Source organism: Mesoplodon mirus (assembly GCF_964341445.2).
Source record: "Mesoplodon mirus genome assembly, chromosome: 3".
NCBI lineage: Eukaryota > Metazoa > Chordata > Mammalia > Artiodactyla > Ziphiidae > Mesoplodon > Mesoplodon mirus.
The window spans coordinates 174,832,268-174,904,356 of record NC_138978.1 but is presented as its reverse complement, the minus strand read 5'-3'; the positions used below and the strand labels follow the sequence as shown (position 1 = coordinate 174,904,356).

The 72,089-nt window shown below is 42.5% G+C and overlaps 2 protein-coding genes across 2 annotated transcripts; one reads left to right on the top strand and one right to left on the bottom strand.

Moving 5' to 3' along the window:
* Nucleotides 1–37,318: 37,318 nt before the first annotated feature.
* Nucleotides 37,319–53,375, top strand: POGK (pogo transposable element derived with KRAB domain; the record flags this gene model as incomplete). The annotated part of the gene is made up of 7 exons (XM_082612268.1): nucleotides 37,319–37,641; nucleotides 37,691–37,989; nucleotides 39,275–39,408; nucleotides 45,380–45,506; nucleotides 46,296–46,394; nucleotides 47,764–49,247; nucleotides 51,498–53,375. The coding sequence occupies 6 exons, from the start codon at nucleotides 37,319–37,321 to the stop codon at nucleotides 49,233–49,235; spliced, it is 2,454 nt and encodes an 817-aa protein (XP_082468394.1). The 3' UTR covers nucleotides 49,236–49,247; nucleotides 51,498–53,375.
* Nucleotides 53,376–53,467: 92 nt separating this feature from the next.
* TADA1 (transcriptional adaptor 1) lies at nucleotides 53,468–71,691 on the bottom strand. The gene is made up of 8 exons (XM_082614249.1): nucleotides 71,582–71,691; nucleotides 67,108–67,199; nucleotides 66,780–66,845; nucleotides 61,949–62,046; nucleotides 60,270–60,479; nucleotides 58,860–59,011; nucleotides 56,849–57,011; nucleotides 53,468–56,408 (listed from the first exon to the last, which is right to left on the bottom strand). Exons 1-8 carry the CDS (start codon nucleotides 71,653–71,655, stop codon nucleotides 56,256–56,258), a joined length of 1,008 nt encoding a protein of 335 aa, XP_082470375.1. The 5' UTR covers nucleotides 71,656–71,691; the 3' UTR covers nucleotides 53,468–56,255.
* Between the last annotated feature and the right edge of the window lie 398 nt (nucleotides 71,692–72,089).

Below are 72,089 nucleotides of genomic sequence, written 5' to 3'. Positions count from 1 at the left end.
TTTTGTTGAGGAATTTTGCATCTATGTTCATCAGTGATATTGGCCTGTAGTTTTCTTTCTTTGTGACATCCTTATCTGCTTTTGGTATCAAGGTGACGGTGGCCTCGTAGAATGAGTTTGGGAGTGTTCCTCCCTCTGCTATATTTTGGAAGAGTTTGAGAAGGATATGTGTTAGCTCTTCTCTAAATGTTTGATAGAATTCGCCTGTGAAGCCATCTGGTCGTGGGCTTTTGTTTGTTGGAAGATTTTTAATCACAGTTTCAATTTCAGTGCTTGTGATTGGTCTGTTCATATTTTCTATTTCTTCCTGATTCAGTCCTGGCAGGTTGTGCATTTCTAAGAATTTGCCCATTTCTTCCAGGTTGTCCATTTTATTGGCATAGAGTTGCTTGTAGTAATCTCTCATGATCTTTTGTATTTCTGCAGTGTCAGTTGTTACTTCTCCTTTTTCATTTCTAATTCTATTGATTTGAGTCTTCTCCCTTTTTTTCTTGATGAGTCTGGCTAATGGTTTATCAATTTTGCTTATCTTCTCAAAGAACCAGCTTTTAGTTTTATTGATCTTTGCTATCATTTCCCTCATTTCTTTTTTATTTATTTCTGATCTGATTTTTATGATTTCTTTCCTTCTGCTAACTTTGGGGTGTTTTTGTTCTTCTTTCTCTAATTGCTTTAGGTGCAAGGTTAGGTTGTTTATTCGAGATGTTTCCTGTTTCTTAAGGTGGGATTGTATTGCTATAAACTTCCCTCTTAGAACTGCTTTTGCTGCATCTCATAGGTTTTGGGTCGTCGTGTCTCCATTGTCATTTGTTTCTAGGTATTTTTTAATTTCCTCTTTGATTTCTTCAGTGATCACTTTGTTATTAAGTAGTGTATTGTTTAGGCGACATGTGTTTGTATTTTTTACAGATATTTTCCTGTAATTGATGTCTAGTCTCATAGCGTTGTGGTCGGAAAAGATACTTGATACAATTTCAATTTTCTTAAATTTACCAAGGCTTGATTTGTGACCCAAGATATGATCTATCCTGGAGAATGTTCCATGAGCACTTGAGAAAAATATGTATTCTGTTGTTTTTGGATGGAATATCCTATAAATGTCAATTAAGTCCATCTTGTTTAATGTATCATTTAAAGCTTGTGTTTCCTTATTTATTTTCATTTTGGATGATCTGTCCATTGGTGAAAGTGGGGTGTTAAAATCCCCTACTATGAATGTGTTACTGTCAATTTCCTCCTTTATAGCTTTTAGCAGTTGCCTTATGTATTAATGTGCTTCTATGTTGGGTGCATAAATATTTACAATTGTTATATCTTCTTCTTGGATCGATCCCTTGATCATTATGTAGGGTCCTTCTTTGTCTCTTCTAATAGTCTTTATGTTAAAGTCTATTTTGTCTGATATGAGAATTGCTACTCCAGCTTCCTTTTGGTTTCCATTTACATGGAATATCTTTTTCCATCCCCTTACTTTCAGTCTCTTTGTGTCTCTAGGTCTGAAGTGGGTCTCTTGTAGACAGCATATATATGGGTCTGGTTTTTGTATCCATTCAGCCAATCTGTGTCTTTTGGTGGGAGCATTTAGTCCATTTACATTTAAGGTAATTATCGATATGTGTGTTCCTATTCCCTTTTTCTTAATTGTTTTGGGTTCGTTATTATAGGTCTTTTCCTTCTGTTGTGTTTCTTGCCTAGAGAAGTTCCTTTAGCATTTGTTGTAAAGCTGGTTTGGTGGTGCTGAACTCTCTCAGCTTTTGCTTGTCTGTAAAGGTTTTAATTTCTCCATCAAATCTGAATGAGTTCCTTGCTGGGTAGAGTCATCTTGGTTGCAGGTTTTTCTCCTTCATCACTTTAAATATGTCCTGCCAGTCCCTTCTGGCTTGCAGAGTTTCTGCTGAAAGATCAGCTGTTAACCTGATGGGGATTCCCTTGTGTGTTATTTGTTGTTTTTCCCTTGCTGCTTTTAATATGTTTTCTTTGTATTTAATTTTTGACAGTTTGATTAATATGTGTCTTGGCGTATTTCTCCTTGGATTTATCCTGTATGGGACTCTCTGTGCCTCCTGGACTTGATTAACTATTTCCTTTCCCATATTAGGGAAGTTTTCAACTATAATCTCTTCAAATATTTTCTCAGTCCCTTTCTTTTTCTCTTCTTCTTCTGGAACCCCTATAATTAGAATGTTGGTGTGTTTAATGTTGTCCCAGAGGTCTCTGAGACTGTCCTCAGTTCTTTTCATTCTTTTTTCTTTCTTCTGCTCTGCAGTAGTTATTTCCACTATTTTATCTTCCACGTCACTTATCCATTCTTCTGCCTCAGTTATTCTGCTATTGATCCCATCTAGAGTATTTTTAATATCATTTATTGTGTTTCTAATCGTTGCTTGATTCATCTTTAGTTCTTCTAGGTCCTTGTTAACTGTTTCTTGCATTTTCTCTATTCTATTTCCAAGATTTTGGATCATCTTTACTATCATTATTCTGAATTCTTTTTCAGGTGGACTGCCTATTTCCTCTTCATTTGTTAGGTCTGGTGGGTTTTTATCTTGCTCCTTCTCCTGCTGTGTGTTTTTCTGTCTTCTCATTTTGCTTATCTTACTGTGTTTGGGGTCTCCTTTTTGCAGGCTGCAGGTTCGTAGTTCCCGTTGTTTTTGGTGTCTGTCCCCAGTGGCTAAGGTTGGTTCAGTGGGTTGTGTAGGCTTCCTGGTGGAGGGGACTAGTGCCTGTGTTCTGGTGGATGAGGCTGGATCTTGTCTTTCTGGTGGGCAGGTCCATGTCTGGTGGTGTGTTTTGGGGTGTTTGTGGACTTTTTATGATTTTAGGCAGCCTCTCTGCTAATGGGTGGCATTGTGTTCCTGTCTTGCTAGTTGTTTGGCATAGGATGTCCAGCACTGTAGCTTGCTGGTCGTTGAGTGAAGCTGGGTGCTGGTGTTGAGATGATCTCTGCAAGATTTTCGCCATTTGATATTCCGTGGAGCTGGGAGGTCTCTTGTGGACCAGTGTCCTGAAGTTGGCTCTCCCACCTCAGAGGCACAGCACTGACTCCTGTCTGCAGCACCAGGAACCTTTCATCCACACGGCTCAGACTCCTCAGTTTGGGATGATTCATTGTCTATTCACGTATTCCACAGATGCAGGGTACATCAAGTTGATTGTGGAGCTTTAATGCGCTGCTTTTGAGGCTGCTGGGAGAGATTTCCCTTTCTCTTCTTTGTTCTCACAGCTCCCGGGTCTCAGCTTTGGATTTGGCCCCGCCTCTGCATGTAGGTCACCGGAGGGCGTCTGTTCTTCGCTCAGACAGGACAGGGTTAAAGGAGCAGCCGCTTCGGGGACTGTGGCTCACTCAGGCCGGGGGGAGGGAGGGGCACGGAGGCGGAGCGAGCCTGCAGCGTCAGAGGCCGGCGTGACGTTGCACCAGCCCGAGGCGCGCCGTGTGCTCTCCCGCGGAAGCTGTCCCTAGATCCCAGGACCCCGGCAGTAACGGGCTGCACAGGCTCCCCAGAAGCGGGGCATGGACAGTGACCTGCACTCGTACACAGGCCTCTTGGCGGCAGCAGCAGCAGCAGCCCCAGTGTCTCATGCCCGTCGCTGGGGTCCGCGCTTTCAGTCGCGGCTCGCGCCCGTCTCTGGAGCTCCTTTAAGCAGCGCTCTTAATCCCCTCTCCTCGCGCACCAGGAAACCAAGAGGGAAGAAAAAGTCTCTTGCCTCTTCGGCAGGTCCAGACTTTTTCCCGTACTCCCTCCCGGCTAGCTGTGGCACATTAGCCTGTTCAGGCTGTGTTCACACCGCCATTCCTCTCCCTGCGCTCCAACTGAAGGCTGAGCCTCAGCTCCCAGCGCCGCCCGCCCCGGCGGGCGAGCAGACAAGCCTCTTGGGCTGGTGAGTGCCGGTCGGCACTGATACTCTGTGCGGGAATCTCTCCGCTTTGCCCTACCCAGGTACGTGGGGAGTTTCTTGCCTTTTGGGAGGTCTCAGGTCTTCTGCCAGCGTTCGGTAGGTGTTCTGTAGGAGTTGTTCCACATGTAGGTGTATTTCTGGTGTATCTCTCAATCTCTTCTAATATGTTGTTTTCATTCAAGTTTATGAAGGAAAGACAGCCTAATTCAGATATAGTTGGGAAAAGGAAGCATATTTTACTAGCCTTTGCACATAATTGAGGCTATTCCTCTTAGACATTAAAACAAAATTCTATAAGTGATAGTTTCTTATAGATTATTTGCAGTATGAAATCTGAAACTGCCTCAGTGAACTGTTTGTAGTCTTATTACATTAAAATCCTTTGGTCTATCTTGCACTTTGAACACATCTTTTAACCGTGCATAATTTTGTATCATCATACTTTGGTTATTAGAAAATACTGGTTTCCTGAGTTGTGCAGATTTTCCAAATGTTGACATTATATCATACAATATCAAAGAATCACATTTCTCATCAGAAAATCCTTTAAGTATTAGGAAGCTATCAAGCTTATAGTAGCAAATAAATTTTCCAATATTTGAATCTTTGCTTGAATGCTCTAATTTTATCATTGACAACAAACGCTGTCAGTTGTTTTCCTTGAAGTGACAGGTTTAATTCATCCATTTTTTTTAGAAAATGTCTGCCAAATACCCAAGTCAAAACAACCATAGTTTATATGTCAATTATTCTTTCAAATAAAAATGGTGTTTCATGAGAATAGTCAGTAGTTCAGCTCACAACTTAAACAACTGCAAAGTTTTTTTCCCCCAGTGACAACCATCATATTTTAGAATGCAGCAGAAATGTTTTATGAATTTCCCATTCTATTACACAGAATGTTACAAACACCTGAGGATTGATATTTAATAAAATTCATAATTCACCAAGGCCGTTGTTAGGTGAAACTGGCTTTTTTGTTTTTAACTGCAAATGTATGGCAAGGAAGAATGCAATGACTACTAGTATGGTTTGGTGCCACTGCTTTGATTTGTTCTGAGGTACCAGCTCTTTTACTCTTCATTGCTTTTGTGTCATCAGTGCAAATGTCAACACAGTGAAAAAGGCAAATAAAGTCGATATAATTATGAAGTTTCCCCCCCACAGACTCTGAAAGGATCTCAGGGACCTGCAGGGGTCGAGGGACTAGACTTTGAGAACTGCTACTCTACGTAATGTTCAGTTTAGTCTTCACTTCTAAGGCTCAGGTTTGAAAAGTGCTAAAACTTCAGCAGCATGGTCTAGTGAAGATAAAGAAACCAAAACTGGGTTAAAGGGGACAAGAAGAATTGCCCCAATTGGAGGACTATCCCTTCAAATAAGTGAATTCCAGTGCCAAGTGAAATTCAAAGTCAGACTGCTGGTAAGAGTGGCAGCACTGTCATATGAAGGATCAATCTGTTTATTTTTCAAAGAATCACAGCCACTAGTTATAGAGCTAAGAAGCGATGTCCCCCAGAGATGCCATCTGACAAGATTTAAGCAGGATATTAAGTCTCTGACTAGGTAGGTTGAAGTCAAACACAGTGTTCACTCCTAGCAGTAGATGAATAATGTGCTGGTTAGTAAACTGAGGCAGATACTTAGCCATTATGGATAGAACCAACTGAGGAGAGAGGTTAATTCAAGTGAAGAGAGAAGAGGGTAAACAAATGCAAATCCTATAGTATATAGATTCCAAGGGCACACAACCAAGCACATCAGGTCTTAGGTCTATACAAGAAGGATTAATCCTAGACCACACCAGCTGGCATCTGAGTGAGGCTAATAATAAACCTCATTCCTTGGTGAGTCTTGGTCCTGAAACTAGGAATGGTAGCGTTTACAGATTTAAAGCTTGAATGACTTCATCTACAGGGTTCTCAAGAAGGCAAAGATAGACATAATTTCCCAAACCAATTGAAATGATTTTATTTTAATGATATTAACAATTTGACCAATTATTATTATTATTAGAATGGAGCTATATGAAGAGATAAGTTTAAACCATAATCTTCAGGGTCCTGGGACTCGGCATCGGGGGCTATCTTATGGTATTTGTAACGTGTAGAAGTAAGATGTATGACAACAATAGCACAAAATGTGGGAGGGAAATAAAGGGCTTAAACTCTTGTAGGGTTATTGCATTTTTCGGAAAGTGAAAAAGACTCATTTAAGGTAGACTGTAGTTAGTCAAGGGTGTGTACTGTAACCTCTACTGTAATCACTAAAACAATAATGCAAAGCCGTTTAGCCAAAATGTAGTAGAGGAGATAAAATGTTATATTTTAAAAATCTTGCTTAATGGAAAAAAGTCAGGAAAGTAGGGAAAAAAGAAAAAGTCAGGAGAAAAGAACAAATGAGACAAATGGAAAATAAATCACAAAATGCTAGAACATGTTACCTGAAAGAAAAGACAGAGATATGTTACAGTAATAGCATTAATAATTATTGAGGTGCCAGGCCCAGTGCTAGACACTTATGTGAATATTTCATTATCCTCTCAACAATTCAGTAGACAGGTATTACTATCTCCATTTTATTACTGATAGGAAAACTGAGGCTTTGAGTAAGGGGCAGAGTCAGCATTAAAGTCAGAGTTGCCTAACCACAAAACCCAAGTTTTTAACCATTCTGCTAGTATGCTTCTCTTCAGGTTATAAAGATCCAAGGCTCTAGACAGCCAAACCTGCAAAGTGATGAATTTATCTGTACAATGGGAACGTGTTAATAGTATGTTCAGCTTACTAGAATACAATGAAAACTAAAGACTATGATATACATATATGTATTTATATATATATACCTATAACTAAATATAAACTAATTGTAAAAACACAATAAATATATACTAAATATAAATATAATAAAAATGATTATACATGTTTGTATATAATATACCTGTGGATATATGTCTATTGATCCATATCCGTCTCTATCTATCTACCTTTTAGACCAGAGCGTGACATTGAAAGGACCTTTATTTTGAAACAATTACATATATATAAATAGAATTGATTTTACTTGAATGATAACAGCTTATTTTTCAAGAGGTTTTGAAATCTAGTGACAGAAAACAACAAAATTGGTTCAATGTAAATCAGTTAGTATGTATCCAGACATAAGATTTCTGGGAGTTTAGAAACTTTGAGGAAATTTTTTTGCGAAAGATAACAAAAGTAAAGGAGAAGTGTAGATATATATTATAATTCCTGTATTGCTGTTCTTTAGGTTTAGAGATTTATAATGAATTCTGTATAGCTGAATCTGCTCATTATATTTTCATTTTTACTTGTCTGGATGTATATCCAGAGAATGCCATGTACACAACTGTCTGCCTCTTTTCTCTGCAAGTCAGAAGGAAGAGCATTCTTATTTACCCTCGCTATCTGGAAAGCGCAAATACCTGTAGTGGTCAGTTAATTGTAAAATTGAGTGGTCCATCAAGTGAATATAGGAGTATCCAGGAGCAGTTTAAACATTCCTGACTCTAAGATCCTGAAGAAATATGTCATAATATTTCATCGTCACGACCAACGGTCCATTAGGTGAAAAACTGATGAGATGAGGGAGAAAGGACCTGAGAGTCAATGCCACAAATATAAATAGCAGGTGATCCAATACCTGATTACACCTCTTTATGTTCAGCTTTGGCAAATAAGAGAAATGGTTTGTACCACTTCTATGCGTCTATAACCACAGGCACAATGGAGATTCTGGCTGAAAGAACAGACAACCTAGGATTAAAATTTAGTCAAGATGGAATATCCTAGAAAGGCATAGTCAAAGGCTGGCTGGGTATCTTCTAACAACAAATATTCAGACCAAATTCTTTAAATAAAACATTTTACAGAAGAGACATAAATTTTTCTGGCTGGTCTGAATTATTTCATGAGACTCTGAGAGATAATTTATTCTTTACAAAATGTTTATCAATATTATATGTTTCAATTAATATATGCTTGAAGGTCCTTGAAAAAAATTTACCAAAGCCTGGAGTAAAGAATAATTAAAATTCAGAATAACTAAACTGAACTCTTAGCATGATCTTCTAAACTTCAAATCACTGGCAAATGTTCCTTCCGTGCATTACCCTTAAAGAGCTGTTAGCCCTTTTTCAGTTCAAATCCCTAACGTAAGTGTTTTGAGTCTTCCACGTGCCTAGCACTATGTTAGATTCATTAGGGGATGCGACTGAAGTCCATGACATAGCTCTGGTCCTAAGGAATTGATCCTTTCCTTAGGAAATCAAAATACCCACTCTGAAATGGAGAAAAAAACAGGACCATAAAATATTAAGACATGATCATTGTGACACAGAGAGAGAGAGCTGTGTTTTAAGTGAATCTCAAAGGAAGGATAGAATTTTGAAAGGGAAGATTGAGGAAAGGATATTCATTTTTCCATTTGTTCCTATTTCATCACCATCTGAATGTGAGAATGAGAAAAACATATTTGGAGTCAGTGAGAATACTGGCTTGTCTAGAAGAGAGTTTGATATGAGGAAGAAAGGGATGGGGGAGTACATTAATAATTGTTGAGTGCCCCTATCATGGCAGGGCAGTATTATTAGTAGATATGAATATGAATATGGATATAGACAAAGTTATAGATATCGATTCACACTTAGGCCTTCAGCAGCCCTTGGTAGTAAAATTGGTATTGTCCACATTTTGCAAATAGGAAAATACAACTTGTCTGGGGTTAGGAGTCAAATCCAGGTCCTTCTGACGGTAAAATTACCTGTTACATAAGGCTTAGATAGGTACCTATGGCAAGACCAGACTGAGCCTTAGAAATTACAATTTTATCTCTGTCACAACTCCGGATCAGGGGGCAAGCAAAACACCAGCTCCCCTTTTCATGTTCAGAGAGGCCTCTCATTTCCCATGAAGCACTCCTTGTGGTCAGAGGGATGCACAGAGCAGCTCAGGGTCCGACCTTCGATATCTTGGCTAAAACAGAAGCCAACCGGAGATTAGCATTTAGTCACAGATTGTTTAATTCAAGATGATGACATAAGAAAGAGCTGAGGTCTAATGACTATATAAACAAACTAGATTCTTGCATTAATTCACTTTACAGAAGAAAGAAAAACAACCCAGAGCTTCTGATGACTGGAAACATTTGGCTTAATGGACTATTTGTCTCCTTTGCCTAACAGCTGCTGGTAATATTGACTAGAATTGTCTGGCAAATAGAGAATCTGAATACATTATGTCTAACTACACCATAAAGTCACCACTTAGTGATTAAATATAAACTGACTTTCCATATGAATGTTATGAGCGAATAAGATAATATGCCCCTGATGTCCATCTCACCAAAACATTTTTTAGAAATTGAGATGAAATCAGTCTTTTCTCTATGATGATCAGAAAATACCCCAGGATTTGTAGATGCTAAACTGTAAGCTCCACAAAGGAGGAGTATATCTATGCACATATAACAAATATTTGTTGAGCCTTCTTTTTCTTCTCTGAACTTGCTCTTTTCTGAATCACCTTTAAAAGAAGTAGCTTCTCATATATGTAAAATAATAATAGGAAAATATCTCCTGAGTGCATCTTCAAGGATCCTTGAGCTACCAGATAAAAACTGATGTGGCTAATGATTTTATCATAAAGAGGTTATCAACCCCTTAGTTAATTATATTGAGGAAGTAAGATGCTCTCAGCACTGTACTAAAAGATTTAAGGGAAATGTAATTCCTGGTTCCTATTCTCAAGCTTACCAGGAAGAAAAATAAACCTAAACCAAAGCATAACAAAAATGCTACACAACCAAGGAGAAAATTGTGAGTGGTATAGACAATAGATAGCACAGAAAGACTAAAGAAGAGATCGTGATGGGCAGGATTGGTCAAAGAAGGCTTCAAGAATGTGGCAGATGGTATTTTACTCCCAATTCTCTGCTCCCTCTCTTGTAAGAGCATTATACAGCCCCTCCCTTGCCCTGTCTCTTCATGGGTAAAATACATTTCCACACCCCCTTGTCATACTTGGCCAGGTGACAATGGGGTGTAAGTGCGTGTGTACACAACATGACTGACCAGAAATTCTAAATGCACATGCAGGGCTCTTCTGGTCTCTTGTGTTCCTGCCTTCTGCCATGAGAACAGTATGTCCTAGATAAGCTGCAGAAGCTGTCCTTAATGAGCCAGGAATTACCAAATCCACTGAGTCATAAGATTAACAGAGAACAGAAGCAAATCATTAGACAATGGAAATAAAATATTTGGGATCCAGCCTGAGCAGGTCAGGAGAGCAAAACTAAGTTGCATGAACAGATGGTCTAAAACCCGATGTCATCTATTCTGATACATGGACATCTTTCCTTCAATTTACTTCTCGGGTGAGCGGGGCCTACAACCAGCTGATGGAGGAAGAAAATCTCAGGGCTTGTACACAGATGGATTACTTCCATATGTGGGTGAAAGCTGAAACTGAATGATCTGGAAGGCAGCAGTGAAGCGAAATCCTCCCAGTGGGCAGAACTGTGAGCAGTGTGCTTGCTTATTTACCTTGAATGGAGGAAGAGATGTGTTACTTGGACTCCTGTGTAGTGACAATGGATTCACTGGTTGACCAGGGTCCTAGAAGAGGCAAAATTGGAAGACTGGAGACACATCGGGGCATGTGGATGGACCTGTTGGCATGAGCACAAGCGTGTAAATCTATGCTTCTCACACTGATGCCCAGGAAAGAGGAGTCCCTCAAAAACCTGGCAGAAGTCCTCTCTCCTTGGTCAGGCTCTTTTCTCAGCCACTCCTGAGCTTGTGCAATGGATCCATAATGACAATGGTATCAGGCCTTTTATGAAAAGGCCCCAAAACATGGGCTCCTTCTCACTAAGGGTCCTGCCACTGATGAAAATTTTATATTCCAGTAGCAGAGCCTAACACTGAGCTTGAAGAGGCCAGCCAGCCACTTGGTGGCAAGTTGATTGCATCAGACCTCTTTCACCATAGAAGGAGCATCAATTCATTCTTACTGAATTGAAACCTATTCTGGATGGGATTGGCTTTCCTTGTCCACAGTGCCTCTCACAGGCCTACAGGGTACCTGATGTACCAACATGGGGTCCTGCACAGTGTCACTGCAGGCCAAGGCAACCACTAACCAGCTGTAAGACCTCTGACAAGTTACTCTGTCTCTCTCTGAGCCTCAATTACCTCATCTATAAAATGAGGAATTTAATAATAATTGTATTGGTTATAATGCATATAAAGGTATTAACATATAAGTCCATAGTGACTTTTAGTTCTGTGTCCTATCCTCATGTTTTATTTGGCCTCCTTACCATGAGCTGTTAGGGAAGGATAGTAGTAGAGGGCAGGGCCTGAAACCCAATAATTGTTATTTTGGGGTGTTATGCTACAGGTGTGACTTCCATGAAGACTAAGACCAACCCAGCTTCACCTGCTGACTGATGTCTGGCATTCCACCATCAAGGGCTCGCTTCCTTCAGCTTGAGGCTAATGTGGGAGAGATCCAGTTTGCTGAAAATGTTTGTTTTCATTGTTCATCCCCAAAGGAAAGTTACTGCTGTATATAAGACTATGTAATAACATAAAATAGCTTTCAAAGCTGTAACCTTTGATCAGAGAGGAAATAAATAAAACAGAGACAAAAAATAGAAAAGATAAATGAAACAAAGAGCTGGTTTTTTTTGAAAAGATAAAACTGATAAGCCTTCAGCTAGTCTCATCAAGAAAAAAAGAGAGAGGACCTAAATAAACAAAATAAGAAATGAAAGAGGAGAAATTACAACCAATACCACAGAGATTTTAAAAAATCAAAAGAGAATAGTACAGTTATATACCAACAAATTGGACAGCCTAGAAGAAAGGGACAAATTTCTAGAAACATACAACTTGCCAAGACTGAATCAGGAAGAAATAGACAATCCGAGCTGAGTGATCATTAATAGTGAAATTGAATTAGTCATCAAAAAACTCCCAGCAAACAAAGTCCAGGACTGGACTGCTTCACAGGGAATTCTACCAAACATATAAAGAAGAGATAATACCTATTCTTCTCAAACTATTCCACAAAATTGAAGAGGAGGGAACACTCCTAAATTCATTCTACAAGACCACCATTATCCTGATACCAAAACAAGATGAAGACACTAGAAAAAAAGAAAATTACAGGCCAATATCTCTGATGAATGTAGATGCAAAAATCTTAAACAAAAATATTAGCAAAACAAATTCAACAATGTATAAAAAGGATCAAACACCATGATCAAGTGAGATTTATTCCAGGGATGAAAGTAAGTTTCAGTACCTCCAAGTCAATGTGATACACCACGTTAACAAAAGGAAAGATAAAAATCACAGGATCATCTCAACAGAAAAAGCATTTGACAAAATTCAAAGTTGTAACCTTTTAAGACAGGAAATCAACACGACATTCTGCTTAATTTTCTCACTGAGGAGAGAAAAAGATGAGGGAAACCTCTGAGGATAGTCAGTCAAAGGAGCTATGAAAAGCCACTTCATTGTACACTTAAAATGGGTGAATTTTATGGTATATAAATGATATCTCAATAAAGCTGCTTTTCAGAAAACCTATCCAGAAAGCCTTGGAGTGGAGGGCAGGGAGAAAGGAGCTATGAAGACGATGGTAGATCTTAAGAAATATCTCTAGATTACCATTAACCTAACAATTTTAATGGAATTAAATTACATAATTTACTTTTTTTCAATTTTGAACTACTAAACAATAGTCATATTTTTTCCTTTCCTAGCAAACCTATTCACATTGGACAACTCCAAAACCCATTTTTCATAAATATCCAGTACCTGATTGAGTTGTCTCCTGATGATGTGCTGGAGCTGGCTCGTACCAGCTCACAAGAGGCAACTGGTAAATTTTCAGGAATTTTGGTAAGCAGTTGTTAAACACAAGCATTAAAAATTAAACTATCATTATATAAACTTCAAATTAAATAAAGTATATTAAAAACAAAAATGATAAATACTCCAAACTAACCCTGTCCTAATTATTTTACTACTTTTATTTTCTATGCTCTTAAGATTATTATTATTATTTTGTGGTTTTTTTGGCTGCATGTGGGATCTTAGTTCCCCATCCAGGGATCGAACCCATGACCCCTGCAGTGAAAGTGCAGAATCTTAACCACTGGACTGCCAGGAAAGTTCTATATTTCTATTAGAAGAAAGCAGTCCTAAGATCAGGAACAAGACACGGATGTCCACTCTCACCACTATTAGTCAACATAGTTTTGGAAGTCCTAGCCATGGCAATCAGAGAAGAAAAAGAAATAAAAGGAATACAAATTGGAAAGAACAAGTAAAACTGTCACTGTTTGCAGATGACATGATACTATACATAGAGAATCCTAAAGATGCCACCAGAAAACTATTAGAGCTAATCAATGAATTTGGTAAAGTTGCAGGATACAAAATTAATGCACAGAAATCTCTTGCATTCCTATACACTAATGATGAAAAATCTGAAAGAAATTAAGGAAACACTCCCATTTACCACTGCAATAAAAGAATAAAATATCTAGGAATAAACCTACCTAGGGAGACAAAAGACCTGTCTGTAGAAAACTATAAGACACTGATGAAAGAAATTAAAGATGATACAAACAGATGCAGAGATATACCATGTTCTTGGATTGGAAGAATCAACACTGTGAAAATGACTATACTACCCAAAGCAATCTACAGATTCAATGCAATCCCTATCAAATTACCAATGGCATTTTTTACAGAACTAGAACAAAAAATCTTAACATTTGTATGGAGACACAAAAGACCCCGAGTAGACAAAGCAGTCTTGAAGGAAATAAATGGAGCTAGAGGAATCAGACTCCCTGACTTCAGACTATAGTACAAAGCTACAGTAATCAAGACAATAAGGTACTGGCACAAAAACAGAAACATAGATCAATGGAACAAGATAGAAAGCCTAGAGATAAACCCATGCACCTATGGTCAACTAATCTATGACAAAGGAGGCAAGGATATACAATGGAGAAAAGACAGTCTCTTCAATAAGTGGTGCTGGGAAAACTGGACAGCTACATGGAAAAGAATGAAATTAGAACACTCCCTAACACCATACACAAAAATAAACTCAAAATGGATTCGAGACCTAAATGTAAGACCGGACACTATATAACTCTTAGAGGAAAACACAGGCAGAACACTCTATGACATAAATCACAGCAAGATCGTTTTTGATCCACCTCATAGAGTAATGGAAATAAAAAACAAAATAAACAAATGGGATCTAACGAAACTTCAAAGCTGTTGCACAGCAAAGGAAACCATAAACAAGACAAAAAGACGACCCTCAGAATGGGAGAAAATATTTACAAATGAATCAATGGACAAAGGATTAATCTCCAAAATATATAAACAGCTCATGCAGCTCAATATTAAACAAACAACCCAATCCAAAAATGGGCAGAAGACCTAAATAGACATTTTTCCAAAGAAGACATACAGATGGCCAAGAAGCACATGAAAGAATGCTCAACATTATTAATCATTAGAGAAATGCAAATCAAAACTACAATGAGGTATCACCTCACACCAGTTAGAATGGGCATCATCAGAAAATCTACAAACAACAAATGTTGGAGAGCGTGTGGAGAAAAGGGAACCCTCTCGCACTGTTGGTGGGAATGTAAATTGATACAGCCACTATGGAGAACAGTATGGAGGTTCCTTAAAAAACTAAAAATAGAACTACCATACAACCCAGGAATCCCACTACTGGGCATATACCCAGAGAAAATCATAATCCAAAAAGACACATGCACCCCAATATTTATTGCAGCACTATTTACAATAGCCAGGTCATGGAAGCAACCTAAATGCCCATTGACAGATGAATGGATAAAGACGTGGTACATATATACAATGGAATATTACCCAGCCATAAAAAGGAACGAAATTGGGTCATTTGTAGAGACGTGGATGAATCTAGAGACTGTCATACAGAGTGAAGTAAGTCAGAAAGAGAAAAACAAATATCATATATTAACGCATAGATGTGGAACCTAGAAAAATGGTAGACATGAACCGGTTTGCAGGGCAGAAATTGAGACACAGATGTAGAGGACAAACGTATGGACACCAAGGGGGGAAAGCCGTGGAGGGGGTGTGGGGGTGATTAATTGGGCAAAAAAAAAAGAATGAGTTCATTTTGGTAACACAAACATTTGAAATATGGGTTTGAAGATCAGGTGATCAACAAATCATCATAAATTTGATGTTGTTTGTCATCAACACCAGGCATTTTAAAATTTAATTAATTAGTTTATTTATTTAAAAAAAAAGAAGAAAGCAGTCCTGTGAAAGAGTCAAAAGAGTCCCAAGAGAAATAGGAGGAAGGGAGAAGCTGTCTGCCACTGTTAGCTCCTCAGCTAGAGGTCCAGAGATACTGAAGTCCAGTTCCAGACCACTGCGATAAAGCTACTCACATGAATTTTTGGGTTTCTTAGTGAATATTAAAGTTATGTTTTTACTATACTGTAGTCTATTAAGTGTGCAATAACATTATGTCTAAAAAAAACAATGTGCATACCTTAGTTAAAAAATGCTTTACTGCTAAAAAAAATGCTAACCATCATCTAACAACGCAGGGTTGCCACAAACCTTGAATTTATTTTAAAAAAATACTCAACATCTGCAAGGTGCAATAAACAAGTATGCCTGTAGTATTGCATCATCGTTGCTGTTATTGCTAATGGTGAACATATAGCCCCAGAGTCTGTATCACATAGGTTAAACACTGGGTGTTAGCAGTTGGCACCCTTCTAAGAGTTCACCTTAAAAATTCTTGAACACCATGACCCAAGAAAGCCCAGTCACAAAAGGCTCAGAACACCCAGAAGACATGTTTCTATTCTGTAGTTTTGGCCTTATTTTTCATTTCCCTTTCCAAAGATAGAAGGAGCGTTATGCAGCCCATAAGAATCTGCTGGACTCCTCCTTTGGGGATAGCAATTGTTTATCCATCAGCTGTTCTCTTCTCTATGCTGAGAAAGATTGAGCTCCAGTATAATCTACCCCACTTCCACTTGTTTCTTTTACTAATCCAGTCATTCTAATGGATATAATAATGAATCACAGATTTGTGATATCATTGCTTAGCTATTTTTATTAGTTAACAATAAGTTTCTTTAAGTTTTCATCATATTGTAAATGTTCTGAAGTTTCCTTGAATTATAAATGTAATTATCGTACCAAACGGCCTCTTTCTCTAGGCTTCTCTTGAAACATCCTTTTGGTCTCTTCTGTATAACTTTCCCCTTTGGGGCCACTGGCCTTTGATCCCCTTTGTAAATCCCCAGGCTTTGAAGAATAGGCTGAGGTATATTCATTAATTTCTTCCCTTGTTTCTATCTATTTAACTCAACACTCAATTTCGTATCCAACTCCACCTGTTCCAGGAAGCCTCCCCTAATCACCCAGCTCTGCCTTAAGCTATTCTTGGGAAGCAAGTGATAAAGAGTTTTTTGGTCTTTGGTTGGTTTGGTTTGAGCTCGTAACCCAGAAATGGAGACTTTTCCTCTTTTGTAGCAGAGTTGCCTTTACTCTTGGTGGCTATGGAATTGAGTAGGCAGCTACTTTTAAGGACAAATTCATTAATTTCCATAACTGATATGTGTCTAAGAAGATAAGAGAAGCAAAATTCCAGAATAGATAGATAAAATAGTTAATGAAATAAAAATGTTATAGATTGAATACAGCTTTCCATTAAGGCAGTCTATCATTAAGAAATTTTAATGCCTACATGTCTATATCTTTCCTATTTTCCTTTTTTATTTTTCCACTGAATGTCCATTGTGCAAGGCAGTTGGCAACATTGGCTATTTACTTTTCAAAGAAGGAGAAAGTGAGGCTAGAGAAGTGGGGGTAATTTCCCCAAAGTCAAAAAACTGATCAATAGCAGAGTTACGATTAGACTCTTGGTGTGTCTGATTCCAAAGCCCAGGTTCTTTGTAATATGAATAATTATATATATATGTATATATATGTATATATATATATATTACAAATAAGATTATTTCTTCTAATAATTCCACCTGAATTTCCAAGATCTTCACATATTTTTTCTAGTGATACTACAAATAAGTAGGGAATATGAATTCTTTCAGACCTTGTTTCCTAGCTTATTATTTGAATTTTGGAATTTTACCACAGTATCTCTTTCTGGGGGTAATTTAGGGACTGTGACTCTTCACTGGGACCCCGAGCTTTTGTGCAGAGCCTGCCCTACCCGGAATGGACAGCAGAGGGAGCTGTTAGCCCTCCCTCCCTGCAAGGCTGGTGGCTGCATGTTGCATGCTGCCCTTCCTTCCAGTTTCAAAAGCACATACATCAAAAAGAATATTTAAGGAGACAGGGATGGAGAAGGAGGTGGAAGAGAATACTTGGACACTCCAGAGAGAAAAGTGCTGTGATCACTGGGGCTTGGTGTGGGGAGCAGGGAAGCAGCATGTGTGAAAGCAACAGTGTCTGCAAAGGCGGCAGTGGGATGTGCAGTGGGGATGGCTCCAGACAGGATGCCTGTTTTAGTCACATCTGCCTCTTACTCCCGAAGTTATTGTGGAAAAAGATGCTAAATCTTTCTGAACCTCCGTTTTCTCATCTGTAAGACAGCAATAATATCTGCCCTGCCAATTTCATAGAATTGTAAGGATAAAATAAGATATTTAGTGGGTACAAAGGGCATGCAAAACCGGTAATGAAGGTAATATCTGGCATACACTGAGTGCTTATCCTGTGCCAGATAAGAGCTTTACATGTACGAACACACCTAAGATAATAACACGAGGTCCAGAGACATGGAGGATTTATGGACCGTCTGCTCTGCCAAGTCACCCAGACGAAAGCAGTGATGTACCATTTTTAGTAAAAGAAAGAAGTAAAAATAACTGACTTTGGAGATGGTCCTGCCATTAACTGCACGGATCTGTTACTTCCTATTTCTAAGTCTTACTTTCCTTTCAGTAAAACGGGAGTAACAATACCTACTGCGATTCACAGATTAGGAGAGGGAATCTAATTCCTTCCTCGTCTTTCCACATCTGCTTTTGGCTCCCAGTAGTTTCTTACACACTTGTTGATAGAACTGAGAACACAACTCCAGTCTCTGGAGTGCAGCCTCAGGCACTACAGTCTCATCCTAGGGGGGACCACGGCCAGCCACTGATTCACAATTCCTTGTGGGGTCTAACAGTTAGCACTAATTCCTCAGCATGTTCGTTTCCCTGCTTACATGAATCCCCAAACATGGCACACACTCCAAACAAAAACTTCTTAACCAAGAAATTGTTTTAAAAGAAAAACTAATGATTAGATTCAAAAAGTCTATATCCTTATACTGAGCATCATTCACAATTGTCTGAAAGTCTTGATTTCAAATAAGCTGCCTTACTGTTGATCCACTCTCATCTCCCAACTTGTCGTATTGGATGTTCTGATTTGGGGATTGAAAAATAAGGTCACACTATTTTTTTTATAATTGGAAATCCCTCCCTTTGAAAAATTCTAAATTAATAAGTAGAAATCACTTTAAGATTAATTCGGTCTATGTCACTGTTAAGAAAAAAATAGCCAAAACTTGGAAATAAGGCAGAAGAACTGTGTGCCCTTTCAATGTCATACTGGAGCTTCGTCTCACAGGCCTACTCAAAAAGTATCTAATTCTCTAGCAGACTTACCTTTGTTTGACTTGCTATTATTGATTGGGACCAAGGTTCTTTGAGGTTAGAAGATAACTTGCAGATTTTCATCAGGTAGAACTGTAAATAATTTCTCTACTATGGAAAAGTTAACCACAAAGCTGTGGTTTTATTGGCCAGAATGATACTAACCAGGTTTGCATCTAACCTGGTAGTCGACATTGTAAAAGTCATCATGTGCCTAAAAGTTCTTCAATTGCTCTTGATGCCAACTTTACTACTGATTCCCTTTTTAATGAGTTTAATAACTCTTTGATGTGTGTTCATTCCATATTTGTATAAAAATATAATTTTTAATTATTACTAAGTTATTCTTTGACATCTTTCTCCCTTCCCTACTCTCTACCGCTGCATCACTGAATGGTAAGATAAAATTCCTGATTGTATATCATGAGCCAGAAGTGGCTGCAAAATACAAATGGTCTTACTCTCTAACAACCGCCACACACACACACACACAAAAACAACTACTCTATACTGAAATGAAATGTATTATCCTTAGGACAAGCAATCTTCACAATCTAATAGATGTACAACAAGTAACTACTTTCTGAAGTCAGCTTGTCCTGTTAGCTGAGGGTATATTCTTCAGATCTACATTCTAGTGTATATATTATGAGGCAGAGTTGCTTATGATGTCTTCGTCCATTCAACATTAATTGATTGAGTGCATACTACTTGCCAAATACTATTCTGGCTGCCAGCAATGCAGCAATTAACAAAATAAACCAAGTCCATGCACCTATGGAACTTACATTCCAGTGGGAAAGCAGATGATAAATAAGTTAATATAAAGGAAGGATGCCAGATAAATATAATGAAGAAAATAAAGCAGACTACAAGAGATAGAAGATGTGGAATATGAGGAAGTAGCTGTTTTTTAAATGGTAGTCATGGGAGGTCTCATTTAGATGGTGACATTCAAATGGAAGCCTGAGGAAGTGAAAAAGAATTTTCCAGGGAAAAGGACAAGCAAGTGCCAAGATTCTGAAGGAGGAATGTGTACAGTGTGTTTGAGGAATGGCAAAGAGACCAATGTGGAGTGAATAGGAGGAAAGTAGTAGGAGATAAGATCAAAAACATGGCAGGAGCAAGGCTTCCCTGGTGGCACAGTGGTTAAGAATCTGCCTGCCAGTGCAGGGGACATGGGTTCGAGCCCTGGCCTGGGAAGATCCCACATGCCACGGAGTAACTAAGCCCGCGAGCCACAACTACTGAGCCTGTGTGCCACAACTACTGAAGCCCACGCGCCTAGAGCCCGTGCTCCTCAACAAGAGAAGCCACCGCAGTGAGAAACCCGCGCACCACATCGAAGGGTAGTCCCCGCTCATCGCAACTAGAGAAAGCCCGCGTGCAGCAACGCAGACCCAAGGCAGCCAAAAATTAATTAAGTAAGTAATTAAAAAAATATATGGCAGGAACATAAAGACCTTAAAAGACACAGTAATGACTTTGGATTTTACAATGCTGATTGGAGGAGTTTGAACAGAGGGGGAGCCTTGCCTTTTAAAAATACTCGAGGTGCTGTGTTGAGAACAGACTGTAGAGGAGAAAAGTGGAAGCATGATGACCAGCTATGAGGTTATCAGCAACAACCTAGGTAGCAGATGCTAGTTGTTTACTTCAGGTGGAGGAGGCACGACTAGGGATATATTTTGAAGGTACAGCCTACAGGATTTCCAAATGAATTAAAAGAAAAACACAGGAATCAAGAATAACTTGGCCAGAGAAACTGTTAGAACGGAACTGTTACTTGATAAGATGGGAACTATAGAAGAATAATTTGAGAGTAATATCAGGATTTAAAGTTTGGACTGATTTAGTTTAAGATGCCTATTAGACATGCTAATAAGTATTTCTGGTAGACAGCTGAGTGTGAGTTTGTAGTTATGTTCCAAGATGGAACATAAATGTGGGTCTCATCTCAAATGTGGGAATTCAAAGCCAGGAGACCAGATTGAATAAGGAAATGAGTATAGAAAGAGAAATCTAAGAAATGAGCTCTGAGGCATTCAAATGTTCAAAAGTGTGGCAGGTAAGAACGACAAAGAAATATGAGAAGAAGCAGTTAGTGAAATAAAAGAAAAAACATCCTGGAAGAAGGGGTTTTAAAAAGAAAGACATACAGGGACTCAAACAGATACTCGTGTACCAGTCTTCATCCCAGCATTTTCCACGATAACCAAGAGGTAAAGACAACCCTAATGTCCATCAACTGATGAATGGATAACAAAATTTGGCATATACATAGAATATAATATTATTCTCCTTAAAAACAAGGAAACTCTGATACATGCTACAACATGGGTGAAACTTGAAGACTTCATGCTAAGTGAAATAAGCCAGGAACAAAAGGAAAAATATATGATTCTACTTATATGGAGTACCTAAAATAGGCAAATTCATAGAAACAGAGAGTAAAATGATGGTTGTCAGGGAATAGGGGAGGGGGAAATGGGAAGTTATTATTTAATGGGTATAGAATTTTTGTTTGGGATGATGAAAAAGTTCTGGAAATGAATAGCGGTGATGGTTTTACATGTGAATGCTTTTAATGTAACTGAGTTATGCACATAAAATGTTTTTAAGATGGTAAGTTTTATGTTATGTATATTTTACCATAATTTGAAAAATATATACATATATAAGCATGATCAACTTTGTCAAATGCTGCTAATTAGTTGAGCATATCAGCTGTCTATTATGCATTAAAAACACCCCAAAACTTAGTGACTTAATCACTTTCTGCTTATGATTCTGTAGGTCAATAATTTGGACTGGGCTCAGTAGGCAGTATTTTGGATTTTTTTTCCTTTAGGTTTATTGAGAAATAATTAACATATAATACTGTGTAAGTTGAAGGCATACAATGTGTTGACATGATACACTTCTATATTGCAGAATGGTTACCACCATATTGTTAGCTATCATCTGCATCACGTCACATAATTACCATTTCTTTTTTGTAGTGAGAACATTTAAGATCTACTCTTTTAGCAACTTGCAAGCATATAATACAGTATTAACTATAATCATCATGTTGCATGTTAGATTTCCAAAATTTATTCACCTTGGAAAGAAGTTTATACTCTTTGACCAGCATCTCCCCTTTTCCCCCATTCCTTAGTCCCTGGTAACCTTCACACCATCAGTTTAGTTTCTATTTCTTTAAGTTGGGCTTTTTCAAATTCCACATAAGTGATATTATGCAGTGTTTGTCTGATCCATCCATGTTGTTGCAAATGTCAGGATCTTCTTTCTCATGGCTATATAAGATTCCATTATACGTATATCCATTCATCCACTGATGGACAGGTAGGTTGTTTCCTTATCTGGGCTATTGTGAATAGTGCTACACTAAACATGGGTATGCAGATATCTCTTCTAACTCCTGTTTTCATTTCCTTTGAATATATTCCTTTGAAGTGGGATTGCTGGGTCCTGTAGTAGTTCTATTTTAATTTTTTAAAGGAGCTTCCATACTGTTTTCCATAGAGGCCGAACCAACTTACATTCCTACCAACAGTGCACAAAGGTTCCCTTTTCTCCACATACTCGCCAGCACTTGTTATTTTTTGTCTTTTTGATGATAGCCATTCTAATAGGTACGAGGGGATATCTCACTGTAGTTTTGATTTACATTTCCCTGATGATTAGTGACACTGAGCACTTTTTCAGGCACCTGTTGGCCATTTGTATGCATTCTTTAGAAAAATGTCTATCAGTTTCTCCACTTATCTTTAATCAGATTGTTTGGGGTTTTGTTGTTGTTGTTATTGAGTTGTATGAATTCTTTATATATCATGGATATTAACACCTTATTCGATATATGATTTGCAAATATTTTCTCCTGTTCTGCAGGTTGATTTTCATATTCTTTGTTTCTTTTGCCATGCAGAAGCTTTTTTGTTTCATGTAGTCCCACTTGTTGATTTTTTAATTTTATTATTTGTGGTTTTGGTGTCATATCAAAAAAAATTATTACCCAATCCAACATCAAGGAGTTTCTTCTTTAGATTTTCTTCTAGGAATTTTATAGTATCAGGTTTTATGTTTAAGTTTTTAATTCATTTTGAGTTAATTTTTGCGAGTGGTGCAAGATCGGGATCCAATTTCATTGCTCTGCATGTGGTTATCCAGTTTTTCCAGCATCATTTATTGAAGAGACTATACCTTCTCCATTAAGTATTCTTGGCTCCTTTGTCAAATATTAGTTGACCATATACATGAGGGTTTATTTCTGGGCTCTCTGTTGTGTTCCATTGGTCTATTTGTCTATTTTTATGCCAGTACAATATTTTGTAAATTACTATAGCTTTGTAATACAGTTTGAAATGAAGATGCGTGATGCCTCTGGCTTTGTTCTTCTTTCTCATGAATGCCTTGGCTAGTCTAGTTTCTGTGGTTCCATACAAACTTTAGGATTGTGTTTTCTATTTCTGTGAAAAATGCCATTGGAATTTTGAGAGGGATTGCATTAAATCTATAGATCACTTTAGGTAGTATAGACATTTTAACAATATTAATTCTTCTGATCCACGGACACGGGATATCTTTCCATCTGTTTGTGTCTTCTTCAATTTTTTTCATTAGGCCATGTAGTTTTCATTGTACAGATCTTTCAGCTCCTTTTTAAAATTATTCCTAAGTATTTTATTTTTGATTCAATCGTGAATGAGATCGTTTACTTCATTTTTTTCCCAAATGTTTTGCTATTAGTGTATAGAAGCGCAACGGATTTCTGGATGTTAATTTTATATCCTGCAACTTCCCTGAATTCATTCATTAGTTCCAACAGTTTTTTGGCTGAGTCTTTAGGATTTTCTTCATAGAAAATCATATCATCTGTAAACAAAGACAATTTTACTTCTTCCTTTCTTATTTGCATGTCTTTTATGTCTTTGTCTTGCCTAATTGTTCTAGCTAAGACTTCCAGTACTATGTTGAATAAGAGTGGTAAGAATGGGTACCCTTGTTCCTGATCTTAGAGGAGAAGCTTTCAACTTTTCAGCATTGAGTATAATGTTAGCTGTGAGTTTGTTATATAGAGCCTTTGTTATGTTGAGGTATGTTCCCTCTTTACCTAATTTTTTGAAAGTTTTAATCATGTTGTATTTTTTCAAATGCTTTTTCCTCATCTATTGAGATAATCATAAGATTTTTATCTTTCGTTCTATTAACGTGGTCTATCACGTTATTAATTTGCCTATGTTGAACCATCCTTGCATCCCAGGGATAAATCCTACTTGCTTATGGTGTATAATCCTTTTAATGTGTTGTTGAATTCAGTTTGCTAATATTTTGTTGAGAATTTTTGCATCAGGTGTATTAGAGTAATTCTGGTCTCATAAAATGGGTTTGGAAGTGTTCCCTCCTCTTCAATCTTTTGGAAGAGTTTGAGAAGGATTGGTATTAATTTTTCTTTAAATGTTTGGTAGAATTCACTAATGAACCTAACTGGTACTGGGATTTTCTGTGTTGGGAGGGTTTTCATTACTTATTCAATGTCCTTATTCATTATTGGTTTATTAAGATTTTGTATTTCTTCCTGATTCAGTCTTGGTAGGTTATGTGTTTCTAGGAATTTATCCATTTCTTCTAGGTTATCCAGTGTGTTGGCATGTAATTATCCATAAGCGTCTCTTATGATGCTTTATATCTCTGTATTATTAGTTGTAATGTCTCCTCCTTCATTTCTGATTTTATGTATTTGGGGGTTTAATCTGTCTCTGTACCTGCTCCAGTCTTCTTGCTCCCTCTTGTGGCAGGATTCTTAAGCTGTTATGTCTTCTCTGGTTCCTACCAGTCACTAGGCTAGCTAGTGGAAACCTCTCTTTTGTTTTCCAGAAGATGGCGCTATAGCTCAAGTTTATGGTTCCTCCTTGCCCACAGATAGTGGCTTGTTTTCTGAATGCTCCTAGTCTACTGGGGCTCTCTATCGATGCCTCGTGTGGAAGTGCACACCAGGTGTCTGTGCAGAGTTGGGGAAGGTGTGGGTTTAGCACTTGGGGCCTTGGAGGTGCCCCCGGATCTGATAGATTCCTGGGTTCGGTACTCCCAGAGGCTTGTGGGCGGACTTCCTGCTGAGTGCCATCAGCAGGAATGAAGTCCCTTCTCTGCTTCTTTCCCAATATCCTCTCTCCCCGCTATCATGGAGGTCCCACCTCGCGGGGTGGGGGACCTGGGAAAGTTTCTCTTACCCCCACCTCCACTGCAATCAAACTCTTTTTTTTTTTTCTAGAATAGTGTGCTGGAATCTCTCCTTGGGAAAGCTGGACTTTTGTAAATTCTCCTTCATGCGTGGATATCTACCCAGGGCAGCACTCTCCAGGTTTTTTCTTGACTGTGCTGAGAGAGGTCTGGGCAGGTTTGCTGGCTCCCCGTTTCCACAGCCCATACCAAGGTCTGTCTGCCTATTACTGAATGCACCAGGGACAAGACTTCTCTCAGATTCCTTGGCATATGGTGCTAGATCCCACAACACCTACAGAGGCCCTTATGTTCATGGATGGATACCTATTTCATTGTTTAAAAGGGGGAGATACAAAGGAGAACTGTCTTACACCACCATGATGCAGACACCACTCCTAGGCGGCACTTCTAATGGTCTTGCTTAGGGACACTTAAGCAGCTGCAGTCAGACAGCAGGTTGGCTGGGAGCTGACTCTTTCCCGAGGGCCTCATTGATAGATCTGGTGGTCAGTTTGGACTGCCACATCTCGATTCTCCTCCACATCACCTCTCCAGCAGGAGAGCACAGACTTGTTTCCTTGGCAACTGGGCACCAAGAGAGCCAGTATCAATGCACAAATGCTTATCAAGCCTCTGCTTGCTTCAGACTTGCTGATGACTCATTGGTCGACACAAGCCCCATGGCCAAGTCCAGAGTTGATGTGGAAGGATACCACATGGGGGTGGAACCTGAGACACATGACCTTTTGGGGACAGTAATGTAACAAGTTAACATAGTCTAGTAAGACGCAGATTGAGAACTGGGGAGGGAAATAACCAACTCCAGCCCTGTCTTCCTGTCTCACTTAAGGAAGAAGGAGGGGGAAGCTGAAAAGTACTTGTGAAGGTCAGAGCCCAGGAACACAGGCTCATTGGAAGACTGAGACTTAATCACAGCAGCATGGACTTAACTGATGACCTTGACCAGTTCTGTTGTAGAAGAGTACTGGGGAGGAGAGAAAACAAGGTTGGAGAGTGTTCAGGAGGAAGGTGGGAGGTAGACAAAGAAGATAGTGAGATTAGACAACTCAGAGGGGTTTAGGGTAAAAGAAAGCAAAAAAAAAAAAAGGTATATGGAGGGAGACATGAGGTAAAGAGAGGGTTTTTTCCTTTTAATGAGAAATATTGTAACATGCTTTTATGCTGATAGAAAAGACCAATAGATGATTCATGGGACTACTGTTTCTCCATAACCTCTGTAGGACAACTAGTAACATCTGCTTGAAAGTTTTTCAAGGCAAAAATTATTCAGTACTTTACCATGCTTGAGGTTTAGAAATTTAAGGATTCCACCCAGCATGGGCTGAAACGGATCTAAAATTATTTTCATAAAGAAAAGTCTGGCTTTGCCCGCAGGTACCTTCCTATCCAGGTCACTTAATTTTTGTAATTTTGTCACTGAATGTCAACGCTGCCCCACCCTGCCCTTCCCCGCTGTTGTGGACATGGAGTCTTCCTGTGGGCAATATAAAACACCAGCGTTTCTGTTTCTCATTTGCAAATTGTCTCTCTTCAAGCTTCTAGCAAAAGCTAGGCTGGTAGCAATGCTATTCAGACAAGACTGACCCAGAAATTAGCTTCCATCTACTCCTCCAAAATCTCTAAATTCACTCCTTACATCAAGAATTGGACACCTAAGGGATAAATAGTAAATGTCATCCATTTATCACCTTACTGACTCACCTTTACTGAGTTACATTTCTATGTTATTCCCTCAACTTTTCCTAAGAAGCAACCATATTCAGCACTTACGTGTGTCATGAGAATTCCAAGCAATTTCTATTCTTTTCCATGAGAAAAAGTTTTCTTTTTTTCTAATAAGAAAAGCAGTTTCTCTCTTGACATGTAAAGGGCTTGGAAGTGGTCATTCCTGTCCTCCCAAGAAGAAAAGCTGAACAAACTGAAAATCAACAACCCTTCTTAGATCTGTGAGAAAATTGAGGTCATAAGGCAAGTCGCCACACTGAAAACTAGAGAGACAGGTGAATACAGAGAATCACAGCTTCTGGGAGCAGGAGTCCACCACTGGAGCCAGTATGGGTAGAAACACTTGCTAGAGTCTAAGTGTGGACCAGCTATAAGTTAAAAATTCCAGGGGCTGAGTCTTAGTGGAGCCCTTAACATTCATAAGTTTTACCTTCAGGAGCCCCATCTGGTCCTCAGAGTAAAGATCAGAGAAAATTCCCCTCATGTTTCTGGCAAGGGAAGAGGACAAGTAGGTTTTTTGAAACAAGTCCATAGTGTCTGTTCTTTTTTGTTCTGTTTTCGTTTTTGTTTTTTTGATTTTTTAAAAATTTTATTTTATTTATTTCTTTTATAAGCAGGTTCTTATTAGTTATCTATTTTATATGTATTAGTGTATATATGTCAGTCCCAATCTCCCAATTCATCACACTACTGCCCGCCCCACCCACCACTTTCCTCCTTTGGTGTTCATATGTTTGTTCTCTATATCTGTGTCTCTATTTCTGCCTTGCAAACCGGTTCATCTGTACCATTTTTCTAGATTCCACATATATGCGTTAATATGCAATATTTGTTTTTCTCTTTCTGACTTACTTCACTCTGTATGACATTCTCTAGGTCCATCCACTTCTCTACAAATGACCCAATTTCATTCCTTTTATGGCTGAGTAATATTCCATTGTATATATGTACCACATCTTCTTTATCCATTCATCTGTCAATGGGCATGTAGGTTGCTTCCATGACCTGGCTATTGTAAATAGTGGTGAAATGTAGTGGGGTGCATGTGTCTTTTTGAATTATAGTTTTCTCTGGGTATATGCCCAGTAGTGGGATTGCTGGGTCATATGTTAATTCTATTTTTAGTTTTTTAAGGAACCTCCATACTGTTCTCCACAGTGGCTGTATCAATTTACATTCCCACCAATAGTGCAAGAGGGTTCCCTTTTCTCCACACCCTCTCCAGCATTTGTTGCTTGTAGATTTTTTGATGATGCACATTCTAACCGGTGTGAGGTGATACTTCATTGTAGTTTTGACTTGCATTTCTCTAATAATTAGTGATGTTGAGCATCTTTTCATGTGCCTCTTGGCAATCTGTATGTCTTCTTTGGAGACATGTATATTTAGGTCTTCTGCCCATTTTTTGATTGGGTTGTTTGTTTTTTTAATATTGGGCTGCATGAACCGTTTATATATTTTGGAGATTACTCCTTTGTCCATTGATTCATTTGCAAATATTTTCTCCCATTCTGAGGGTTGTCTTTTGGTCTTGTTTATGGTTTCCTTCGCTGTGCAAAAGCTTTTAAGTTTCATTAGGTCCAATTTGTTTATTTTTGTTTTTATTTCCATTTGTCTAGGAGATGAGTCAAAAAGGATCTTGCTGTGCTTTATGTCAAAGAGTGTTCTTCCTATGTTTTCCTCTAAGTTTTATAGTGTCTGGTCTTACATTTAGGGCTCGAATCCATTTTGAGTTTATTTTTGTGTATAGTGTTAGGGAGTGTTCTAATTTCATTCTTTTACATGTAGCTGTCCAGTTTTCCCAGCACCACTTATTGAAGAGGCTGTCTTTTCTCCATTGTATCTCCTTGCCTTCTTTGTCATACATTAGTTGACCATATGTGTGTGGGTTTATCTCTGGGATTTCTATCCTGTTCCATTGATCTATGTTTCTGTTTTTGTGCCAGTACCATACTGTCTTGATTACTGTAGCTTTATAGTATAGTTTGAAATCAGGGACCCTGATTCCTCCAGCCCCGTTTTTCTTTCTCAAGATTGCTTTGGCTATTCAGGGTCTTTTGTGTTTACATACAAATTGTAAAAAATTTTGTTCTAATTCTGTAAAGAAAGCAATCTATAGATTCAATGCAATCCCTATTCTGTTCTTTTTAACAAAATCCTGCCCTCAAGGGAAACTATTTTACCAGAGGCTAAACAACTTGGGGTTTTACCAGAGCCCAACTGACCTGGGGGAAGGGAAATATCCAGCTCCATCCCCCTCTTCCCGTCTCACTTAAAGGTGAAGGGGTGGGAAGCAGAGAAGCACCTGAGAAAGTCAGAGCCCAGGAACTCGGTCTCATGAAAAGACTGAGACCTAATCAGAGGATTATGGAATGCTTCTCCTCCCTGCCATGTCTTTATACCACATCATTTGGGCTCCTAATAACAGGAAGTCAGATGAAAAGCAAATAAAGATAGCAATTTGTACTAAATTATTATGCGTTATTGGTCCCAATTCTTTATACTCCTGTGGTATTTTACACCCACACCCTTTTTTTTTCTGGACATATTTTATTTTATTATACGATTATTCTACAATTATTTCATACTCCTAAGATCCATAGGATTCTAATTAAAATTCTTATGAAATTTATATTATTATTTATAATATTTATATTTATATAAATATATTTATAAATAAATATATAAATTTATATATATATAAATATATAAATTTATATTATTATTTATAATAATGTTAGAAAATTTTTTAAATTACATACAATTCCACTGTTCTATCATATGAATCATTTTCATTTCTCTATGCTTTCTTCCATTCTTTGTACATATGCAGACATAATTGCTATGGCCTCAAGGTAGGCAGGGCGTATGTTTCTCTGCCCCTTGACTTTGGGCTTGGCCACATGACTTGCTTTGGCCAACAGGATATGCGTAAATAAGCGAAGACTTGAAATGTGCTTTCTTACAGATGCTCTTGCCTTCCTGTGTGCCTGTAATCCACCATGAGAAGAGTTTTCTTCTAGTAGCTGCCGTCCCTTCAATCTGGAACCTAAAGCAAACACACATGAGCACACCTGAGCCCAGCCCACAAGCTGGAAACATGTGCAGCCAACCCACTGCCTAAGCACAGCTACCCAGGTGAGTCCAGCTGAGATCAGCTAAACAATAGTTGACATGCAGGCCCATGAACATAAAAATAAATGCTTGTTTTTGTAAGACACTGAGTTTGGGAATATATGTAACACAGTAGAAGCTGACTAAAACAGAAAGTTTGTGAGTAGAAGTGAGCTGCTGCTATAATAAAAGTGTAAAAAAATTGGGCTGGGAAGCAGGTGGCCCAGAAACTTATAAACTGGAAAATGATGACATGTTTTATATAGTGGTAAAATATTTGATAAAACTGTCACCTGTAGTTACTTGAAAGGCAAGTAACTAATGAAATGAGGACAAAGTTTTAAGGCAGACTGTTGGCTGTGGAGTAGCTGTCACTAGTTACATTTGATAAAGTACTAGAGTAAAGACAGCTATGAAATGAGCTGAGAAAAAACTGGCCAGATTTCAAGCAGAGATTAGAGGGAATATAGAGATCACAGAAATTGCAGAGTAGGGAAAACAAAACTATTTCCCATCAAATCACAGGAGTGGCTATTAAAATACAGACTCGAGAAAAAGACCAAATCAAAAGTATGGCTCTTTTTAAGACCTTGGAAAGGACTAAAGTATCACAGAGCAGATCCTTCCAACTACACAAAAGGACCACTAGAAATATCAAAAAGCTTCGCCCAGAAGCCTGAAGTGCCCCACATTTCCTTAACTGTGTCTAGAGAGAGAGAGCTTATCCCCCAAAGAGTGGTAGGTGTGTCTTTGGACACATGATGCAGATTGTAATCAAATACTTAGAAAATTCACAAAGTTTTTAGGAGGGCTGTGTTTGCAAAAGGTGCCTCACAAACCCAGAGTATGAAAAACAAAAAAACAACCCCGAGGGTGTTCACAATGAATAAGGATCTGTGAGCCTCTATATTTTACAGGCAGGGAGCAGGTTGAGAAGGCCACTCTGCCACCAAGATGGGCAGGTTCCCCTATGGCCTCTTCAGAAGAGGCTAAGGAGAATGATGGAAAGTGAAGGACCTCCCAGAGTGTGGAGCCATAGCGGTAAAGGACATGAACTTCGGAGTCGCTCCCAGAAGCAGACCCAGGGCCTAACCAAGAGACATTCCCAACCCCCCAGGACAGTGAAACCTGACAACACTTGCCTATTGGGCTTTCAGAATTGCTATAAATATGACTGCTCAGCCTCTTTCAAATCAAAGTGTTCGTTGTGGTTATCCTGTCCCTGTGCTCTCATTCTATACAGGGTGTGCAGAGCTGGGGAGGAGGATAACTTGCCTTCTTAGATCACTGGTCTCCTGATCAAGCAGACCTGATGTAGTCATGAAAATCTGGACTTTGAGCCGATGCTGTGATTAGATGAGACTTGGGGGTGGGGACGGATCTTGGAATGGGTGTGAGTATATTTTGCACAAGGGAGGGTCATGAATAATTTTGCAGATTGAATTATTGTTTCCAATTATTTATCCCTTGTGGTAGTATTATACAGTGACATCTACTATGGACTGATTTGCCCCCTAAAAATTCACATATTGAAGCCTTGCCCCTCAACATGACTTTATTTGGACATGGGGTCTTTGGGAAGTAATTACGTTTAAATGAGTTTGTAAGAGTGGGTCCCTAATCCAATAGGACTGGTGGCCTTATAGGAAGAGGAAGAGAGAAAGAATTCTCACTCTCTTTCCACATGCAGCACTGAAGAAAGTGCATGGGAACACACAGTGAGATGGCTGTCTCCTACAAGCCAAGAGAAGAGGCCTCAGAACGAAACCTACCTTGCCAGCACCTTGATCTTGGACTTCCCAGACTCCAGAACTGTGAGGAATAAATGTCTGTTGTTTAAGCCACCCAATCTACGGCATTTTGTTAAGGTAGCCCGGGCAGACTGAGACAACACTCTTACCATGGCCTCATGGTGGAGAGAGAGTATTTCTCCAGCTCTTGACTTTGGGCCTGGCCATGTGAGTTGCTTTGACCAACAGTATGTTAGTGGTTATAATATGAGCAGAGGATTGACATGTACTTACACAGTGGGGCTCGCCTCTTATGCTCAAGTGATCAGCCTGATCCCATCTCCCAAAACCTAGTGGTTTATATAAAAAAGTATTTATTTTCATGTTCACTGGTCTTTAGGCCAACTATGGATCAGATGATCTAGGCTGGGCTCCACTGGCAGCTCTGCTTCAAGCAGTGAATTGGTTGGGCTTGGTTCCAGGCTGTGGGTTGAGTTAAGGTCAGATCCACATGTGGTCCAGAGACCAGGCTCAAGGAGCAGCTCTACCCAGGGAAAACTCTTCATAGCCAACCATTGGAGTATCAGAGGCAAGCCCCACTGTGCAAGCACAGGTCATTTCTCTGCTCACATATGTCCACTAACATCCCATTGTGCAGCAAAAGCTGACAGCTACATTATTTGAATTTTGAGACTACATTTTCTCAATCAACGTTGTTGAGGACAGTATTATATCATTCAGTTTCCCTTATACAAGACACATGAGAAACTGACCTAGCATTCACTGCTAGGGAAGAATTTGTTTTCTGCCAAAGAACTAGTTTGCTTTTTCCTTTCCAGTAAAAAGACGCTTCTGAATGTAGAAAGAAGAGAAAACTAAATACACACAAAAATATATGTGGGAAAATACTTTGAGGATTATGGTATTACTAAGATCTCAGGAAAATCCTGAACTACAGTAGATCATAAGTAATCTCAAAGGACAAGAAACTTGAAACCATGCCCTATGAGGAAATATTGAAGAAAACAGAAACATTTAGGGGAGATTTGAAGGGACAAAACAGAAGTTTTTAAATATCGACAAGGCTGTTATGTTAGATTTGTTTTATATCACCTCAGAGGCTGAGACTAGGAGCAATAAATGAATATTATAGAAGAGAACGAGAGAGGGTTGTAAACATAACATATAAACTGAGAGATAAGAACCAGCATGAATGGGCTGTACTGAGCTCAGCTCCACTGGTGTAAAGGAAACTAGCTATTGAACTGTGTCATCTCTGAGGATAAAGGTAAAGTAGGAGATTTGCCATAGCCTTATCTGCAAGTTAAAGATAAGTAGCTTCCCTATTTAAAGAAGCCCTAGCCAGTCTGACATGTGAAGAGCTTGGAAGTCATCCCTCCTATCCTCACAAAAAGAAAAAAAAAAAAGCTGAACAAACTGAAAATCAACAAGTCTTAGATACATCAGGGAATTGAGGTTACAGGACAAACTGCCACCCCGAAAACTGGAGAGACAGACAAATATGGAGGATTATAGTTTATTAGGAGCAGAAGCTGCAGCTGGAGCCTTGCAGGAACATGTAAAGGGCAATTGACTAATTATTGGTGACTGGGCCCGGACTAGCTTAAGAGATAAATTTGCCTGGGGGCCCTCACACTTTCCTGAGTTTAATGTCCAGGAGCCTCACCAGGTTCTCAGGGTAAATATGGGAGAAAAATCCCTTCATACATCCAGAAGGGGAAGGGGAAAATTAACCATTTTAAAATAAGCCCAGCGTGCTCTGTTCTCCTTAACGAAAGCCTGCTTTTAAGGAAAACTTATTTTACCAGAACTTAACCAACTCGGGTTTTACCAGAGCCTAACTGACCTGGTGGAAGGGAAAAACCCAAGTCCAACTTCCTCATCGTGTCTCAGTTAATGGGGAAGGAGGAAAAAACTGAGAAGTACTTGTGAAGGTCATAGCTCAGGAACACAGTGAGCTACCCAAAGAGATGCATGTCACTTTAGGGCTTAAAAAAAAGGGGGGGTGTACATTCTCCATTTTCTCTTTCCTCTTCACTCTGATGGATGAAGAAAATCACAAGGCCTGAGGGTGTGGCAGAGCCACAAGATGGAAGGAACCTGGGTCTCTAAATCACAGCATGGAGGAGAGTCACCTGTGGACCAGGAACACCCACAGAGGACTGTTACATAAATGAAAGATAAATTTCTATTGTTTGAGCCTTTATACATTTGGGAGTCTGTTTGTAGTCTGTACAGTATGCTCCCCTTATCCATGGTTTCACTTTCCACAGTTTTAGTTACCCATAGTCTACCATGGTCTGAAACTATTAAATGGAAAATTCCAGAAATAACTCATAAGTTTTAAATTGTGCACTGTTCTGAGTAGCATGATGAATTCTTGCACCATCCCCCTCCATCTTGCCCGGGACAGTGAATCATCCCTTTGTCCAGCATATCCTGCCCATTAGTCACTTAGCAGCCATTTCAATGATCAGACTGACTGTCTCAGTATCTCAACGCTTGTGTCAAGTGGTACTTATTTTACTTAATAATGGCTCCAAAGTGCAAGAGTAGTGATGCTGGTAATTTGGATATGCCAAAGAGAAATCACAAAGTGCTTCGTTTAAGTGAAAAGGTGAAAGTTCTCAACTCAGTAAGGAAAGTGAAAAAATCATATGCTGAGGTTGCTAAGATATGGTAAGAATGAATCTTCTATTCATGAAATTGCAAAGAAGGACAAAACCCATGCTAGTTTTGCTGCTGCACCTCAAACTGCAAAAATTATGATCACAGCGTATGATAAGTGCTCAGTTAAGATGGAAAAGGTATTAAATTTGTGGGTGGAAGACATGAACAGAAAATGATTCAGTACTAACTGTGGTTTCAAGCAGCCACTGGGGGTCTTAGATCATGTCCCCTGCAAACAAGGGGGGACTACTGTACTACACTCAGTATTACAATTCTCTTTGCTTTTTTTCTAGAGAAACCTCTACCTGTTCCTTAATCCTCTGAGTTTCTCTAACAACACACTGCCTCTCCAGGAACCTTCTAACCCTTCCAAGAACTGTCCGGAGCAGGGTTTCCCTTACCATTTTATCAAGATCTCCCAGGAACAGTTTCAGGCTTTACTGGGAATATGAACGTAGAGGTCATATCTTGATCTTCCTCTGAAGTGCCAGAATCCCAGGGAAGAGAAAGATACAGCCAGCAGGTACATGCCCTCCCCGCATTTGGTTCTTTATTTCTCCACTCGCAATCTTGGATTCCCTTGTCCACATACCTGAGGATTTCCACCATGAAATGGCAACTCTCCTTTGCCCTGTCTCAGAGCATCCCCATGAGGGCCAGTGATGGGAGCTCTAAGTCCAAGGTTGCCTGTTGTCACGGTCTCAATTAGCTTTCACCACAAAAATGCTACCTAACCAGCCACCTGAGGACTCAATAGCTTAAAACAAAACAGTGACCTCTTCTCATGTTCACAGGATGGCTGTGCAGCACAGGTCTCATTCTGGAGCCCAGGCTGGAGGGGCAGTGACTAACTGGGCATGATTTTGTCATGGCAGAGGACAAAAGCTACCAGAGATATAAGTGAGAATATGTGAGACCTTCTATGACCCATGTTCAGGACTCACATGTAATCACTTCCACCTACATTCAATCGGCCAAAGCATGTCACATGGCCATGACAAGTGAAGGGGCATTGAAGTACATTCTGTACAACTGAGACCTCAGCAAGCTGTGCTATGTAACAGCAAGGTGTACTACCACAGAAACACAAAGAAGCAAGACCATTAATTCAATCTACCACAGTCCCTGAGAGATGGAGCAATGGGGGCCAGTAGCTATGCTGTCTGAGGGCCATGGAGCCTGTACGGAAGGTCAGAAATGTGTATTAACCAGCAGACATTACAGTTCAAGAGGTATTTTGTGGGACTTGGGCTCTTTGGAATCCCTATGGTTTGTGTATTGCAAAAATTCAACAGAAGGAAAGATGAAGTCAGACCAATCACATCATTAAAGAACTATCATGTTGATTCCATAGGTGTTCTGTTCATAATTATTAACCACTTACTAACAGATATCCATCCTACCAAAGCCATGCACCATTTCAAAGACTAGCTTCAGTCACTCCCCATTCAGACTAAGCCAAAGTCTTACGGAGAAAGGAATCACTGAATGATACAGCTGAGGGGAAGCTCAGACAATAACTAGCTCAACCCCCTCTCTCTGAAGATGAGGAAACTCAGGCAGAGACAAGTGATGTGACTTAGCCACAAACATGAATGTCTGCAGTGTATTGTGCTGACCCCAGCACTTTGTTCCTATGAATAAGTCGTGTTAGCAGTTGTGGACTCCTACAGTAATTGAGATCATGGGGCAGTGGGTTCAAAGTCAAGAATTCAGGTGGGACACTGTTGGTTGGCCTCTTCCCAGGGAAAACCTAATCAAAGCTGCATGAGAACAGTGGGGCTCTCAGAGCCTAAAACCCTAGCATAATATTCCTCTTTGGTTATCTCACAACCTGTATCAAGACTTTTTTTGTAAGGTGAGCTGTCAGCAGTGCCCCTAGTACTCTTCTCCTTCCCGACTCCCTCCTCACCTTTCCATTGGAAGCAGCCATTTTCTCAGAAAAGATGGGAATGTCAATCAATTTGAGCTAAGATGTCACACTTGCTCTAAAAACGTTAACTTTATACACAAAAAGAATTGTGCGTAAAAATAAACAAAAAATCCTAATATCTACCTCTCTCCCAATATTTGAATCGACTGTTCTCCATCGATTAGACCTCTTTGGTCTTGGTCTTTGGTTGTCCACCATAATTACACGTCAAAGATGCGATTGTCATACTATATTTTATATATTGAGAGCTCCACAATTCCACTGTAGCCTCTCCATGGCAGAGAGAAATCAAAGTCACATATAAATATATACAGGAATGGCGACAAAAACTTGGAGAAATCTTTCCCTGCAGGCACTCAGGTCTCAGGGACAGTCTGAAAATTTTGACAAAATTCTCTCCTTGACCAAATTTTAGTCAGGCTCCTCTGAACCCTCTTTTCCACTAGGCCTCTACATGGGACACATACACACCGGCTCCGGTCCTCAGCCCTCCCAGCAGTTTTAGCAAGAATCCTGCTAAATCAGTTTAGAGAGAACCCTCCCACCCTGGATATCCGATCAACCTGGCTTGCCATCAGCAAGCATCCCGTTAAATCGGTTTAGCAAGAGTCCCTCTACCCTTCTTGTCTCCTCTTAGAATTCCATCCACTGACCTCCTCACTCCGAGATGGGTGATAATTCCCCGCCTCGTCTTTGCTGTATTCACAGTTGAGCCGGAGAGCTCAGCTCTATTGCAATAGTCTTGCCAGCTATCTCAATCATCCCGAATAAAGTCCTACTTTTCCGCTTTAACAATTGTCAGAATAATTTCTTCTTTAATGAGTTCCCAACAAAAAAACCAAACCCGGGATTTTTTCTGGAATGAGAAGAGATTCAGGGCTTCTCCGCTCACTTTTGTTGTATTTGTCCACAGAGCTGCACGCAAATTCTTTGAACATTTTGGAGAAGATCCTTCTATACAGTTACTTCCTCCATGGCATTACACACTTGGGATTTAACACGCAACAACTACAAAAATCAGGAAGTTCCTTCAACATGTATATTACGTACGAAGTTCTGAACATGTGCCTGCCAGAATATGCATATGCATGCTTCCCGAAACATCCTAGACCCCTCCTCACTCCCCCAAAGCCCCTCGCTGCTCTACTCTTCATAACACATTCCTTGAAGAATGCCTTAGAGTGCCTCGAGTGCTCGTCCAAGCAAGTGCAAAGCAGTGGTTCGTGCAAATAAGCGCATGAACGTGTGCACCCAGGCTACATTCAGTTCAAACATAAATCCGGGCTCTTCCTGCCTCATCTATGCCGAGGTCGCACATGGTGCACAGGAAACTGCACCAGGGGGAGCCGAGAGGGCAGAGAGCACTACTACTCAGGCCAGCGAGGCGGAGCCGGGCGGAGGGTCGGGAGCTCAGCCAAGAGGAGCGCGCGGCGCGGACCGGCCGGAAGCCACGCCGGGAGGAGGGTCGGGAGCTGGCGCGGGCGCCGTCCCCCGGCGCCGCCGCGGCCCGCTGACATCAGCCGCGCTCCTCCCCTCGCCTCCCAACACCCTCAGCTCCCGGCCGGGCCCTCCCTCCTCCCACCACGTGTCCTCCCCGCTCCCTCCCGAGGGGCCGCGCGCACGGGAAGCCGGAGAGACGGAAAGGATGGCGCTGTGACAGCCGGGCCGGAGCCCTCGGCGTCTCCACCGCGGCCCCGGCCCACGCCTCGGCTCTCGGCCCGGCGGTGAGTGCGCGCGGACGTGCGGGTCGGGGGCCGGGGGCGGCACGGCCCCTCCCTCGGGCCCCCGGCGGTTCGGCCGCGGCGGGGGCAGGGGGTCCCGAGGCTGCAGCTGCAACTGCCGCCGCCACTGCCTTTGTTGCGGGCCCGCCGGGGAAGGCAGGCGGCGCCGGCCCCGGCCGCTCGGCAGGTGCGCTGGGGCCGGGAGCGGGCCAGGCGGGGAGATGGGCCGGGCCGGGCGCGGGCAGGGGGGCGGCAGGAGCGCTCCCGGCGCGGGGCCGCGGAGAAAGGGAAATGGGACAAGATGGCTGGAGAAACCGGAGCGCGCCCGGGGGCGCGGCAGCGGCGGCGGGCGGGGCGCCGGGCCGGTGGGCGGTGGCGGGGCAGAGGATACCTCTTCGCTTGCACCTTCACCGCGGGGCGGCGCCCCCATCCCCTCATCTCCCTCCCGGGAGCCGGCGGGGGAGGCCGCGGCCAAGTTCGGGCCCCAGCTCCAGGGATCTGAAGCCTGTTCCACCCGCCCCAGACCTATCCTGCCGCATTCGCCCGTCCTTTTTGAAAATATCGAAGAAGCAGACTTTGAACTCCGGAAGGATCTTTTCTTCGGAAGCCCGGGAGGATGCGGCCCACAAGATGCGCGCTCACTCCACACCTAGGAATTGCCCGCGCCCCTAGAGGGCAGGAGCGCGGCCCTTTGTACTGGCCTAGGAGCTGGGCGAGAGAATTTGCAGAAGAGAGAGAATTTGCGGCCCAGAGGCAGCGAGTCTTCCCGGTGGCGGTGGGCCCCAGAGCCTGGCCCCAGCTGATTTCTGCACCTTCTTGGGTGTCCAGGCATTACCCCTCACTAAGGATCACCGACTCCTGGGCTTGGAAAGTCGCGTAAGGCAGAAGACTCTTATTTTCTGACCTGGCTCATGGACAGAACCTTTGAGTCTGGAAAATCCAGGTACTCTGGGCCACCCAACCTCCTGATGGTGAACTGGCCCTGTAGGAACAACCCAGTTGAGCGAGTGCTCCGTCTGTGTTCAAATGCCTTCATTGAAAGGAAGCCAACACCGCTGTCTTGCTGCCAATTCCATGTTTGGGTGGCACTGGCTGTGAGAAAGTTCTGCCATTTGATGCACTCTTTGAAAACCCCTTCCCGGAATGTTTACTCAGCGGCCTGTTCTGCCTTTGGGTCTCTACAGAACCAGTCTGGTCTCTCTTACACAGATAGCTTTTTAAATATTTGAAGGCAGCCAGGTATGCTATCTGCCTGCAGCCCTCTTCTTATCATAATTAAATATGTCACCTTCCAGCTTCCTGGTGCTTTCCCTGAAACCCTTCCTCCCCAGGCCTGGCCCTGTCCCCTTCCATTGTTCCAGCTGAACTGTGCTTGGGGCTAAAAAGGTTTGTGTAGCTTGAGCTGCCCCCATCACAAGCTTTAAAGAGTTCACACTAGCACCTGATTTTTCTGAACTGAATCTTGCTTGCAGAGATGGAGTCCACAGCCTACCCTCTCAATTTGACCCTGAAAGAAGAGGAAGAAGAGGAAGAGATTCAGAGCCGGGAACTGGAGGATGGCCCCACAGATATGCAGAAAGTCCGAATCTGCTCCGAGGGCGGATGGGTAAGTAAGAAGGTGTGGGGTCCACACACAGCTGTGAGGGGCGGGCCTGGGAGCCAGACTTGTATTAAGTCTCTTCCTCAAGCAGACATAGGAAGTAAAAATAGCCTAGCCCAGCCCGGTGTGTTTGCATTCCTGAGAAAACAGTTCTGTGGCTTTAAAAGGCACAGTGAAGAATGGAACTGGTTATGGGAACGGTCCCTTCAGGCACGCAGCTTCAGGCACGCCATCAGGATCGCCATCAGGATCGGAAGTCCAAGAGGCCACGACTGTGTCTCTCCCCTGTACCCGTGGATTCCCTGTATCCGTGGATTCCCTGTATCCTGCTCAGTGCCAGGCACCTTGTAGACACCAACTAAATCTCTGCCGGCCTGTGTGAAAGAAAAATTGTTCTGGCATTTGTTAAGATGATAAGGAAGACCATTCAGGACGATTGAGATAGGTTTCAAGACTGTCACCGTAGGGGAGAGAGATAGGGCTCAGCAAGTGGGGATTTATAGCCAAGGAGCGGAGCGGAGGGCTCAGTGGTTGGAAAATTACTAAGAGGAGACATCCACGGTGGGGGGCTCTTTCTAACCTGACTTAGCAGGATTCTTGCTAAAACGGGTCTGGGCAGACGGAGAACCAGAGGCGGGTGTGTATGTGTCCAAGAAGCCTAGTGAAGAAGAGGGCTCCGAGGAGCCTGACCAAAGTCTGGGTGAGGAGAGAGTATCACCTACTGCTGGTTGAAGGGAGCCGTTTAAACCATTTAAGTAAGTCTTGGGCACTGAACTGACGTGAGGAGAGCTTTATGAGACGAGGCCAGTGGACACAGGCGAGAGCTGCATTTCCAGCTGGTCCTGGATGGAGGGACTGGGATAGTAGGCAGCAGTGAATAGGGGGCGTATCCAAACAGCATAGTGTGATAGAATGAGAGTAAACTTACAGAAGGGTAAATGCAACAGATATTTATAGTCATTGTTATGTACATTACTCACAGTACTTACTGGACTTCACGATAATTGGGCATGAATGGTAAACATTTTAAAGAAGCAACAAAATGATATTCCTTTTCTCTGCTTAGTTTTCCACTGTGTATGAATGTCATCGGTATACATATCCTTTGTTTCCAGTGAGAGATCTGTATTCATAGAATCATGGTCCTTCCAAACTATCCAATCCCGCTCCGCTCCCACTGCATGGGGTGCAGCAAGGTTATCTATTTTGCCCCTAGGATACACATGTATGCTGACATTTGTTCTTAAAAACACCTCTTGAGCTGGAACCTTAAAAGTAGTGCATTTCGTTGTATGTGTGTTATACTTCAATGAAAAAAATTTTAAGCAGTACAACACCAGGCTCTGGGTTTGCTCATCTAGCTATGGAGGCTGGATTGCATTTGTCTCTTCGGCCCACCCTGGCCTCCTCCCCAGTTCAGATCCATGAAGCTGGGGAGATTTGGGAGAGCAGGCATCAGTCCTGTCTAGCCCTGAGCAAGAACTCATGGCTTTGAGGCTGCACTGGCCAACCGAGAACACCTAGACAGAATGGAGAAGTGCGCAAATCAGGTGCAGTAGAAGCGCACATGAGTGTCTTGGGACAACACAGAGAGGAGCGAGGTGAAGCCCATGCTTGGCTGGGAAAGAAGGAGGTAACCAGAGGAGCTGGAGGAGGGGGACTGGCATGAGTGGCCCCCAGGCAGTCTGCCATCCATCCGCAGCTACTGAGCACAGTGCTGGGTGTTATTAAGGCAAAATCCCTAGTCTCGCGGGGGTACTAGTCTTGTAAGGAAGATAGGGAAGTAAATCTAATTAACTGCACAGTATTTGGAGTTCTGTGGGGGAAGTCAGCTCAGGATGGGCCCTCCTGCAGGCTGGAGAACCAGAGAAGGCAGGCAGGGACCTGGTCTGGAGCAGTAGGCAATTTTGCCCCCAGTCCCATCCCTCCCAGGGACGTCTGGGTGGAGACGTTTTTGGTTGTCATGACTCGGGATGGGGCTTGGGGAGTGGGAGATCCTACAGGCGTCTCCTGGGTAGAGGCCAGGGATGCTGCTACCCATCGGTGATGCACAGGACAGCTCCCACAACGAAGAATTATCTGGCCAAAAATGTCAGCAGTGCTGAGGTGGGAAAAACCCTGCCCTAGAGCATTAAAACTAGGGGAAGAGGGCTTCCCTGGTGGCGCAGTGGTTGAGAGTCCGCCTGCCGATGCAGAGGACACATGTTCGTGCCCCGGTCTGGGAGGATCCCACATGCCGCGGAGCAGCTGGGCCCGTGAGCCATGGCCGCTGAGCCTGCGTGTCCGGAGCCTGTGCTCTGCAACGGGCGAGGCCTCAACAGTGAGAGGCCCGCGTACCGCAAAAAAAAAAAAACTGGGGGAAGAAAAGAATCAAATATATATTTTGGTTGTTGGGGATTGTGCTAGAGTGATCAATAAAAGCTTTTCAAACCAAAGAATCATGCTGTATATTAGGGTAATATTTCATGGGAGAACTGGAGTAGAAATCCAATTTCAAGTAGAAAAAAAGGGAAAGTGTACTTTGAACCAAGGCTTGGCCATAGGTGGAACCAGCCAAGGGAAGGCAGGGTCTTGCCCTCCAGGCAGCCAGAAGCAAAAGCACTGGAGAGGAAAGCTTGTGTGTGCAGAGTCCGGAGCAGCTCCTGCAGCTGGAGCCTGCAGTGGAGTCAGGCAGTGGAGGGGATGGGCGAGAGAAGCGGAGGAGGCCAGGGGACCGAGCCAGCCCTGCGGGGCAGTGTGCTGTGCCCAGGAGTCTGAGCTCTCTCCCTAGTAGCTCTGAGGAAGAAGTCCTCGGCTCGTCTTTCTAAGGGACCCTACGGTTTGCTGCCGCCACCAGGCAGAGGCCACTTGGCCTAAGTGGCTTGCCGAGAAAGCACGGGCTTGGGAGTCAGACTTGCTAACTCTGTGACCTTGGGCAAGATACTTATCAGCCCTGTTTCCTCACCCATAAACCTGGGGTGGTGATCCCCGTATCCCTGCACTATTTAAAGGATTCAATAAGGTAACACATTTAACCACGTAAGAGGGAGTGCCCTACACAGTGCCTGGCATACAGCAGGCACTCTGTCAGTGCACCGGTCCCAGCCCTCTAAGTGCTGTCTTCGCTGGGTGGTCATGCAGCTTTGTCAGCGAGCCTGGGCAGCGTGTAAGTACTTTAGGACGGTTACCCTTAGAGATAAGCATTGGAATGCCAGCTCGTGGGAGTGAGGGAGGCAGCGCACACAAGCTGAAGGAAGAACACCTGTCTGATGAGTCCTTGACCTTCTGAGGGAAGGCAGGAAGGCGGGATCGAGGGCCTCTACCTGTGAGGCCAAGCAAGGGTGTCCAGGGGTTGGATGCCGGCTGCCTGATTTCTGAGTTTGGCCCAGGGCTGGCCCTGTTTACCTTCTGCTGTGCTTGGCTAGATAAAAGGCCTCTGTGGAGAGAGGGGAGGCCTGCACAGCAGGGCCTGGCTGAAGGCTTGCTCAATTCTCACAGAAGGTTGCTGTGAGGAGAATTCCTAAGCCACTGCACTGTGTGCCTCTGGAGCATAATGTGGGCTTGTCTGAGGATCCTCCGGGGCTCAGTCATAAATGGGAGGAGATGAATCCAGCCTCAGCCTCCAGCTGCCTTCTCACCACTCCAGGGCTGCTGATATTTTTACCAGGCCCAGGATGTGTTACCTTCTACAAGGATCGATATGGGTAGCCCCTCTGAAATGACAGGCATAGCCAGTCCTGTGTCCTGTTTTATCAGCAAAGGGAAAGGGACTATAAATAGGTATGGCCTAGATCTGGAATTTCCTAGGGAGAGAAAAGGCCAAAGGGAGAGTTGTTTAAAAGCCTGGGAAGTGGGATGGGGTGGGATGGAAAATTCCTGGCTGCCTGGCTTTCCAGATTGATGAAGTCTGAGCGGAGCCTAGAGACCAATCCGTTTGTACCTCCTGGTATTTTACACTAGGGATTTTTGTCCATTCTTACTCCAAAGAGTAAGTTCTGTGACAGATAAATTTTAACGATTATTTGAAACTATTCCAAGTGGAATAAGAGAAGGGAAGTCCAGAGGTTATTTGCTTAAATCTTTGATTCAAGAACACATTTTTTTTTTTTTTTTTTTTTTTCCTTTTTGCGGTATGCGGGCCTCTCACTGTTGTGGCCTCTCCCGTTGCGGAGCACAGGCTCCGGACGCGCCGGCCCAGCGGCCGTGGCTCACGGGCCCAGCCGCTCCGCGGCATATGGGATCCTCCCAGACCGGGGCACGAACCCGTATCCCCTGCATCGGCAGGCGGACTCTCAACCACTGCGCCACCAGGGAGGCCCAAGAACACATTTTTAAGGGATTACTACCTGCAGGAAGTGTTCTAGGCTTGGGGAAACAAAACGGAATAAGCCCAGGTCCTGCCCTCAGTGAGCCAATATCCTAGTGGAAGAAGCAGACAGGTAAACCAAGAGGACTCTGCAGTGTGATAAGTGCCACCAGAGCCTTGAGCCCAGGGCGTCACAGGGCACACAGCCTGGGTTGGGACCAGTTTCCCGGGGAGCAGGATGTCTGGGCTGAGTCTTGGAAGGTGGGTGGGTGTCAGCCAGGCCAAGAATGGGGAGGACCTCCGAGGCAGCGGGGCACCATGTGCGGAGACACGGAGGGTGTGAGGATGGTTTGTTCAGGGAACTGCAGCAGCTGAATACCGCCGAGCGTGTGCGGGGTGGGAGCGGAGGCCTGCCAGCTGGTTACCTGGGAGGCCCCCCTGCCCTCTGTGAGGGCGGGAGCCGTGAAGTCAGACAGTGCTGTGTCCCACTCGCAACCCTGCCGTTATTGGCTGTGTGACTTTGGGCCAGAAATGGGGCTGCTCTGCGCCCGTTTCCTCCTTAATTAAATGGGGCTGTGGGGGGAATAAGGGAAGCAGTGACGGGGCCTTTCCTAGGAGCTTCTCCCTGTGTGGAAGGGGCTGTGAGGGTGGGGGGGGATGGGGTGGGCTTCGTGAGTAAGGAAGAAGGGCCGGGAGATGTAGGTGATGCATGGCCGGGTGCCTGAAGAAGCTGCAGGCGGTGCAGACGCTGGACTTTTCTAAGCAGATGGAAAACAGTACTCTGACCCCCCAGGCCCTAGATTCAGCTATGGGGAGTAGCCGTGGAAGCAGCAGCCCAGATCCCTTACCATTGAATACGATGAACTTGGGAGTAGGATTTTTAATGGCTGAAGGAAAACACATAGTAAAAAGAAAAGCAGAGAGTTGAACAAGAGGGGGTCGGTCTGGGTGGCTTGGCTGCGTTTGGCTGCTCAGGCACCCCCGTCCCACTGGCCCATGGGGGCGGGGAGGTAGGTAAGCCGGGAGCGGGCTGTAGAGCGCTCTTCTCTGGCCTTAGGGCTTCCTGCTGCGGGTCTAGGCATCGAAGCAAAGCAGTCTGCTCTGGTATCTCGTTACATAAATTGAAGCTCTAATGAGCCCTTCCGTCCTCCTCCTCATGCTCTTGTGGATCGGAAAAGCCCGGCTGAGGCCCCTTCTCTCACTGGCCCCTCCCTGGCAGCGTTGGGTTCTGAGTCAAAAACGGGGGCTAGTGCCCTGCAAATGGAGACTAGTGCCCAGGAGGCCCCCAGCACCCTCCTGGGCTGAGGATCTGTGCCCAAGGGAGAGAGCAGGGTTGTGCTGGTGGGGCAGCTGTCTCGGGGTGTTTCCTTGAGCGTGGTTGGTTCTGGCTCTGGATGGGGGCTGAGCCGTGATCAGCTCTCCCTGCTGTATGTGAGGATCCAGTGTCTCCCAACCCGTACGGGGGACTTTTCTTCTCAAGGTGCTGCTCTCCTTATCTGTGGATGCCGGGGGAGGAAAGCACTCAGCAGGGCACGGGAGACCTTGTTTTTGTCTTGGTTTTGCTTCTCGGAGGAGCCGTGTGACTGAGGACAGACGTTTCCCCGGGCCCAGGCCCTCGCCTGTGAGGAGGGTGTGTGATCTGTGTCTGCACGTGCCTCCTAGTCGTTGAGAAAGGCCTGTTCACTGTTGCAGGTGCCGGCCCTATTCGATGAGGTGGCCATATATTTTTCCGATGAGGAGTGGGAAGTTTTGACGGAGCAACAGAAGGCCCTCTACCGGGAGGTCATGAGGATGAATTACGAGACTGTCCTGTCCCTGGGTAAGGCTTTGTTTTCCTTTGTCTCCTAGAAGCTCTGAGCCCAGAGAATTGTTTCCACGTCTCTCTTCTCTGGTGTATCCAACATCCCTCTCTCCTGAACTTGGGAGTCTGTCCCCACAATGCCTGTGCCCATTTAATTTCCTGTTTTTGATTTAGGCAGGATATAAATATTGTGTCCTTCTATGCAGCAGCTTGTGCCAGCGCTCAGAACCATCCTCATTCAACCCAGGCATTCTCATCAAACAAAGAAAAAACAAGACATAATCTAAGAAATGTCCCCATGGGTCTGGGCCTGTGCTTCATATGTTCCTTAGGAGGGAAGGCAGGGCCTCATTGTTACCCTGTCAGCCTTAGAAGCTTGGGGACATAGCCTCAAAGAATCCTTGCTCCCTTCCCAGCATTGATATCCATATTATTGGAATGTAACCATATTATTAGAATGTAACCCTTTGGAGGGATTTCCCCATTTGCTCCTGTGGGTACCAGAGTGCCCGTTAGATCCGTGGCTGCACCCACTCACTTCCCTGCTAAATGCAGTTCCGTTTTGTGGTTGCTGGTACATGAGCAGAGATTCATAAATTTCCTTGGACAGACCTATTTCCCATCATATTTTTTCTTTTAAGTATCCCTGAGCCCTTTCCCCCCACCTTTCATAAATCTGCATATTGAGAAGACTGTGGTGGGGTGGGAGTGGAGAGGAGGGTTTCTTAAGTATTATAAAGTACTTATTTTGGCAGCGTTCCAAGACAGTAACACACAGCTCTTACCTGTTTTATTTCCTATAAACAGAATTCCCATTCCCTAAGCCCGACATGATCACGCGGTTGGAAAGGGAGGAGGAGTCTCAGAATTCTGACGAATGGCAGTTCCAGGGAGGAACCTTTGCAGGTACTATGATTAACCCAATTCCACATCCATCCAGTGGGAGAATAATGAGATGAATTTTAAGTTTCCAGGTACATTCTGTGGGGTATTTAAGAGTAAGGCAAGGTTGTGAGGCAGAAAGATTATGGGCTTTGGAGTTTCAGAATCTCATTTCCTATGCTGTGTGACCTTAGGCGACTTCATCCACCTCTCTGAGCCTCCATTTCTTCACCCGTCGACTGTCAGTAATAAGTCTCAACATGCACCTTTGTATGCAGGTGAACCAAATTGAAGTTTGTATGGCTTTGGTCCAGCGCACATCCTGGGTGCCTGGGTGGCACACCACACACCTCTGAAAACTAAGGAAAATAGTGTGACGAAGCATGCATCCAGGGTTATTTACTTGGCTTCCTGTCTCCTTAATCTTGGATAGAAAAAGCAATAGCAGCTGTAGTACATACTTGAGCAAATACGTCTAAAGAAGCACTCGGTCTTTTATCAAGAAACACAGTTAGAGGGCAGGAGTTGGATAAATACAGCTTCCCAACAGCCAGAGTGGTTTGATTTGCCTTCTCTCTATAAGTAATAGTTTAAAATGCTGTATTTCATTGATTCCAAGACACGTTTTTCCCTCATCACTTTAACATCTCTGCAGTTGAGAATGCCTCTTAAAATTGATGGCATGTTATAGTTTCACTAGTAGCTTTTTTTTTTCTTAATGGCATATAATGGTGCATCTTGCAATTGATGGCATCTTAGTTTTGGTGAGATATGGTAATTTCCGTGAGTCTTCAATTTCCGTGAGTATTCAACTTCTGTGGCCACCTCCTAAACAAACATACAGTGAAACCCAGTTCTGACATTGGTATGCAAGAACCATACTTCTGCCTTATAAGCTTAACTTTGCTAAGTGTGGTATTGCTATAGATGTTCTTGGTTTAAGGGATATGATTCAGCCCATGATGATACAAATTCTGTAATATTATGTGGTAATGTGGGTTATAATTGGCTTTTCGTCCAGGTAAAGATTATTTTGACCCAGGCATGGCCCACACAGTTAGTATGTGATCCAGGCTTGTTGCCTGTATTCAGTTTCCAGCTCTGCCACTTCCTAGCTCAGCTACCTTGATGCATTACTTAATTTCTCTAGACTCACCTGCAAAGAAGAAATAAACAGTTATTGTGAGAATTAGATGTGGTAATCCATGGGAATTGGCACGGGGGTAACGACTTCGTAAGTGTTATCTGTTATTAGAGTTACTGCTTTTAGTGAATTTGAGATTAAGGTATTCTTGGTATTTCGACCAAAAAGAGAAAAAAAAAAATCAGGGAATGAGCCAGAAATCATTTTACTTACGGGCACTATCTTTGCCCCTCCCTGTCTGTCTGCCAGAAAATGAAGACTCTGACGTGAAACCCCCAGATTGGGTGGGCCCGATGAACACGGCCTCCCAGTTTCCGCAGCCTCAGCACCTGGACAGCTATGGCCTCCGTCTGCCTCGGGACATCACAGAGTTGCCCGAGTGGGGCGAGGGGTACCCCTTTTACATGGCCGTGGGCTTCCCCGGGTACGACCTCTCGGCAGACGACCTGGCCGGGAAGTTTCAGTTCAGCCGGGGCATGCGCCGCAGTTACGACGCGGGGTTCAAGTTAATGGTGGTGGAGTACGCCGAGAGCACCAACAACTGCCAGGCGGCCAAGCAGTTCGGGGTGCTGGAAAAAAACGTCCGCGACTGGCGCAAGGTGAAGCCGCAGCTGCAGAACGCCCACGCCATGCGGCGCGCCTTCCGGGGCCCCAAAAACGGGCGCTTCGCCCTGGTGGACCAGCGCGTGGCCGAGTACGTTCGATACATGCAGGCTAAAGGGGACCCCATCACCAGGGAGGCCATGCAGCTGAAAGCTCTGGAGATTGCCCAGGAGATGAACATTCCGGAGAAAGGGTTCAAGGCCAGCTTGGGCTGGTGTCGAAGAATGATGCGAAGGTATGACTTGTCTCTGCGGCATAAGGTGCCGGTGCCCCAGCAGCTGCCGGAAGACCTGACCGAGAAGCTCGTCACCTACCAGCGGAGCGTCCTGGCTCTGCGCCGGGCACACGACTACCAGGTGGCTCAGATGGGAAATGCTGACGAGACGCCCATTTGCTTAGAGGTGCCCTCGAGGGTGACTGTGGACAACCAGGGTGAAAAGCCCGTCTTGGTCAAGACGCCAGGCAGGGAGAAACTGAAAATCACAGCCATGCTTGGTGTCTTGGCAGATGGGAGGAAGTTACCTCCGTACATCATTCTGAGGGGCACATACATCCCCCCCGGGAAGTTCCCCAGTGGCATGGAAATCCGTTGTCACCGGTACGGATGGATGACGGAGGACCTGATGCAGGACTGGTTGGAAGTGGTGTGGAGGCGGAGAACCGGTGCAGTGCCCAAGCAGCGAGGGATGCTGATCCTCAATGGCTTCCGGGGCCATGCCACTGATTCGGTGAAGAGCTCCATGGAAAGCATGCACACCGACATGGTCATCATCCCGGGGGGCCTGACCTCGCAGCTGCAGGTGCTGGATGTGGTGGTCTACAAACCCCTGAATGACAGTGTCCGGGCCCAGTATTCCAACTGGCTCCTGGCGGGGAACCTGGCACTGAGCCCCACGGGGAACGCCAAGAAGCCGCCCCTCGGCCTCTTTCTGGAGTGGGTCATGGTGGCATGGAATAGCATCTCAAGCGAATCCATCGTCCAGGGGTTCAAGAAGTGCCACATCTCCAGCAACTTGGAGGACGAGGATGACGTCCTGTGGGAAATCGAGAGCGAGCTGCCAGGAGGAGGGGAACCGCCCAAAGAGTGCGACACTGAGAGCCTGACAGAGAGCAACTGAGGGAAAGCCAAGGTAAGCAGTCGGGAGGAGCCGCCGGTGCCCACCCTGAGGGACGTGTTGGGTTCCACAGACACCTTGTCTCTTGCCATTATTTTCCTCTGTTTCCGAGAACTCTTCGAGCCCACAGCGCAGTGCTGTAGGTAACGGGCCATCCGCATTTTCTCCTTTATGTGAAACTTTGGTTGCTTGGCTTATTTCGTGGGTACTTTGTATAATGCATGAAGTGAACAAGGAGTGAGCTCCCAGAACATTTCATCTGAGGGCCGTAATTATCGCTGAAATTATTTGGGCCTGAAAGCGCGTAGTCTGACATGGCTCCGATAAGAACAAGTTTTGTCTGCAAAAGCAAAATTTTTCTTCCCCTTATAAATCGTGCTGAACATTTAGGGCCAGTGTGTGTACCTGATTCACTTGGAGCGGCCGTGCTCGCCTTGGCTAGCCTATAGGGCTGGGACGTAAGGACGCATGTGCCTTCGGACTGTGTCGCCTGGGCCTCAGGTCTCCGTCCTGGGGTGGTCTGCAGTAGCCCAGTGGGGAAGGAAAGAAATAGCTTATGCCTGCTTCTCCCTGGGAGTTCAAAAGTGTGTTTTAAACCACCATCTCATTCTCATGACATTCACATGGAGCGAACAATTATAATAATTTCACAGACGTTTGAAGGGTGATATTTTTAAATTGAAACTGCACCAGAAAATTAAAAAAAATAAAAAAATAAAAAAACAATGCTTATCTCGGACTACAGCGAGTAAAGTCTAAGGACTGAGGACGACAGGCCCGAGAATTCTCAGTTAAGTATAGGAGGGCAACAGCTTTAAAAGGAAGTGGGGGGCTTCCCTGGTGGCGCAGTGGTTGAGAGTCCGCCTGCCGATGCAGGGGACATGGGTTCGTGCCCCGGTCCAGGAAGATCCCACATGCCGCGGAGCGGCTGGGCCCGTGAGCCATGGCCGCTGAGCCTGCGCGCCCGGAGCCTGTGCTCCGCAACGGGAGAGGCCACAACAGTGAGAGGCCCGCGTACCGCAAAAAAAAAAAAAAAAAAAAAAAAAAGGAAGTGGGGAGTGGGGGCTACCAGATATCACTAGTGGAGTGAGCCTCCCCACCCGGACCCCTTGAGCGAGGGTGAACGGCCACCTACAGTGGGCAACATACAGAGAGAACAGACATTTCATTTTACCTTCTTGTTCTCATTTCCCTAATTGTCAGTTCATTTGTGCCTCCAGACAGTGTTTAATATGAAGAGAGCACTCCTTTCACAGAGGACTTAAAAGTACCTTGACGGTTTCTTTTTCTTTCCTTTAAAGTATAATTAGGTATTTCCACCCTACTTGCTTCTTTCTCCACATGAAATGCTAAGAGAAATCTTCTGTTACACCGCCCCCCTTCATGCTGTGTAAGTTGAAGAGTGACTTATGTCTCCTTCCCTGCCCCCAAATCAAACTGTATACCTAACATTGAATCGCAGTGTTATTCTGAGACCCCTAGAGTTACAGAGCCAAGGAGAAGTTGTTACTGTTACAGTCGAAATCACCAAAATTGCTTTTTTCCCCTCATGTTCCCTTATTCTTTCACTCCGTGAATTCAGCCTCCCTTTTGTGCTAATCATTACACTGCCTCCACTGGATATCAGACTTTGAATTAGTGACTTTTTACCCTTTTTACCTTCCCGCCCCCCGCCTTGTTAGATAACATTTTTGTGCATTTTTAATTTTCTAAGCTATTTGCTACCCAAAGGACTGGATCAAAAAACCGCCAGAGGGCTTCTTAGAGTCCACCTGCCGAAGCAGGGGACACAGGTTCGTGCCCCGGTCTGGGAAGATCCCACATGCCGCGGAGCGGCTGGGCCCGTGAGCCATGGCCGCTGAGCCTGCGCGTCCAGAGCCTGTGCTCCGCAACGGGAGATGCCACAGCAGTGAGAGGCCCGCGTACCACAAAAAACAAACAAACAAAAACGCCAGAAGAGGAAAGGGAAAAAAACAATGCCGGGCTACAGCTATGTACGTAGGCATTCATGTCCGATCCCAACCATGAGCTTTGGCTCATCTTGACGGCCACAGTTCTCTGTACAGCTGCCCTGTTTTTGAGCTGAGGAAGTGCCAGAAGTAGACAGGGATTCTCATCGAACAAGACATTTTGGAGGCGACATGGGCATAAAACGGCCTCTTCTCATCTGTTTGGAAATCTAATGGAATAAATATGTTCTTGAAAAGTTATACAGTGTCTAAAATCCAAGGGTTAACTCACACTTAGGTTCCCTCTGTTTTCCAGCAAATGAACTGTCTTTGGAGCAGTTGAGGAAAATCCTCAAGATTTCCTTGCAGCATGGATACACAGGGAGCAGCAAGAAAAGGCCACGGGGCTCAGACAGCCCAGGTCTGGACAGCAGCCTGAGCATCCCGTCTTGGGACACCGCCCACCCTCGCCCCATGTCCATGAGGTGTCAGAAAAGTCTAGGACCCTTCACTTCATCAGAGACATGATTAGAAAAGAAACTGCTTCTGCCTCATTTCTTGTTTTAGAGTTTACTCCATGTGTCCATCAAAAGAAACCTGTAGATAGGAATGAACAAAGGTATTTCCTGGAGAAGAGGCCATTTGTTCAGCACCAATAAGAGACTCATCCTACAGGCCCAACTCCACTGGTATTCTTTCTGTGGAGAAAACCTCAAGTCAATGTTTTTTCTTCTGCCTTTAAAAATGCTTCCATCAGTAGAACCTGTCCCCACACAGGTCAAGACTGCAGAGAAGGCTTTGTAGAAATGGCCATTTATGTACACCTGCTACTTACACATTTCCTCTTTTGGAAAAATGAGATGCTAATAACAACAACAAAATTCAGACATACTGGCCTGGTGCCAGCAGATGGCTTTTCTGTAGACAAACTAGGTTAGTGTGGAAGATACAGATTAAAATAAACTATGCCGTTTCATTTATCTTCCCAATCTGGTTGGCAGCTAGACTTTTCTAGGGTCTCATTTAATGGCCCTGTTTTTCATTATTATTATATTTAATGATAGGGTAGCATTTAGTACACAAGCTCTTCTGTTTCTCAGGCTGCCTGCAGAAGTCACCATAAATTATCTGCTGTCTACATGGTACAAAGCCCATTGACTCATCTGATTCTTGTTTTGTTAATTCCTTTAATATTTTTATGGCAAGGGTGGTGAGAGGGCACCATGGGCCTTTAGCCACAGCTGTTTGAAGACTTCTTCTATCCTGCAGAAATAGGTGGGAGGTCTTTGAATTTTTACACTAAAGTAATTTGCATTCCCACATAAGTTGAGTGTTACGAAAACATTCCTTCAAAGCTACCTGTGCTACGAAAAATATGCCAGAACCTCATAGACAAAGCCATTGTTAGAAATGTCATTCCAATGTCAGATCTGGTTAACAGGCTACCATAACCACTTTTCCTTCCTGTAGACCCAGCTCGTTTGTATATTATACTGTTCTTGGCATTTTGAAACACCTATTTCTACTCAGGTACTCATTTTCCTATTAGTGATTCACCTTCCTCATTTTTTAAAACCAGTTTTCCTCCAAGAGGGGAAATTTCACTTAACTTCTGGTATCTGAATAACTTTCAGTGTTTGAATCATTTCCCCATTTGCTTTTACCTGTACTGTATTCTTTGTCATCTCAAACGGCATCTAAATCCAGCTACTCTTCATTCCAGAAGTTTTCATTCCCTCCAATTACACTTAATTTATCCTCCACTGTCCTGGTTCCTGGCCCTTTCCTCTTTATGTCCTATTTTACTTGCTTTGGGAGCTTAAAGGATTTTATAAGACCTAATTTTTGGTTCCTGCATTGGAGCCATAGTTGTCTTGCAGGGAAGAGTAGAAAATGGGTTCAACTCCTGTTTCATTCCACCAACACCTCTTTGAGTCTCATCGTCAGCTGACAGATGATGCCTTACAGGTTGCTTAGCACTGGAACTTCCCTAGAGGAATGGCTCTACTATCAGGGTTTTTCTGGGCTCGTTCTTCCACTGACTTTATTATGATCTATGCCTAACAGAGCCCCAGTACAACTATTTTGCAGAATGGCTATTACCCTAGAGTTACTATAGCACATATTGAGACATAGTTGTACTCCCCAGTAGATAGGAACTGACTCCAACAATAAACTTTGATAATAAAGACAATAGGCTCTGGTGGTTTTATTTATTATCTGCTAGCCTTGTGAAAAGTCACATTTCAAACTCTTCATTTACACTTTATTCTCCACTCATTATGGTACCAATATATTACACCCTTGAAATAAAAAAGTCTGTTTGTGGGATGGCAGCGTAAGTAATGTCGGTGTCTTTAAAGACAAATGTTACGTGTGGTTTTAAACTGGCTTTTAAAGGTGGGGGAAAGGGCCCTGGCAAAAATAGCTTTTTCCCTCAGTCATGTTTTGGATGCCCTCAGGAAAAATCACACGAAGGAAATTCATAAAGGGATATTAATTTTAAAAGGATGGAAACATGCTAGCAGCTTGATGAACAGAAAACTTGTGTCCTGTTTTCATAAATTTCTCTAAAAATGAAAGTATGATGAACCTATATGCCCTTTTATGGCGTGCTTTTAGTCTTGACAATTTACCATGCCCGTAGATTCAATTAAATATTAATCTACTCTCCAAGAATAATCTAGACATTTTTCCTTTTTTAAGCCATGAGAATTAAATGCTGAACCAATCTGTTGGCCACAGCATCTAAGTCTGACCCCTAAAACCAAGCTTCCTTACCATTATTCAAACTGGAGGCATTCTGGTCTAAGTCAAAAGACATGATGAAACAGGTATTTATCTACGGTCAAAGTGAGCAATCATTTAGAAGACACTTCGTGAAATTCGATCAGGAACGTCGTGATCACTTCAGGCAATGGGAGAAGTGTTAGAGAAATTGTGTGCTTGGTTGATCCCAGCAACGGGTGACAAAGGGGATGAGAACGTGTGCTAAGCCAGCACCCTGGTACCTGGTAGAAAATAAGGCGGGCCTTATCAAACCTGGTTTTGCACAATGATACACCCACAGCTAAAAGACAATTACTGAAATCCCTACAGGAAAACTAAGCTCTATTCTAAGCCTGAAATTATCTGGTTTCTAGTAGCTTTTTTCCTCTTTGAAATAGTTATTTTTCTAAATGATGCTTGATAATAAGCACTCATGATTTCTTGAGAACCTAATTATAGAAGAGAGTGCACTCAGGATCCCACAGTTGACCACGGTGCTACAGCTGGAGGCCACCTTTGGTGGAGCAAGGCATTTGAACTCGGGCTCTCTTGAAAAATCCTAAGTATCACTCTAATCTACCTGCCTGCCTTGCCCTCGACCTAATCTCTCCACTGTACAAAATGATGCTTGAGGGAAACTGGCATGCAAAGTAGATCTTGGAGTGTAGGCCCCAAACTTGGGAGGCGAAAAGAGTCCTCTGGTGTCCTGTGGTCCCACCAGAGTAGGCAACTAGGGATTTAGGCCAGGTCCTATAGAGTAGTGAGGAATTTTTCTGTTTGGAGGTCCCTCTGCTATACAGATTTCTAGGGAACCTGCCACTGCAATGGGCAGCAGGGCATGTCTGAGGCTTCTAGCTGCCTCTCCGTCTATGGAACACATGAAATTTAACACATACTTAGCATTAAGGCTCAGATACATGGATAGGCCAAACCAAAACCACTATATGCAGTTAGATACCAGTTCAATTTCTTACAAACCTTAAAAATTCTTGAGTTATCTAAAACTCTAAGGGACTTTCCAGACTTGTGCCAAGAACTGAAACTAGGCTGTTTATTTTTTCTTTTTAGTCTTAACCTACATATCCCAAGAGGAAGAAATGACATGCCTTAATTGGAACCTGCTTTTAATCTCTCTCATCTAGTACATTCTTTTGAAAAGTCTCTGCTAAGATCTCATAAAGCAAGGTTCTTCATATTTCTGTAGAAGGCAGTATTCCTTATGTTTACTTTAATAAACAAACAAAAAGTTTTCTCCCAAAAGGTTTATTTGTCGCATTTAAAGTACAAAACCAAATACACAGATCCAGATATTGAACCATATATACATACCTATACATGTATTATTCAGACCTACTTAAACCGCTCTGTACATTCTAATGTATCCACCAATAACACCTCTTGAATAAAAAGCAAGATATCTCTAAAGAAACAAACAGTTATTAGTAACACTGCCATTTGAAAGTATAGAAAAAGATATTTCATAGGAATAGGAGAATTACCAAGTATAAATCCAATATGTTCACATGGACTTCTTCTTAAAACAGTCTATAGGAATAATTAATAGATGAACCTGCCAATCGAAGTCTTTGGGCATAACAACTCTATAAAAGAAACTTGAGTTATGAGAAGATATTTTATAAGGTTAATTACACTCTAAGAGATTGTTTTGATTTGGTTTTTAATTTAAAGAAAGGACTTTATTTTGTCTAATAGCACAGCATTTCTAAGTCTTATTTTCTATGGAGTCGGAATGAATCTTTAGGCAACTACGTATACCTGTTAAAAATTAAACTGGTCACTATATATATATAAACTGGTCACTAAAAATGATAACCGATTTTTAACACTGTGTTAAAAGCACAGTTCTTTCTTCAGGAGGAAAGCAGAAATTTTAGACTTGCCAGATACAGAATACGTGATGTCTCTAAACACACAGATGTCCTGCTGATCGTGGGGACTAAGTTATAACAGCTTCTTTGTTCTAGAATGTCACCTACCTCACATGCAGACCACAGGATACTAGGCCTCAGATGCCTAAACAGCACCATTCCAGGCACAGAACTTTCTCAGTGCCTATTCCCTTAACTGGGAACACACACACACACATACATACAGAGATATGGGTCATTATTAAAATCAGATTTATTAATGGCTTCACAGTAGCAACACAAAATGTACTATCACATTTCCATGGGAAAGGTTATATTTACTCTACACACTTCAGTCTTGAAATGTGGACCCCAAAAACATTCAATTCCCAATGATCAATGAATTTGCTGACGGTCCCACACCCTCAAATCCTAATTCAGCAGAGCAAAAGCCCCTCCTTGGCTGCCAAGCGCTGGCAGTGGACTTTGTCTTGCTGCAGCTCTTCATGATTTGGATGCCAGAGTTTCATAATGATCCTTTCAATGTTGAGAGCATATACAGTGTGTGTAGGAATGACTTCCCTGTGTACCTGGGATTGAAAAAATATCAGCACGTCTCCAATTATACTTCAGTATACTTATTTTTCCAACACAGAAAATGAAAGTAAGGTTTGCGTCAACAAAACACTCACACAAAAGACACAAAAACCTGTAAGTTTTAAGCCAGAACCTAATTAATCCCAAATCAGATAACAAGAAAACAAGGAAATAACAAGGCTCTGAAATAGAAATAAGGGGACAAGGAGATTTTTTTTCTTTCACTGGGGAGGTGACGGATGCGGGAGTTAAGTTAGGAAGGACTCTTGAGCCGGGGGTTTGAAAGATTAGGTTACTATTAATGGCTTTAATAACAATAAAAACTGAAAAACAAAAGCCAGGAAATGGAAAAGCTGGTGAATATCTTTGTAGACTTGAAGAAACTCTGAACCTATCCATAAATCTAGGTAAACCTTAAGGAGCCGAGAGTTACCTGCAAAGCTTCAAAAAGGTCGTACATGTTCACTGGAGGCAAAGACGTGGGCAGCGTGTCCCCCGAGCACGCCAGCAGGAGTGCAGCCTGCTGCTCAGCGTCGTCAGGGGGCAGGTGAGACGCTGGATTCTGACCAGCACAAGGAGCAGAAGAGGCTGGAGGGCTGGAAACAAAATATTTCAGAAATATTCCCAGTAAGTAAGATGGAAACAACTGAACAAACAGAACAGGGATGGGCTGCTAGAATACTTATAAAATATATGTCAACGTGAATCAGAAATCCAGTTATTTTTCAGCCAGTGTATACATGAGTAGTCTATAATTTTAATTTTTAAAGGCAGCCCATCTGTTGGGCTGGAAATAAAATGCAGTGCAACTGCATTTACCCTTCTCCCTCCACAGTGCTAAAATACTAAGTCAGGATACTGAGTCAAAATTGTTCCCTGCCCTTAAAGAGCTTCCAGTTGGAAAAAAGTAACAGACCTTCATTAAAGGAAAATGAAATTGGAAACAACCAACCTGGAGAGGAAGGTAAATGATACTGGAGACAACAGGATCAAAAATAACAAGGAAGAAAAGAAAAGAAAGCACAAAAAAAGCAACAGGCAAAAATGGAGGGTGGAGAAAATTCATCCAGATCTTCCAGTTTCCCAAAATAGAACCCAGATATAACATCAGCTGGGAAGTCAGACATAATTTTTGTACCGTAATACAGTAGGAGATAACCTATGCAGTTCTGGAGAACACGCAGGAGGTGAAACAACAGTGAGGAGGGAACTAGAACGAAAGCACAAGGAGCGTGAGCGTGGGCTCCGGCCGCAGACAAAGGCAGTGCTGATAGAGAAACAAGCGGCCGACGGTGAGACAGGAGCCTCACAGGGGCAGGCTGGCAGGGGGAGAGGGCAGCTGGAGGCCCGGCAGGGTCACACACCACTCCAGCGCTCACCTGCTACGAGGGGCCACTCTTTTACTCTTTTTGGTTTGTTTTTCTCTAGAAAAGAATGACTCACAAATGAGAAAAAAAAATCCCAACAGATATGCCTGAATGAGATTGAGAAAGTAAATCTTCACCTATGGCAATCTAAACAGTGAACCCAGTTTAAGCCAGTGATCTTCAAAATGAGCCTTGTGAGCCGTCTCAAGGTCTTCAGAGCCATGAAACAGGCACCAGCGCCATGCCCTCCCCATGGTGTCAGCACTATCTGCTCTGTTCAACTGCCCTGCTCGGCTTTCCCACCCCACACCCCTCAGTGTCACTCCTCCTGCCTTCCCTGCCCATTACTTCTTCCCCAGTATCACTCCTGCCAGCCTTCCCAGTCACACTTTTTTCTCTGAAGTTTTATCTCCCTTGTCATCTCTTTACCTCTCTTCTCCCTGAAAAGAGACAACACAGGGATGAAGGTAATCCACGTCATCTCAGAGGGATGACTCAGAACATCAGAGAGGTCCTGGGAGCCCACAGTGGAGGGCAGACAGAGAGGTTCCAGAGATCGGAGCCGAGAGACCAGATCTGCACAAGAGGATGCCAAGAGCAACCTGATGACACCCAGCACAGGCCGCTATCTCGAGCTACAGCTAAAAAAGCCAGAAAAGGACCTGGAGAGACACCTACTGCTCCTCCTCCCACCATCAAGAAACCCAACAAGCACAGGCCACGTTCCTGAGTGAGAGCCGGCCCACTCCCCCACCAATCAGGTGCTGACCCTCAGGAACCATCCAGACGCACTGCCTCAGGGAACTACTCCACTGTATTTCGGAAAGTGGGGGGCACTCACTTTAAACCACATGCAGCGGCCAAGCTCTACAACTTCACTCTTAATATAAACAGTACCATAAGAATTCACTAGTTATCACGCAAAGATGCAACTTAAGAAAATAAAACCATACTGCTCTCAGAGGTACCTTAGACGCACAGAGCCCCAGTAACCAACTTTAACGGTGGTCTATTACAAAAGAGTAGTGTAACCAATTAGGAAGGATGGATGCAAAAATCACAAGAAACTTCACATACCTTTCTATTAAGTTGTTGTAAGCTACTACGCTGTTCTTCAGGTATGGCTGTGGAGTCACATTACTACCAAAGGCATATTTAAAATGACCATCACGTAATCGATAAGCTTTCCTTCTTGACACAACTGATGTCAATATATCTTTAAGGTGATTCTGTAAAAACAAGAAAGAAAAGAGGAAAATAGCATGAACTCCTCTTTAAAAGCAAACCATAAAACTTCCTTTGACCAAAAAATGTTTATTGGCATTTAGTGGATGGAGACGTGAGACAGGCAAACAAGTGCTGAAACCAGATGAATGTTCACGAAAGAGCCACAGAGCCATACATACTAGGTAGGGTAGGAGGGTATAGAAGCAAAGGGAGACACGCTATTTTTATTTAGTTCTATTTAGGATGGGCTTGCTCTACTGTAAAATTTATTAAAGTTTTTGTATCTCTGAATTGGCTCCTCTCCCTCAAAAATGATGTTCAGATAGCTTTAAATAAAAGTACAAAAATAAGTAATTTTTTAAAGCAGCAAACTACCTTGAAGCTTGGTTTAAAATGGTACAAAACGTTTCACCATCAGGAACATATTGGTTATAGTGCCCAATCTACTAAAATCCTTGCATAAAAAGAACCTTGGCTCTCTCAAAAGCCACATAAACAAAAGATATATAGGAAATAAACAGAAAGTTAGGTATTTAATATCTCTTTGTGAGAACCAAGTACCTAAGAGAGGGTTAGAGAATGTCTGTGAAAATAGAGACAGAACCAGTCCCAGTCTACCCTTATTAACAGGGGTGCTGGGGTCAGGGATGATGTTTCTCTACCAATAAGATCAGCTCATGTCAAGACTTCATGGTACAACTTATGATTCAATGTTTACAACTTAAGGAGAAAGCTATTATAATCTCTGAGGTACCGGCAAGGAAACGGAGGCCCAGAGAATTGAAAGGAATGACCCAGCGTCACCGGTCAGTACCTGTGCACCCTAGACCCCAGTGTATGTTCTGTCGAGTAACTAAATGAGTAAAATGAATGAATGAAAGAGTGTGCTGAGACAAGAATCCCACAGTTCAGACACCAAGTCTAATAATGCTCTTCAAATGCTGTACCACAGGAACATCAAGTGATTTTAATCTTTAGGATTCTCAATCTCATTTTTTTTTTCTTAAAAACTGTCCCCTTGTTGAGAAATTAAACATCCAAAGTGTTATGCAAGTAACCTTTCTGAAAAGCTTAGTCTGTTAACTGAAGGCAATTGTTTGGATTATGATGTTTCTCCCCTCAAAAGAAAACAACTTTCAACGATGACAATTCTGAGATCAGAGTCACAGTTTAGTTCTTTTCTTGTAGTACCAAGTTTGAATAACACACAAGCTTGTCACATTCAACCTGTAAGAGTGTTTCTGCCACCAGCAAACCAACCTCCACCGCATAGACCACAGCTGAGACAGCCTCCTCGGTGACGTTGTCCAGCCCATGCTCGTAAGCAGTCACTATCATTCTCCCTTCAAGCTGACCCCGAGTGGGAAGCATCATTGTGTGGGAACAAAGTTTCAAGTCATCATCATCTTGGGGATCCTTGGCCACAAACTGCTGGGCTCCCGAGAGAGGATTTTGAGGCTGGAATCTATGCTATGGGTAAGAAAACTTTTCAAAATTATTCATTATGTGGCAAGTAATAAGACACAAACAAAAGTAACCTATGAATTGGACCTGAGATCCCACAAATTAATGCCACCAACTATACCACAAGAGTTAAAAAAAAAAAAAGTAACTCATGCACAACTAATCACAGATTCACACCCATTACATAGTAATAATGAAGACATGAGTTATGGGGAATACCAGTACTATGCATAGCAGTTTATTCTACTCAATTAAGACCTCGGTAATCACAGAATATACGGCTCTGTGCTAAAAATAACAGTTGGGGAGAAGGAGAAGATATAAAACTATTTTCAAACAAGTCAGAGTATTTTAAGTATACTTGTAAGTAAGCAGATTCTGAAAATAAAAATATATAATTAATGCTTAAGAAAAGCCCTAAAAAAACCTAGCTAACCAATATAACAGATCTAATAAATATTCCAAGATAATGTAGGGTAGTGTAACTCTTTACTTACTATTATCTTCTACTAACAACTCTCAACACAGAATCTTTCTAAGACACAGTCATTAGTTTTTTTAAAAATAGTTTTTCCCAATCTTTTCCGCTCATAAAACCTCAGCCTTCCTCTGGGAGATGCTGATAGCCCAATTATATTCTCCATATCAGTGGGAGATATGCCTCAGTAGCTTTTGCTTAAGCCCAACTCACAAGATTTTGTAGCAAATATGGCTTGTCCTGTTTGAAGTTTGTCCTATAAAAGCATACTTGTTGTTTTTCCATTTTCCAAGTAAGTATAAAACTGTATTTTATATCAAACTTGCTTTTTTTAAACTAAGTATACCTCTCTGGAGATACTGATGCCCTCCAGATCAAATATTCTTGACTTAAAACATAGAGCCAAGGTAGAAATAAATAAATGTTTGTTGATGTTAATGAATAAAGCTATCAATACCCAGTCAAATCTATAAAAGGGATACTTTCGGGAAACTGTGTTCCCTGGATATAAACCAGGAAAAAAAAAGCAAGTTATTCTAAAACGTTTACAAATTTTATAGCCCAATGCCTTCAAGATTTCTCTGAGGATCCCCAGAAGGCTCAAGGCCTAGTGGGGCGTCAGCAGCATCCTGCCAGAGGCCTCTGGGCTTCCTGGACCCTTGGAACAGAAGTCTTTAATCTGAGAAACATTATTCTTTCCACAAAGATATTTAAGAGGAAAAATAACACAGGCATAGTTGTTGAATTACTGAAAAATCATTAGGTACTAATGATAGCATATTAATAATTACACAATAACAAACTGGAATAAAAATTCAGACACCATCTTTGAAACCCTCTTCACCAAATTCAAATATAATAACACCGTTTTCTCCCCAAATCATGCCCTTTTTTTTCAACTTTACTACCAGAATTGTAATATTCATTAAAAAACTAAGGCCAGTCCATCACACCAGTGCTTAAATCAGTCGTTACCAAGATCTACTAAACAACCTACATCAAATTTCTGACGAACAGAAGAAAGCTTTTTCTTTCCCTTTGGTTTTCCAGGTTTGGCTGCAGAACCCCCTGTCCAGGGTAAAGATCCAGCACCCTCTATAAGACAGAAAAATAACAATCGTAAGAGAAAAGAATGACAATTGATGACTGCTGTTTGTTTTCACTTTAGGCTAAAAAAGTATGAAATGCTCAAATGATGAAAATGAACAAATGCTTAAATTCAGATCTCTCATTCTCCTTCTCTAAACAAAACATTCTCGTTCTCTAAACAAAACATTCTCCTTCTCTAAACACAACTTCTCTCAAATCACTTTTTTTTTTCTAGCTGTAACCAAAATTGTTCTTTTAGGAAGACAAATTTGTTTTTCACATTTTTCATTGTTTACCGGGTGTTTGTTTGCTTATTAGTAGCAGTAGTATTATAAAAACTGGACAGAATTTTCTAGTTCAAGATGGTGAAATAAGCACATGTATTTGTCTCCTCTCTCTTCCAAGACCCTACTAAAAATGATAGTAGAAAAAAGTAAATGGGGGCTTCCCTGGTGGCGCAGTGGTTGAGAGTCCGCCTGCCGATGCAGTGAGAGGAGTGAGAGCCCCGCGTACCACAAAAAAAATAATAAAAAATAAAAAGTAAATGGCACACATCCAGAACACAGATAAAAAGCAAAAAACGAGTGGCAGACCAAGATGAGATCTCAACAAATTTCAAAGATGGGCTAAAAAGGAGCCAACTTACAAAGCAGACACTTGGAAGCTGTGACCTAAGTTGGCATGGTTGGTAAATAGGTGGAAGTAAATAAACCTGACTAGTAGATATCCACAAAGAATCTGGATTTGGAGAAGGTGAGTGCAGTGGGAACCAGAAGGGATAGTACAGCTCAAAACAAGATTAATGGAAGATCTATATTGAAAAGTCATCCATACAAACCCCTTCCCTCACCCCCAGGACTGAACTCAGTACAAAACAAAAATGCAAGGTCCCTTGCTGAAAAGTTAAGAATTTCAAGACAACCACAGTACAGCACTAAACCAAGTGCAGGCCCTTCCAAGTTCATGGACAGTTCCTGGCCCCATGAAACCAGCCCCACTCACTCCTGTATATAGTGCAGTATAAACAGGTGGCAGGGACAGGAGAATGGAGAACTCTTCTCTAGTTAAATAGAACAAAATTTCTGGGATTTACTGAGGTAGCTGGTATGAATGTTGGTACCCTAGAGCACAGTTCTCTGCAGCCGGCATTTGAGGAACCTCACTGTAATGGCTGGCCTCCCGTCAGCTCACTCTAAAGCACAATCTCCAGGTTTTATGCTTCATTCGTAAATGTGGATTCTCAGACATTTGATGATAAGCTGTAACATGGTAAGAAAGACCAAACTAAAAAAAAAAAAAAAAAAAAAAATTGAGATCCTAGAGATAAAGAATTCAGGCAACACAAAGAACTTGAATAATTTCTAATTCATATCCTCAGAGAAGTTTGAGAAGATGGGTATCCATAAAACAAAAAGAAGACGCTACAAAAATTGCTGAATTAAAGAATGCACTGGGGGGCCTCCCTGGTGGCGCAGTGGTTGAGAGTCCGCCTGCCGATGCAGGGGATACGGGTTCGTGCCCCGGTCTGGGAGGATCCCATATGCCGCGGAGCGGCTGGGCCCGTGAGCCATGGCCGCTGGGCCTGCGCGTCCGGAGCCTGTGCTCCGCAACGGGGGAGGCCACAACAGTGAGAGGCCCGCATACCGCAAAAAAAAAAAAAAAAAAAGAATGCACTGGGGGCTTCCCTGGTGGCGCAGTGGTTGAGAGTCCGCCTGCCGATGCAGGGGACACGGGTTCGTGCCCTGGTCCGGGAAGATCCCACATGCCGCGGAGTGGCTGGGCCCGTGAGCCATGGCCGCTGAGCCTGCACGTCCGGAGCCTGTGCTCCGCAACGGGAGAGGCCACAGCAGTGAGAGGCCCGCGTACCGCAAAAAAAAAAAAAGAAAAAAAAAAAAGAATGCACTGGACAGAAGGGCTGAAAGAAAGAACTGAGGAAATCTCACAAAACACAGAGCAATAAGGCAAGACGGATGTTTAAAACCAGTCAATCCAGAAAGACATTTCAGCACACTATACGGAGCCACTGAGGTCCCATAAGAAGAACGAAAAGCAAAAGCAGTTGTCTTTGAGAACAAGCTGGTCTAGGAGGGGGAAGCTTTTCATTCTAAGACCCTCTGTACTATTTTTTTTTAAACCATGAACATATATAGTTTAGTGTTAAAAGAAAAAATCAGAAGTTATACAAGCTCATTACAGTACACTTGAAAAAAATATCCCAAAGAATTTTTTTAGGAAAAGAAAAAAAAAATCATCCATCATTCTAGCAAAACATTATTTCATCTTGATGTTTTTGGAAGAATGAGTTCGTAAAGCTTTGAAAAAATATTCCTGGTTCCTCAGCTAAAAATGAACTGTTTGGGAAGTCAAGTTCCTCTTCTCCATCTCTTTAAGTGTCTTTGGCACACCCAGATCACACCTGGTGAGGCCGGTCAATCTTAGATGATTTCCCTGATGAATGGAACTCGATGTTAGGCGATGCTGCTGCTAAGTGGCCAAATACCTCGGGTGAGGAAGCAAAGCATGGCAAGGACTGACTCTGACCCCAAGGAAGGAGGGCTTCACAGCAGCAGTCAGATTTTGGTTTGGATCCAACACTTCTACTTACTAGCTGAAGAGGGCCTCAGGTAAGTTTTTATTTTGTTTTGTTTTCTCTCCTCTGAAGTTTGTTTCCTGGCATATAAAAAAGAGGCTAAGACCTCTTAAGAGTTGTTGTGAGGATTAATGATAATGCACGTAAAGCGTCTAAGGCACTGCAGTTACAGTATTCAATAAATAACATTATTAAAATCATCTTTCCTGCCTGACAGAAAAACAGTAACCAACCTGACCACAATTATTAAAGTACAAAAAACTGTAATTCTATACTTTACTTTTAATAGAAATCACCTCTTTGTTGCCAGCAAATATTAATTTCATTTTAAGGGAAGACATTTTGGGTGTTTGAGAAATAATCTCTAAATTCCAATGTTTCTTCATTTATTTTTAACAAACAACAAACATTCAAGAATATCAAAGGCTTTATTTAATTAAAATCAGCCACCTATACTAATACCACTTTGTATTTGTTTGGCATTTTTTATTTTTAAGAGTACTTTTTGCATGTTCTTTCATCTGTTTTTTTTTTTTTTTAATAATCCTGCAGGGTAGATATTACTGTCTCTATTCTATAAATGTGGACGCTAAGAACACTCAATAATTAACTACATTATCTAAGCTAGTGGCAAAACCTAAGCTTGAACCCAAGCCCCCTGACTCCTATCAACCAAGGTTTTTTATTTATTTATTTTTTTTATTTTTTATTTTTTTTTGCGGTACGCGGGCCTCTCACTGTTGTGGCCTCTCCCGTTGCAGAGCACAGGCTCCGGATGCGCAGGCTCAGTGACCATGGCTCCCGGGCCTAGCCGCTCCGTGGCATGTGGGATCTTCCCGGACCGGGGCACGAACCCGTGCTCCCTGCATCGGCAGGCGGATTCTCAACCACTGCGCCACCAGGGAAGCCCCAACCAAGGTTTTTATTTCTGATTGTCCCACTGAACCTTTTGGGTGGGTGGCACTTTAGAATATACCTACCTAAAAAGTAAGATCTAATCCTCACAATGATGGCTTTTCTGATCAAATTAAACTTTATACAATGAAGTTGATTATCTTTATGATCTAACTGGCGAAAGTCCACTTCTATTTAAATTAAATAAAACATTAGAAATGTGACACAGTGTAGGATGTGCAGTGAGCGGTGTAGTGAGGGGTGGAAAACAGCCGTCCCTCTCTAACACCAACCTCCGTAAACAAACGCTCACTGTTTATTATTCTTCACACCAATGGCGACTTCTTTGAGTGTGGAGAACAGGCCTTTAGGAGATCTCATCTGAACTCTCTATCTTACAACAGAGCTTAGCAGAGGGGGATGATACAAAATACTAGTCACTTCTAGATAAACATGGGCTTTTAATAAATGATCATCAGAATCACCACAGGCCCTTTAAACAACAAAAAATTCAATTTAATCTACAGTAGGAGGTACCTGTAAATTCAAGTTTTTAACAAGAGCCCAGGATAAGCTTTATCATGAGGCAAAGTTTTAATGTGTTTAGGTATTTGTTTTTGACTGATTAAAATAAAATTGAAAGAGGGGACTTGTACCACTTAAGCTCCAAAAAATTAGGGACAAAGAAATCATTCTGTCTATACCTACTTATTTAGTTTAGGTCGAAGTGACAGACTTAGCATCCACAAACCTCCCCAACATTCACTACCTGTGTTCTTCACCAATAGTTTGCCAAACACATGCTGAAGCTCCAACCTTCCAGGTGCTAATATCTCACTTAATTAAGAATAGGACAAAGTCCAGGTTCTCAACATACAGCTGTGGTTTCCCCTCCACGTACTGTACCTTCCCTATATCTACGGAAACACTCTCCTAACCACCAAATTCCCTCTCTTCACTCCTCAGCTTCTTCCTCCTGACCACCTACCCTCCTCCTCACCTCTCATTTATTTAAGTAATCTAAACCCAACGGAATGGGGGGTAAAGACCAAAAGTCAATGAAAGGACAGAGAAACCACCTGCTTTAAAAAGGTTCTATAGACGAATCTGTATTACACAATAACATGTTTCTTCTGAGCAGTTCAAAGAACATTTCATTTGCAAACAAGTCTGTTAAAGGAAGTGAAAGTCTAGTAAGCCCAGCATTCTGTGGTTTTGCTGACTGACATCCCTGGAGGTATTTCTACTCCCTTACCTGGGGTAGACACCAAAATCTGACAACGCGTGAGAATAGCCAGGAGGAAATCGTTGTGAGAATGGACTGAAAAAGGGAAGATTGTCACAAGTCAAATACAGAATATTTACAACATAAGGAACCCACTGTTTCAGTCTAGCTTTTAAGGACTTTGGATATCCCTACTCTGCCATTCTTTACATTTAATTTTAAATATCCACATTATTTAAATGACCTTACATACCACTAAACCCAAAACTTTTTTTTAAATTTTAAATAAACTTTTAATTTATTGCAAATCTGGGAAAACTTCAGAACAGTAAAATAACTCCCCAGATAATCATTTTACCATTATCCTGTGTGAGAAGTCTATGAGCTTCAAGGTCAAACTCTTCTTTGCTGATCTTCTGCTTGAACCACAACTTTAAGTTAGCCCAGTATCTGCAGAGGCAGAAACAATATTAAGAACCTCAGGTTTTGCTTCTTCCCCAAGTTCACCTTATCTGCCTCAACTCCCAGGGAAGGAAGGAAATTTTGCATTCCCTAGTGTTATGGACTGAGTGGTGTTCCCCCCAAATTCATTTGTTGAAGCCCTAACCCCCAGTACCTCAGAATGTGACTGTACTCGGAAGTAGGGCCTTTAAACAGGTAATTAAGTAAAAATGGAGTCGTCAGGGTGGGCCCTAACCCAGTGTGACTGGTGTCCTTCTAAGAAGAGATGAGAACACAGAGAGAGAGACGGCAGGCAAAAGCCAAGGGGAGAGGCCTCAGAAGCCAACAACCCTGCTCGCACCTTGATGTCAGACTTCTAGACTCCAGAACTGTGAGAAAGTAAATCTCTGTTGTTTAAGCTACTTAGGAGTCAGAATACCATCAGAAGGAAAGTCCTCCCTAAAAGGGACTGAGCAGTAGTCACAGAATCAGACTTATAAGGCAACCAGCCAAAACCCACTGCTGTACCTTTCCTTTCTCACTGCTGCCCTGCTCACCAGAAACCTACACTTAAGATTTATATTTTAAAGTATTTTTAAAATTATCAAATATTGCATATTTGAAAATTGCTGAGGAGATCTTAAAAGTTCTCATCACAAGAAAAAAAATTTTTTAACTATGTATGGTGAGAGACGTGAACTAGAGTTACTGTGTTAACCATTTTGCAATATATACAAATACTGAATCATTATGTTGTACCCCTGAGACTAATATAAAGGTATATGTCAATTATACCTCAATTTAAAAAAGATTTATATTTTAAAATGTGTATGTGTTTTATGGGCATTAATACCAATTCTGGGCGACCTCTTTCCTTTCAAATGAACTCAAGTTTTAATCTATCCTGGCTGAATGGGATTCTAAAACAGCTCGCCACAAAGAAAAATACCTAAGCATATGAGAAATTTAGTGGTTTTTAAGGTGAAAACCAACCACTAATCATAAAAATTACTAGTTAACTAGTAGGAAAAAAGGATCCAATCTTTTATACCTTAACAACATTATTAGAAATAGGAGTAAAATACTTTACTTTTCACATCCACACCCCTTGTTTCGGTGCTGCAGAAAGCTACTCCACCTTCAAGAAACAGGGCTAAAAATTACTTAGTATGTTTCACAATCACTTTCAATTCACGATTATCTACTTTCTAGTTTCTAACAGAAAAGAACAACAAAAAAAAAAAGCAGCGATTCTTAAACGAGATGGTTTAATGCTCTCACTGCCCTATTATACCCATGGCAGGGTTTCTCCCGTTCTCCCATACGTAGGTTAGCTTAAGTCTGGCTAAGTATATATGTAGTTGCCTGGGTTCCTGTGCTTTGCCCTCATCCCCCACTTCCCCCCACACCGGAGAAAACCCGTAGCTTTAGTGGCGTCTTAAAGCTTCCCAAGACCCATTTCACTCAACAGCAAAACATGTTAGTTCTAGAGCCTGGCACCATGTTTCACCTGACTAGTCACACCCAGCAGTCAATAATAACTTCCCAACATCAAACACTTAAATGCCCCACCCCCTGCTTTTTTTTTAAAGAACAACTAAAAAATGAAATAAAGCTCCACAGAAAAACAGAAGTCTTTTCCTATCCCATTTTATACAACAAAAGAAGATAGTAACATGAGAAAAACTTCATTATTTTAAAAGCCCTGTGTTCCTATTTTATAAGAAAGAGGCAAATATATTTATATTTGGAGTGTACGAACTTGCTCCAGAGCTAAGGCAAGGCTCTGCCAACATGATGTTGTCTATCTTTTCCAGTGGCAAACTTTCTAGCCCAAATAGCCAACACTGGCTATCAAGTTGAAGACTCGCTCCCCAATCCTGGTCCCTGTATTAACCTGCTGTAGAGCCATGGACAAATGACTGTTTTCCTCAAAAATACCAAAAACAAAGTTAGTCAACCTCTATGTAGGTGAGGATGATGGGTGATGAGTATAAATGGGTCAGACTAGGAAGCACTTGAGATACCTGGAGAAAATTGAATAACATATGGCTAAACCATCCGAAAAACTAGGCACCCATTTGAACCCAGAACTCTACTGGGTACTATACAAAGTGAGTTAGCCAGCAAAGCTCTTTTCTTTCTACAAGCTGACATGGGCACACAACCTGACATAAAGAACATTAGGACCACTGCATAAATAGAAAGCAACTCATATCTGAGTTCCTTATACACCTTATTATATATTTTACCTACGAACAAGGACCACATTTAAATGGTCACGTTGTACAAACCAAAGCTAACTACTCATGGAGGAAATGTGAGAAAGTACTGTATAGCAATATCACAGACTGTTCAACCAAGAAGCGCTTTTCAAGGAGCAGAAGGGGGGAAAGACAATGAGAGAATGGAAAAAACTAACAACTAATAAAGAATGGAAAAAACTAAAAAAAACTGTACCATTAACTGCTCCTGGCACAAAAGCGTATTTTGATTGCATTGTTAGCGGAGATTCAAATTTAGCTTTCGCAGCTCTATGTGACCAACGTTTGATAGCCAGTGTTGACCTTTAAAGACCAAACAGGAAATGCTAACTTCAACATTTCTGGCTACCCCAAGCTTGTGTGAGGAGTGTGGGATCACAGAGTTCACCATCGCATCTAATCAATCAATTATACACACAAGCCAGGTTTATTATAGCATGGAAACATTCACTTTCAAATATTTGTAAGCATCTCAGATGTAACTGAGTGAAAAGTCTTTTGTGCTTAAAAAGTGTAAATTTTAGCTGTATTACAAAAATAAACTATAGTAATTAATGAAGGTAAAAGCTATCAATTTTACTCATTAAAATAATTAAGAATTTTTAATTAAGTAAGCAAGGAAAGAGACAAAGTCAACATGAATATTAAAATATAACTTTAGGTAGAACATTTTATCTTTGGGAATCAATGTTTACAAAAAATTAAATAATTATGCCAAAATAACAGATGAGATGATTAAATTTTAATTCTAGTGTTTGTAGTTTGATTTATTAACGTTCCTAATATTAAAATAATCTTTAAAAATTATATTTTGTTCTTAGTTATTCCATTTAGGCCATGAGTGTTCCAAGAAGTCTTACATGGGAATTCTGCATATCTATCTTGTTAGGACGAAAAGTAGACTGCCACCCCAAAATTTCACAAGAAGGAAAAACTCCAAAAATCACGTATGACATCCAAGTTAAGTAACTTCAATCTCCAGTCATCATGAAAAGTAGAAAGATGAGAAGGAGAAAGTGTTGGAGAAAAAGAAAGATCCCCCAAACACCTTGCTCCTACAGAAACATCATTTCAAAGTGAGTGTCTGTTGAGTAATGAAAACGTGTAGAATATCACAGAAACCATCCAGCAACAACACAAGACTTATACTTTTAAACGTTTAAAATTTGCTTCTTATATTTTAGAAAAATAAAATTGTAATAACTATGTTTTGAAATTTTCCAAACTCGACCTTGTACCTCGGAGGGTTCCTTCTATGACTTCAGCCTTGTATTGAGTTATTGATTTTACACTCGGCCATTTCAGCATCTGACCCCACTGTGTACTCGGTCCCCTGCTATAACCTGGGTGAAAGTCTGAGAGCCTCTGGGGTCCTTTGCAACCCTCTGTAAGGTATCAGAGCCAGAAATCAGATGCGAGTGCCCCAATCCTGCCATGACTTTGAAGAGTTACTTAACCTCTCAAAATCTCAGTCTTCTCATCTATCAAACGGGAATGATAACTGCACCTACCTCACATCTCTGATGTGAGGATTAGATGAGATAGTACATTTAGAGCCCTTAAAAGGTGTTCAGTAAATGTCTGCTACTGCTATCATCACTGTAATTGCAGTATTGTTCGGTGACTATTTCACCGGAGGGTCTGTCTGCCTTCCGAAATTGCTGTCCACGCTCTTACCGACAGTGCCTCCACAACACCCGCGCTCAATAAGCCTCCGCCTCCAGGAAGCCCTCCGGGAGCGGGCCGCCTGCGCGGTGCCGGCTCAGACCAGGCCGCTAGTCGGCCACACGCGTCCCGCACCCTCGCACGGGCCGCAGTCGCCCAACAGGCCCTTGGGCGTGAAGGCGTGGAGTTAGCTTTTCCCGCCCCACCCAGGGCACAGCCTCGAGTGAAGGCGCCCGCGAGGTTCCGGAGGGAACCAGGGAGGCCCGGCCCCTCCAGCCGGGTGAGTCGGGGTTGCCCGCCGGCCCCTTCCCGGGCCCGAGAAACCGAGAGGCCCCGCCACCCGCTACGCGAGGGCTGCACAGGCCTCGCGGCCGCGGGGGACAACCCCATAGTGGGTCGGCAGCCCGAAGCTGGGGGAGCACCCGCGCGGAAACCCGGAGGCTGCGTCCGGAGAGTTCTTACTGTTTCACGTTGTCCCCCAGGGCCTCGCTCAAGTTCTTCTTGGCCGCCTCCAGCTCGCTCACAAAGGTCGCCATTGCTCCCCACGTCTCAGCCCGACCTCAGACCCCTCGGCCACAACGACCAGCAACCGAAAAACCAACTCCGCGAAGGCTTCGGCTCTGGAGGCTCCGTCTTCTCCCGCCTGCCCCGCCCCCAAGCTCTGAGAAGACGTTTGTTTGGTTTTCGGCTCCGCCCGCCTTTCTGGAGAGAAAGTGCTGAGCCAAACTCGGTGTTTTCGTGGTCCTCCTGCTCCCGCCCCCTCACATCACGTGACCCGCTTCACCTAGCGCTCCCGCGCCCCACCTAAACCCGCCCTGCCCGGCCCGGGCTGCAGCGTCACCTGCAGGGCTGGCGTATCCCGGGCTCTCAGTCTTACCGCTGCGCAAGTTCAGAATTCGATCCTTTTACCTGGATGAGTATCTTCCCCCTCCAGGTCAAAAAGTAAATGTAGTATTGACTTTATTCTCTT

Bases quoted from the DNA above. Each gene is read 5' to 3' on its own strand.
- TADA1 (XM_082614249.1), bottom strand. From the start codon at position 71,655: ATGGCGACCTTTGTGAGCGAGCTGGAGGCGGCCAAGAAGAACTTGAGC. The intron at 66,846-67,107 runs GTAAAATGATTA...TCCCTTTTTCAG, and splicing joins ACTTCTCACACAGGATAATG to TCCATTCTCACAACGATTTC. The intron at 57,012-58,859 runs GTATGTGAAGTT...TTTTGTTTCCAG, and splicing joins TACAACAACTTAATAGAAAG to CCCTCCAGCCTCTTCTGCTC.